At 34.5% G+C, this 72,089-nt stretch overlaps 2 protein-coding genes across 3 annotated transcripts; one reads left to right on the forward strand and one right to left on the reverse strand.

Moving 5' to 3' along the window:
• Positions 1–7,453: 7,453 nt before the first annotated feature.
• On the forward strand, positions 7,454–14,302 carry LOC142340339 (uncharacterized). The gene is made up of 3 exons (XM_075390913.1): positions 7,454–7,915; positions 10,229–10,493; positions 13,861–14,302. Exons 1-3 carry the CDS (start codon positions 7,454–7,456, stop codon positions 14,118–14,120), a joined length of 987 nt encoding a protein of 328 aa, XP_075247028.1. The 3' UTR covers positions 14,121–14,302.
• A 378-nt stretch (positions 14,303–14,680) lies between these two features.
• Positions 14,681–34,975, reverse strand: LOC142339941 (uncharacterized). Of its 2 annotated transcripts, XM_075390308.1 has the most exons (4): positions 34,615–34,975; positions 27,936–28,121; positions 22,380–22,484; positions 14,681–14,946 (listed from the first exon to the last, which is right to left on the reverse strand). In XM_075390308.1, the coding sequence occupies exons 1-4, from the start codon at positions 34,757–34,759 to the stop codon at positions 14,720–14,722; spliced, it is 663 nt and encodes a 220-aa protein (XP_075246423.1). In that variant the 5' UTR covers positions 34,760–34,975; the 3' UTR covers positions 14,681–14,719. The 2 variants fall into 2 exon arrangements, with proteins under 2 accessions (XP_075246423.1, XP_075246424.1); XM_075390309.1 differs by lacking the exon at positions 34,615–34,975 and having other exon boundaries at positions 22,380–22,492; positions 27,936–28,075.
• Between the last annotated feature and the right edge of the window lie 37,114 nt (positions 34,976–72,089).

Raw genomic sequence — 72,089 nt, forward strand, 5'->3', positions numbered from 1 at the left:
TAAAAATAATAATAATAATAATAATAATAATAATAATAATAATAATAATAATAATAAAAAATAATAATAATAATAATAATAATAATAATAATAATAACAATAATAATAATAATAATAATAATAATAATAATAATAATAAAATAATAATAATAATAATAATAATAATAATAATAATAATAATATTAATAATAATAATAATAATAATAATAATAATAATAATGAATAATAATAATAATAATAATAATAATAATAATAATAATAATAATAATAATAATAATAATAATACTAATAATAATAATATAATAATAATAATAATAATAATAATAAAAATAATAATAACAATAATAATAATAATAATAATAATAATATTAATAATAAATAATAATAATAATAATAATAATAAATAATAATAATAATAATAATAATAATAATAATAATAATAATAATAATAATAATAATAATAATAATAATAATAATAATAATAATAAAATAATAATAATAATAATAATAATATAATAATAATAATAATAATAATAATAATAATAATAATAATAATAATAATAATAATAATAATAATAATAATAATAATAATAATAATAAAATAATAATAATAATAATAATAATAATAATAATAATAATAATAATAATAATAATTGTTAAGGCTTAATCCAAAACGTTTCAGAGTAAGTCGTTAATTATCACGTTGTACCGAGGGATTCAGTTATATCATATCACTTTTAACACAATTCAGTTCTATTCAGTTTTTCACACCACTAAATTTATACAGAATGGAGTAAGTCAGACGGTACCTGCAAGTACCTGCTAAATCAGTTCACAAAGTAAGTTCGCAAGTAAGTTTCATCAACACTATAACGTTAACATAACATAGCAGACTAGACAAGATAAGTGAGTTCATGATGAGTTTTAGAGGTGAAGTAGACATTTAGGTGTCCGTCCCTGGGGATCGGTGACTCCCGCACCACAATAATAATAATAATAATAATAATAATAATAATAATAATAATAATAATAATAATAATAATAATACTAATAATAATAATAATAATAATAATAATAATAATAATAATAATAATAATAATAATAATAATAATAATAATAATAAAAATAATAATAATAATAATAATAATAATAATAATAATAATAATAATAATATTAATAATAATAATAATAATAATAATAATAATAATAATAATAACAATAATAATAATAATAATAATAATAATAATAATAATAATAAAAAATAATAATAATAATAATAATAATAATAATCATAAAAATAATAATAATAATAATAATAATAATAATAATAATAATAATAATAATAATAATAATAATAATAATAATAATAATAATAATAATAATAATAATAATAATGATAAAGATTTTTGCTAGATCTTGCAAGACAGCCGTCGGATATGCAAGAATCTTGTAAGATAAGCATCGAAGTCTTGACTCTAGCATCCTATTCAATCATGGTTTGTACAGAATGAACCATTGAAACCACCGTTAAACAATTATTCTGAAGTGAGTTTCTCTAATACGTTATTGAATGTTAAAAATGATATAAAAATTTCTGTTTTGAACCGAGAGCTCCCTTCAATGGACTGAACTCATAAAAAAACATGATCTTTGAGTTAATTGGTCTTTAAAACTGCATTTTTTTTCTCTTAAATTTTTCGACGTCTATCTTACAAGATCTTGTAAGGTTCTTGCAAGATAGGCCTCCGGATCTTGCAAGATCTTGCAAGATAAGCCTTATTTGCAAGAATCTTGCAAGATCTGGCAAGACAAGCGTGTGTGATACCCAAGGATATCATACTTCGTTTATTTATTTGATGTAGTAAAGTTTCATACCATCCTCCTATTTTAGTTCAACTTCATTTGCCCTTGATTATCATTTCATGTTCATTCAATTCTTGACTTTAAGTTGTCAATTTACATCCTTTCTTGGTTTCCCGCTTCGTGATCAGACAGGTCTGATCACACCATGTTTAGTTGCTTACAAGCACCTGAGCTTCATAACTTCAGTTTCTTAATTCAAATTCAGTTGCAAATCTCTCTTTGTATCTCGCACCGCAAGTAAGCGAAAGTAGTTCAAATTTGGATCTCGCTCCGCGAATCTCACTCCTGAAAGAAATAAGCTAACGCGCTCTGCAGGTGAAGGCCGAATTCAAGTAGAGTACGACATAGCGCAGTCAGCTAGCAAGCGTACACCGCTCGGGATAGACGCCTTTTGGGATAAGCCAACACCCAACCCCCCTCTTCGCTGGGAAAATTGAGAGTGCAATACAAATTGGCACTATTGGCAAAGGAGAACATAATTCTCGACACTCTACTTGGACCTAAACCCGAGATGTTGGATCTCCCATTAGAGCCCATATACGTGGAAACAATAATCGGTTCCTCCGCACAATCAGAAAGAGAAAGGAATGCTCAGCAGAAAAAGAATTGGCAAAACAAGTGCCAACAACTAATCGAAATCGGCATAATGTGTGGAGAGAAGCCATGGCCACTTGTGGGTCGAAAAACAGTGTCTCTTCTATACTCGAGTATTGAAGTGCAAGGACGTCGGATCCTAAATTGTAAGAATCTGCACAACATGATTGATTCACTGTCCCCTGCAGAATTTTGGAAGATTGTGGAAGATGCATTCATAAGCACTGGAAACATCACCTTCGACCGACACGTATTCCTCATAACAAAACAACTTCGGGAAGAAACAGTAGAACATTTTTACCGTAAGCAAAAAGAATTAGCAGAAAATTGCGATTTTGAGAATAAAGAGGAAACAATGATACGTGATGTATTCATCACTAACTTAATTGATCCGGAGATTCAAAAAGAACCCCTCAAACAGACAGAAGAACCACGCCAAACATTAAAATTGGCCATTAATATGAAACTCGGGATGCGAAACCAGCATCAAATTCAACAGCATAACAAAACACTCATACGGGCCAGCGTGAACGCGATTCAGTTTCCAAGTAACGTCCGATCATCAAACTGTTCCTTCTCGAACAGTTTCCAGAAACCGAACGGTAGATCATCTCTATATTGCTCAAATTGCGGTGGGAATTGGCTGACTAAACATTGTTATAAATGTATTACGAAAGGAGAAATCTGTAATAACTGCCAATTAATGAACCATTTTGCTAAGGTGTGCAGAAAACAAAAGAATCCAAATCCCCAGAACTCCAAGAAGCACACATTGAACACAGTAGATGAGGAACCACACCCAAAAAATTCCGAAAATTCCTTCGGAAACCCAAATTCCACCAATCTGACTACAGCAGTGGAGAAGATAATACGGTTGCGTTAATTGAAAATGATATAGCAAAGATTGAGCCCCTCATTATGCCAATCAAAATAGGCAACATTTCAACTACTCTTCTCGCGGACTCCGGGAGCGCATGCAGTATTCTCAACCGATCACTCGCGATGCAATTAGTGAAAATCAGTCCACATGCGGTCTGGATTCTGCGGTCACAAAAGTCAGCCCACAGTTAAGATCATTATCAAACGAACCAAATCACATTGGGGGCAAAATACAAACTCTCATCACAAGCAATGTATGGGATTCAAACTCGGCAACTTCCGCTGTTGTTGCGGACGGTCTCAAATCACTCATTGGAAGAGACCTATTTGATCATCTGGTTCTAGCGGTAACACAATCTTCATTAGTGAAAGGTAATCAGGTCATTATCATTTCTTCATCGTCAGAATTCAAAGAGCATATTGCTAAAAAGTTCCCGAACTTGTTTTCGCGCATCGGAAGATCGAAAAATCATGTGGCTAAATCTAGTTTCCATAAAAACTTTCAAACTCGACACCAAAAGAGTAGACGCATACCAATTAATCACCAGGATGAAGTGAACAAAGAACTCCAAAAATTATTAGACAAAAAACACATAAAAAACTTTCTAGTTGCCCTGACAAATACTTTATTTCCCCCATAGTGGTTACAGTAAAAAAGGACCAAACAACTAAATTGGCACTGGACTCTAAAATATTAAATAAAGCTATTCAAAAAAACAAGTTTCAAATGCCCAATATTGATACGCTCATCGAATCTATTTCTCAACAAATTAGTGCTCCCGCATCGCAAGGACAAATCATATTCCTCTACGCTGGACTTGAAATACGTGTAGAGCCAATTGAAATTTGATCCTAACACAGCGAATCACTGTAATTTCCGCATAATAATTGGAGGATTGACCGGCACATACAGATTTCAAACTGGATTTTATGGCCTAACAGACATGCCGCCATAAATTCAAAAAGCCATTGATTATACCCTCATTGGTTTAAAAATTACTTATTGTTTCCTCAACGATATTTTGATTGTAAGTAAAGGATCGGAGGCAGAACATAAACAAAACGTATTGAATTGTTTTAAAAGTTTAGATGATGAAAATGTTAGGATCAATGTTCGAAAATGTCAATTTCCAAAACTAGAAATTGATTGGCTCGGGTATCATATTTCACTATCAGGCATCTCACCCATCGGATAACTTGTGCTATCTTGTCTCTCGAGGCCCCAAAGAAATTAAAGAAACTCCGTTCTTTTCTGGGTTTAGTACACAATATTGGTAAGTTCATACCAAATTTAGCTCAAAATAGCCATCCACCCCGACCTTTACTAAGAAAGTCATCTAAGTTTATCTGGACTGAGGAACATGAAGATTCGCTTATTGAAATAAAGAACCGTATCGCAAATGCCACAGAAAATAGCCACTATAGCCCGTAACTCGAAACGCGTGTAAAGAGTGACGACTCAGGTTCCGGTCTCGGGGCAGCTTTTGGACATTTAACCGTTGATGGGTGGAAACCAATTGAATTTCTATGTCAATTTTTAAACTCATGTGAGGAGCAACATAGCGTGAATGAACTCGAACTTCTCGGGGTAGTTTGGTCTAACGAATAGTTTAAAAATTAGCTTTATGGTACACATTTTACAGTCATTACAGACCATACAGCTCTCCTTGCTATATTAAAAGAAAATCGATCTAATAAATCATACAACAGCTGTCTAACTCGCTGGATTGATAGGCTACTTCCGTTTCAGTTTGATATTGAACACTTGCCCGGTGCAAAAATGGGATTAGTAGACTACATATCCGGACATCAAAAACAAAAAGCTAAAAAAGTATCTGCTTATGATGACGAATTTATTGTGGCAAAATTAAAATTTATCTCTTCATCAGTTAATTCCCTTAAATTAGAAACCGATAAATCAGCTGTTCTTTTCAAAAAATTACTACAGGTACATGATCCTGCAGATCAAACAACACCTAAATTTGAGGCTACAAATAACGCGATAAATTTAGCGAGTACCGAAGCATGATTCTCACTTATCACTCGCGCTGCAAAATCACACTACAAATACTAGTAACAATGTGAAGAAATTAAGATATGCATACCCCGCGTCTTAAATACCACTTACCACTTCACTCGCAAAGCAAAACCCAACCCCTTGTAAACAATCTTTCCAAAATCTGAATAAACTATATTTCGCGACGCGCGAAACTCAATTCACTCAGCTTAAATTCCCGCCAATTAACGGACATTCCGAAAATATCTCTAAAAGTCAGCACCCAAAATTAGAACCAGTGCTTTTCGCCTTAAATCATCCTAGAAATAAGTTGTTCACCTCTAACTCAAACAATTCATTGCAATTCAAACACATTTTATAGACAAACTATATAAACAAAAATAACTACAACATGCCTTCGAAGAAGCGTATCACTAGAGTTCGCGTTAATGGCGCTTCTCGCACTGCGAATCAACCATCTACGTCTCAAAATACAACTCGCCCCGCAACTCAACGATCAAATTCTCCGAATAATACTCGCGCCGCAAGCTCCCCGCAAATAACAACACCGACATCTCCAGCCCTATCTTCTAACGTTAGTACCTCCCTTACGCCTAGCCCACAGATTCCAACATTCGATCACATTGTAAACAAAATTTTGAGTAAGTCTCTTATCGCATCTCTAACAAGCAAGGATACGGATCTAAAAAAGGTACGGGATTGTATACTTACAAACAATGGAAGCCGCCTTAAAGCCTTAAACCCGTACATAGACTCCTACTGGAGAGATCTCCACGTACGTTCCGGCTGTGTGTGCGCCGACAAAAAGGTCGCAATATCGAATGTTCTTCGAGAGGCGTTGGTTGACGATATTCACTCCAGGCACCCGGGTACCTGGGGTATGATTTGCATGACCACGCACTGCTGGCGGCCACACTTGAACCGTGAGCTTATTGTAAAAGCTACAGACTGCAAGTCCTGCACAATGGTCGGTAAGAAACTGTAATATCTGTAATTCTTGCTAAGCAATTTCAACCTCATATACCGTGTGTTGAACCAAATCCAGAAATCCAAAATGATTTTGGAGGACCAGTTTTTGATGAAAAGGGTAACGAAGTCGATTTCTTAGCTGCTATTGATCGTTTTTCTAAATACCTTACTGCATGTATTTATGACAAACCTAATAGATCCAATATTCTAAAATTTTTGGACATGTATATTGAAAATCACGGAATTCCTCGATCTATTCGATTGGATCAAGCGAAATATTTAGTTTGTCATCAAGAAAAGAACTTCTGTAATAAAAATTATTTTGAAATTATTGTAGCTCCAATCATCGTGCTATTGGTTTGGTAGAAAGACTCATTCAGACGATTAAAAATAGACTTGCATGCATCAAAGAAGATAAATCGACTAATAACGCATTTCATGTAAAGTATGCATTAGAAATAATTATTCACCAATTGCAAATATGTGAGCAGAAAACAACAAAGATCTCGCCTTTCGAAGCAAACTGTTGAGGAAAACCTAATACCCCGCTGAGCGTGATATCGGCTAAGCCTAAATTGTCTAATCTCACATATGAAAAATTGAAAACTACTAATTAGATGAAGACACAATTATGCCAGAGGAAATTCTACCTGACGAGAAGTGGATTAATGGCCATCGGAGCAAAATAGAGGAAGAAGCTGGAATGACTCGCGCTTCACAGGAAGCTTACATTAGAGAACGAGGGAGCACAGACGGCGATTCTCGCTTACTACGGATAAAAGCTTGCCGACCCCTCCCTCTGAGAGAACGGGCTGTAGAACTGAAACTGGCAAGGAAGATACACGGCAGGCGGCGTTCCACGAAAAGTTTAGAAGGCCTATGCGAGGTGCTTGCTTCTGGCTCAAATATCCTCAATGTGAGCCCCACTACATCCACTATTAAAGAACCTGGTAAACCCATTGTAACAGTGCGATACAGCGATGTAGCAAATTTCGGAACTTTGCAGGAGAGAAAAACTCCATTAAAAATGTATGCAGACCGTATAGGACAACGAACAGGATAGAAATTGGTGGAGAAACACATCCAAAGCCACAATAAACAGTTTACAGGAAAAATTAAAGGGTCAAGAAGATGAAAGATCGCAAAAGAGATCCGGGAAGCGTGGTATCATCTTCGAAATCCAACATTTCACGCGCGTTGCGAGGGCGCATCCCAAAAAATCCCAATTTTCTCGCCCTTCGCAACCAACAGCAAGAAAAAATTACTATTCCTCATAGCGAACAGTCAACTTTTTCTCAACCTACAACATCGGCTGCACCAGCAGTTACAACTACACAGGCTAAAAGATCTTCGGACAGAAATTTTCGTAGCCTATCGTACTATGGCTTCGATAACTCATCATCAGATTCGACAACTGCAGCTCCAAACGTCCGCGTAGAAAGTTATCAGCCTCCACCTGCATCGATTGTCGAAACTGTCCAACACATTGCGGAACAACAACCGGGCGAAACTAACATCTCCCCGATAATAGGAGAAGTCTCGTCAACCGCTCCGCAAGCTCCATCAATTCTAGATCAAGACACCCCAACTTTGGTACGATCAATGACGGTTTTTGCAGCCGAAAATCAAGATACAATGGATGAGCGAATCTCGAATTAAAATTGAATCACAAATTAAACTGAATCAAAAATGAACTTTTAAATTAGTATTATTTATTTCTTAGCTATGATAACCAGTACATATATCGTTATTATATATTTAACCGGGGACCAGGTATTAATTTGTAAATATTGTTATTATTTAAAACATTCGAAAAATTGCTAATGTCACAACAAGGCGTATGTGAAGCCCAAGGATATCATACTTCGTTTATCATTTGATGTAATAAAATTTCATACGATGCTCCTAATTTAGTTCAATTTCATTTGCCCTTGATTATCATATCATGTTCATTTAATTCTTGACTTTAAGTTGTCAGTTTAAATCCTTTCTTTATTTCCCGCTTCGTGATCAGACATGTCTGATCACACCATGTTTAGTTGCTTACAAGCACTTGAGCTTCATAACTTCAGTTTCTTAAGTCAAATTCAATTGCAAATCTCTCTTTGTATCTCGCGCCGCAAGGAAGCGAAAGTAGTCCAACTTTGGATCTCACTCCGCGAATCTCACTCCTGAAAGAAATAAGCTAACGCGCTCTGCAAGTGAACGCCGAATTTAAGTAGAGTACGATAGCGTCATTTGCAAGAATCTTGCAAGATAAGCGTCATTTGCAAGAATTTTACAAGATAAGCGTCATCTGCAGGAGTCTTACAAGATAAGCGCCATTTGCAAGAATCTTACAAGATACGCGTCATTTACAAGAATCTTACAAGATGAGCGTCATTTGCAAGAATCTTACAAGATAAGCGTCATTTGCAAGAACCTTGCATGATCTTGCACGATAAGCGTCATTTGCAAGTATCTTGGAAGATCTTGCAAGAAATGCGTCAGAAGTCGTCCCCGGGTCGGGGTGCCACCGCCATTCAACGCAAAATTATGTAAGATAAGCGGTTAATGCGGAAATTTTCATTTAAATGACATAAATTCACCGCTTCGAAAAAAGTGTCCAAATTATGTAAGATGAGCGGTGAATGCGGTGAAATTAAATAAATTCACCGCTCAACTTAGTGGTGAACTTACATAAATTCACCGATTAGAAAAAATTGTTAAAGATGTTTGAGATCAGCAAAGAGTGCGGTGAAATTAATGGTGAGTGTGGGAGGAATTGTTAGATTTGCCTTCCCACTAAAACTACCCCTTAATCTTACATCTTTTTGACACTTTTTTCTAAGCGGTGAACTTATGTAATTTCACCACTAGAGTAAGCAGTGAACTTACAAAAATTCACCAAATTTCACCGCTAAAATATGTAATTTCACCGCTAAAAATTGCAAATCTTACAAAAATTCACCACGCATGTTTTGCAGAAAGTAGAGTGAATTCGATTTACATTCAAACCAAAAAATAATAGAATTTAGTGAGAGATGGCGCAGTGGAAGAAGAAGTTGATGACATGCAGGAGGTGAGAGATTCGGACCCTTGTATGGGCGATGAAATTACATAATTTAGCGGTGAATTGTGGCGAATTTTTGTAAGATCATCGCTTAGTCTAGCGTGAACTTACATAATTTCACCGCATTCACCGCATTTCACCGCAAAATTATGTAAGAAATTTGCGGTGAAAAAACCAACTTTTCAAAGCTTATCTTACATATTTTTGCATTTTTTTCTCGACCCGGGTCTAGGGAAGTAGCTACCAAAGCCACCATAAACAGTTGTCATTGTTTGCAATAATCGGGATTTACTTGTTCACCGTCATACTAAAAATGTGGTATTTATATACTCTAGCCAAAAACTTTTGCAGCCGTATTAAACCTCTAGAAAAGATCTGAGTAGGAAGAGTAACGCCCGGAGAAACCACCAGCTGCAGTAGAGTAGTGATCGGTTCACTTGTTACGCTTGACATAGTAGCTCCAAAGCAGAACAGCGAAGCTTCCAGAGCAGCCATGCTTTGAGTCTAAACCTGATAGAGTTGACCCAGAGCACCTTTATTCCCATACTGAAAGAGTTGCCCACTAAAATATAAGCAGTTCAGAGGACAAACTGACAGTATTTTTCATTCAAATTTTTAAGGCAATTTGATTGTTTTGTCGGTAGTTTCATGAGACGCTCTGCAGGGGTTAACGTTAATTATATTGATGACGATGCAAAATTTTATGACAATGCATCTTTTGTCGATAAGGTTGAGCCATGAAAAAAATGAATTTTATCAAAATCATCAAAATTGTCTTTGAAAATACCAATTTCAGGGAGTCTAAATTTTGAGAAATGTTGTGAGGTTGAGGTTCTCCGAAATATCTTCACGAGTACCAAAATATTCGACAGAAAAAAATAATTTGTGTTTTAGGAGTTGTGACGACGGATATTGAAGATGCGGAATCAATGGCAGTAATAAAGTGGAATCATGAAAGAAACGGACTCTTCAACTGTCATATTCCCTTCAATTGGGGTCAAAAATTCCCCAATCAGGAACTGCTTGGGAGTTGGAACCGACTGATTGGGACAAAAAAGGCGAACCCGAAAGATTATCCCCCCTTCATTGAAATGCTTTCCGATGTTTGTCTCATTCTTGGTGAGTTTTGCAGAATTTTCTTAACATTTATTCTGAAAATTCAGATGCCCTTAGAAATAGTAAAACTAAACATAGCCAAAATTGATAAATTATTATTCAATGGTAAAAATAATATATACAATCACAGATTGACTTTCGAGTTAGATCAAACATTTCTCCCGCACTTTTCAGAGGTCAGCTGAAACACAAACATTCTGATCTAATCTTTTTCTCGAGCATGCTTGAACTTGGTGCACATCTACAAATATTTATCTGAAAGCATTTTTAAACCTGGCAGGAGCTATATTACAGACGTAGTCACAGGTTTTCACAAAAGGCATATTCAATTTTTTGGTGTACGTTTTTAAGGTTTCAAAATCAACACCTTATCTTTCGATATGAAAATCAACACCTTATCTTTCCGATGTTTGTCTCATTCTTGGTGAGTTTTGCAGAATTTTCTTAACATTTATTCTGAAAATTCAGATGCCCTTAGAAATAGTAAAACTAAACATAGCCAAAATTGATAAATTATTATTCAATGGTAAAAATAATATATACAATCACAGATTGACTTTCGAGTTAGATCAAACATTTCTCCCGCACTTTTCAGAGGTCAGCTGAAACACAAACATTCTGATCTAATCTTTTTCTCGAGCATGCTTGAACTTGGTGCACATCTACAAATATTTATCTGAAAGCATTTTTAAACCTGGCAGGAGCTATATCACAGACGTAGTCACAGGTGTTCGTTCACAAAAGGCATATTCAATTTTTTGGTGTACGTTTTTAAGGTTTCAAAATCAACACCTTATCTTTCGATATGAAAAACAGAATTTGAACATAGATTTGAAGATAACCAAAAGCACAAAAACGAAAAAAAACATCATATTCTCAGCGTTAGAGAAATTTGTAATCCTCCTCAGGCTTGCTAGGTCCCAGATTAATAGTCTTTACGCACAGACCAAAAAGAATGCACCAGGTATTGGTGTGCAGAAAAAATCACGGCGTGGAAATATAGATGAAAATTCAAATGTCTGTATGGGGGCAAATTTGAACGCATGAAAATCTACAGATCTGCAATTCTTGTGTCAGATGGTCTGAACAAGGACAAACACCCACACATACACACACACAAACAAACACGCACGCACACACACAAACACGCACGCACGCATGCACACACACAAACGCACACCAACACACACACGTACATACACAAACAGACACACATACAAACAGACACACACACACACACACACACACGCAAGCACACACACACACGCAAGCACACACACACACAAACAGACACACACACACACGCGCACGCACTCATGCATACAAACACACATTCAAACACACACACGCACGCACGCACGCACGCACACACTCTCAAACAGACACACATACACACGCACAAACAAAAACACCTACTACACACAGACACACACACACTCAGACCCACACACACGCACGCACGCATATACACACCCAAAGACACACGCACGCACGCATTCAGGTAAACGCTCATACACACACACACAAACTCAGCCACACACACACGCACACACACCCACACACACTCACGCATGCACGAACACACACATACACAAACACACAAATACACACACACACAAAAACACTCTCATACATGCACATACACACAAGCACACACACAACCACACACACACACATTCACTCACATACACATGCACACACGCACGCATGGACGCACGCACCCACACACACAAACACACCAACACTTTCCAAACAAAATGATAATTTTTATATGCTTTTATTCATCCATTCAGATCCTTGCAAGCAAGCGCTTATTATCTTGCAAGATAATGCAAAAACCCTGCAAAGGTAGGCCATTTCGCAATACTCTAGCATATTCGACGGCTATCCTGAAAGACAATTCAAGATTCTTTCAAGATCTTGCAAGTTGGCGCATAAACTTGCAAGTGTCAAGCAAGACTCTTGTTAAATCTTGCATGATAGCCGTCGGTATTAGACGAGTGCCATTCGTTTCACATGATCTGTCGACTTAGTGTTATTCTGGCATCATTGAAGCTAGATATTTTAAGCTGCTGATAACTAGTCGAAAATTTCTGCATTAATAAACTACTATCGTACTATGTCAATTTTCCAGATCATTTCAATCTTCTACGCATGAGCCATAATAAAATCCAAAAATTTGATTTAAAACTAAAGTTGGTCAAAATTGGAAACTGAAATTTTCGGCCTCATAAATTGATGGAAAGGATAACTGCTGACTAAAAATTATTTTCTTTGCAAGAACTCACAGCACACACTAAATAAAGTTAGGGTAATTTTGCCTCAAAAAATCCTAACTAACCTTAACTGCTAAGGTAGATTTGCCTTTCCTTAACTCATCTTAACTAACCCTAACTTTACCTGAATTTAACCAGAAAAGTTAAGGCCTCACTACCTTAAAAAACCTTACATTTTACTCTAACTTGCCTTAAAATTACCTTAGTTAATTACCTGATCTTTACCTTAAAAATTCCCTTAACTTTGCCTTAATAAAGCCAGAAATTTACCTTAATATTAGGGTAAATTAGGGTAAACAATAAGGGTAAGTTAGGGTAAAGTTAAGGAAAATTCTCACGACCTGATCGAAAACAGCAATAGTTGAGATTTTTTACGAAACATTGATCAAGAACGAGCAAACACGGAGCTTCGTCCTCAGATCCTTTTGCGTTTGCGCCACAGCAGATTAGTACGTGCATATTATTTGCACTCCCAAACGCACGATCTATGTTTACAAAATGGTTTACTATGTAATTACACGTGCTGGGTAACTAGGTGTGCATAATGTACACGTGGGGCACACACGGAAAAGATCCCCAAGTCCTAGGCAGCAGGAAAGCAGAATCTGTACTGAAACGATCAATCTACAGTCAACAGGACCAAACAAAGGAAAAGATACTGAAGCAGCTGTGACCATTGTTGCTATATAACCTACTTTTACAGATAAGCGTATTTTATAATGATAAAACAGTCGAAACATGTCATGTTTTTTTTTCCCAGAAAAGGTGAATAAAATTTCTTCCCAATAGGCTTCATCAGTAGAAAGAGAACCGCAGGAAGGGTGCTATGAAACTGGTTAAGATATAAATTGGCTAATTGTTTTTTTATATCTAAGACAAAATTTCTATAGACCTTAACTTTACCTTAACTTTACCTTATCAACGGTTTACCTTAACTCCGGTAAGGTAAAAACACCTTAACTTTATTTAGTGTGAACCATCGTTAACAACTGCGATTAGCATTTTCTGAACGCCCTGCAAGTTTATGACCGTATTCTGATCTTCAGGAAGGGTACAGAGTTATATGAATGAATTTATACTATCATTTGTTTCAGCAAATGACGTGTTGACAGATTCACAATATTTTCACGTCTTTCAAGACACAGTTGACCAACTGTTCGCATATATTGAGAACGACCTGAAGAGAATTCCTCTGTTACTTTTGGGAATTGGGACTGAAGAGATCAGCGAAGAGCAGCAAAAGTTTTTCACTGATTTGGAGAAACGTAAACAGTTCAGCGTCGACCCTTTGGGAAAAGGGCACAATTTGTTTTTAATCAGTTTGAAAAACAAGAAGCCCCAATTGCTGATATAATATAATGCCTTGATAAATAATTATCTGTAGTTTAATTAATAACATCGATATTTTACGATCTCTCAACCTGGCGTTTAAAAGATAAAAGTAATATTATATTTATTAGGAGTTTAATGCAAAATTATCTTAGGTGGTCAGTGCAGACCCGAACGGAATTCAAGTTTCTTAATAGTGAAATAGAATGCTTTCTCAGAACGCGATCATAGGAGTGGTGATTATGGTGCTGTTGCTTGGTCACCATTCAAAGTACCTGGTTATTGTTCTGAAATACCATGTTTAGTATTCGAAGAACCGGGGGAAATAACGTCCTAGAATGCCGCACCTCAGAAGACGTTTTTAAATTTATATTTCCACGACTTCAGCCTGGGCAGTAATGACTCAAAATAGTTGGAATTCTTAGTTTATTTGTCCTGCTTCACTGAAATTCAGAATTAACTGAGCTCTGCTCTGATTTCCTTCTGAATCGTTACGGAAATATCATTTTGACCTGAATCTAATGGTCTAATGATAACTGAAGTTTAAGTAGGTTACTAACACGGAAATGTGGCGCTGAAAGCTACTGAATAAAAAATGTTTTCGAAATTATATATTTGGTTAATTCATTTAATACGTGATTCCAGTTTCATCGTTGATTCGACGGCTCTGGCTTCTTTGTTTTGAGGGTTTCCCTTCGTGTCGAAAGTGTACTGGAAGAGACTCCCATTTGGAACATGCAAGTCTCCTGGTCGTAGAAAGTCACAACCTCGGTTGTGTCTCACAGAACAGTAGCACTGTCTTTTCATGTTTCGAACACGACATGCAAAGTTGTTCAACTGCATCTGGCATTCTAGTATAAATTTCAACAATTGATATCGATCTCATGGATCATTTATTATTTTCCATAAATTGGTGAAAAAGGTAAATTGACAATCATATATGGAAAATTTTACGACAATCCTGCCAAGGGTGAGATGCGCCACTCGAATACGCTCTGGTCAAACTGACTTGAGTAGCGTATAGTGGGTACCAGAATATTTTGTCCAAAATCAGCTTGGAATCTAGCTCTGGTTGGGCTCTGAGTAGACTATATCCAGGCCCTAAAGTAGCCCCTAATCTTTGGCTGAGTTGTGTTTTAACCCCCCCCCCCCCCCCCCACGCGCGACACAAGTTGTTCTGATGAGAGCTGCCTTGGGTAGCACACATGTAGAGTTTTGTTTTTAGAGTAGGTTAATAGTGGGGGAGACACTACCACCCCAAATCCTAACACGAAAGGTTTATTTTTGGTAGAAAGGTTTTCTGCAAAGTTTACTCACAATGTCCCCGGTTTCCTCTGCCTCCGGCTTGGAATCAACTCAGCTGCACAAAAGTAAATTGATATAATTCAATAGAATAATTCAACAAATTCAGGTATAAATCAATTCGGTTTTAAGCAACGAAAACTAATTCAAAGTACTAAATTGGAATTTCTATAAGGATCCCAATCTCTCTAAATCAAAACTGAATAGGCAAAGTTAACTACTCTAATATTGGCCTCACGAATCTCTCGTTCTTGACTCTCGATATTTTTTACGAAAATCTTTCTTCTATTAAGAAAAACCAACATTACTCGACAACAACTATTCTCTCTATCTGATTTTGTTACTCAAGTTGAACTCCTCTACGATGTCAGAGTATTTTTGAGCTTTCTATAACTCTGCTGCCACAGCAAACAACCATGGTATTTTACTCTTCCTTAGCAACTATTGCAATCACCGCGTATTGGAACGATTGAACAACAACTTTGTTCAAAGCGCTGCTACGGACTACAGCAAATGTGCCTCCCTTACGTAAAGTTTGTTATGACTTCAAAAGAACAATTGAATGACCTGAACGCCTTCTTTATACATTGCTGACTTCTATTAAGCTATTCAAACTAGACCAATAGCAGTATCAGACTTATGACGCTACCATATAATCAATCGGTCAAACTATGAATTCAAGAATTTAAGCCTTTTTGGAAGTTTAAAGTCCCCCACGATATCTATAAAACAAATTCAACAAAAGTGACAATATTGGAACCTGCCCCGAGATATGCACTTATTCCCTCACAGCTTTGACCCAACTGAGTTAAATACCGGATGATAAACAACTTTTACAAATTTGATCCCCCTCTCAAAATCAATTTTGCATCCTCACAAATTCGGAGAAACTTTTTTTTTGTTCCACAAATGTCTCCTTTGCCAAATGGCTTTGAATTGCAAGCAAACAACCTTATTAACAATCCTATGGTATCCGATTTTCGAACTTCAAGTTGTATCCATTTTAATTGCGCCACCTTTGTGAGAAAAGTAGGATTTCCCAAATTCTACAGCACCTAATCTTGTGTGTAGTGGGACGCTGAATTTTTATTATATAAACAAAAAAAGATCTGATTTGTCATCGGAGTTCTCTCATTCCGTGACAAGACCAAAGTTATTACGAAAAGCTTAATTTGGTTTTTTAGTTCTCCGTTGGAGCACACGTGTTAATTTCAATAATGCCAATTTCTAGAAGGCCAGATTTTCCAAAAAAAACAGCGCCAGATTCAAAAACCCAAAGCTCGTGTTTAAAATGCTGGATGATATTTCGGGTGACCGTCACAAACTGCTGCTGACAAACTAGTGAGTTGATCATAACTGGGGTTTATAAACTGGCGTTAATTATGTTAATTGATTGTCGATGCTTACATGGTTGATTTTATAGCGTTATTTTTTCAGTTACGATTGCATTCTTTTGAAAAAAAAAATTAATTAGTGTTTGGTTTTTGCTTCACTAATTTCTCTCAATTTTGAGTAATTTGCCAATGACAGTAATGACCAAGCTTTTAATTAACTCATAATATACAAAACTGATGTAGCCACTCTGATTTTTGCTCCCACTCTGTTCTAGCTCTCTGTTCTTGTTTTTAAAAAATTCGAGAAAAGAGTGTACGAATCAGGAGTCCAACATGGTTGTTATCAAAGTTGGGAGTTGTGCAATCAAACTCATAGGGCAAACTGACTTGTTGATTAACTTCAAAATGTTGATAACACCCAGGTCGAGGTTATCGTTTGTGCTCGTTTATGACGCAGACCGTTTTTGAACGCACACAGGGGGTATGGTGCGTTCAAACATACACAGGCGAGGAATTTTTTTGAACGAGCAACATAAACGCACCAAGTACTTACGGTCGAGCCAAAGTCTGCCCCATAGACGAGCCAAAAACAGCCCCATAGACGAGCCAAAAACTGCCCCATAGACGCACCAACTCTGCAACATAGACGAGCTAGAAACTTTATCATAGGCGAGCTATAGTCTGCACCATACACTTTTTAAACATCTTTTTATAGAAGTACTGTCGGAAAATTGTCTCAAGTTGATTAAAAAAATCAAATTTTTGAGATTTTCCAGTATGTTCTGGGTGTGTTCCCCTCCTCCTTTTCTCAACCGGGCTGGGGACCGGCTACGGCGGAGTTACAAACAAACAACTATAGGAGAATTGAGCAGAGCTAGCTAAAAAAACTAGGCTCGAAAAGCTCTCTCCAAAACAACTAAGAGACTAACTTTTTTTCTATACAAGCTAAACCAAAAACTGTTTTTGCACTACGACCCACACAAAAAGTGGGACTCCTACGTTGCTTTTCGTTAGCTTTCGACAACTCTAAGATCCAATTGAAAAAACAGACGTTTTAAAATAAAATTTTCAAATAAGCGAAAAACCCAACTAAGAGACTAACTTTTTTTCTATACAAGCTAAACCAAAAATTGTTTTTGCACTACGACCCACACAAAAAGTGGGACTCCTACGTTGCTTTTCGTTAGCTTTCGACAACTCTAAGATCCAATTGAAAAAAAAGACGTTTTAAAATAAAATTTTCAAATAAGCGAAAAACCCAACTAAGAGACTAACTTTTTTTCTATACAAGCTAAACCAAAAATTGTTTTTGCACTACGACCCACACAAAAAGTGGGACTCCTACGTTGCTTTTCGTTAGCTTTCGACAACTCTAAGATCGGATTGAAAAAAAAGACGTTTTAAAATAAAATTTTCAAATAAGCGAAAAACCCAACTAAGAGACTAACTTTTTTTCTATACAAGCTAAACCAAAAATTGTTTTTGCACTACGACCCACACAAAAAGTGGGACTCCTACGTTGCTTTTCGTTAGCTTTCGACAACTCTAAGATCCAATTGAAAAAAAAGACGTTTTAAAATAAAATTTTCAAATAAGCGAAAAACCGAACTAAGAGACTAACTTTTTTTCTATACAAGCCAAACCAAAAATTGTTTTTGCACTACGACCCACACAAAAAGTGGGACTCCTACGTTGCTTTTCGTTAGCTTTCGACAACTCTAAGATCCGATTGAAAAAAAAGACGTTTTAAAATAAAATTTTCAAATAAGCGAAAAACCCAACTAAGAGACTAACTTTTTTTCTATACAAGCTAAACCAAAAATTGTTTTTGCACTACGACCCACACAAAAAGTGAGACTCCTACGTTGCTTTTCGTTAGCTTTCGACAACTCTAAGACCCGATTGCGAAAAAAGACGTTTTAAAATGAAATTTTCAAATAAGCGAAAATCCTCAACTAAGAGACGAAGTTTTTCTATACAAGCTAAACCAAAAATTCTTTTTGCACCTGAACCCACACAAAAAGTGGGACTCCTAGGTTGCTTTTGGTTAGCCTTCGACATTTCTAAGACCCGATTGCAAAAAAAAAGACGTTTTTAAATGAAATTTTCAAATAAGCGAAAATCCTCAACTAAGAGACGAACTTTTTTTCTATACAAGTTGAACCAAAAATTCTTTTTGCACCTGGACCCACACAAAAAGTGGGACTCCGAGGTTGCTTTTGGTTAGCCTTCCACAACTCTAAGACCCAATTGCAAAAAAAAGACGTTTTAAAATAAAATTTTCAAATAAGCGAAAAACCTCAACTAAGTGACAAACTTTTTTTCTATACAAGCTAAACCAAAAAATCTTTTTGCACCTGGACCCACACAAAAAAGTGGGACTCCAAGGTTGCTTTTGGTCAGCCTTCGACAACTCTAAGACCCGATTGCAAAAAAAGACGTTTTAAAATAAAATTTTCAAATAAGCGAAAAACCTCAACTAAGTGACGAACTTTTTTTCTATACAAGCTAAACCAAAAATTCTTTTTGATAATGGACCCACACAAAAAGTGGGACTCCAAGGTTGCTTTTGGTTAGCCTTCGACAACTCTAAGACCCCATTGCAAAAAAAGACGTTTTAAAATAAAATTTTCAAATAAGCGAAAAACCTCAACTAAGTGACGAACTTTTTTTCTATACAAGCTAAACCAAAAATTCTTTTTGATCATGGACCCACACAAAAAGTGGTACTCCAAGGTTGCTTTTGGTTAGCCTTCGACAACTCTAAGACCCCATTGCAAAAAAAGACGTTTTGCAATGAAATTTTCAAATAAGCGAAAATCCTGAACTAAGAGACGAACTTTTTTTCTATACAATCTCTACCAAAAATTCTTTTTGTCTCAGAGTCTACCTACCCTGGGGATACTCCATACCAAGTTTGGTTTGATTTGGACAACTCCTTGACCCGACGAAAGACCTATTTTTAAAATTCAATCGCAATTTATTCGAAATAATTGTAACTTTCTGTATGAAAAACTAACTTTTTTCCTAGGCTAGCCATAGCCAAAATTCTTTTTGTTTTAGCCTCTAAATAACCTGGGGATACTCCATACCGAGTTTGGTTCCATTTGGACAACTCCTTGAGCCGATAAAATTTCTCTATTTTTGAAAATAGAATAAGCGAATAAGTCGATATTTCCGATTGAAATACGAACTTTTTTTCTAGACAAGCTATGACAAAAATTCGTTTTGTGTTAGACTCTAAGTACACAGTGGATACTCCATGCCGAGTTTGGTTCGATTTGAACATTTCCCTGATCCGACGAAAAAGACTTATTTTTAAAATTCAATAATCGCAATTTATTCGAAATAATTGCAACTTCCGAATAAAAAACTAACTTTTTTCCTAGGCTAGGTATAGCAAAAATGCTTTTTGTTGTAGACTTTACGTACACTGGTGATACTGCATACCGAGTTTGGTTCGATTTGGACAACTCCTTGACCCGATGAAAAAGACATTTTTTTAAAATTCGCTATTCGCGAAATTCGCAATTTTCGTATGAAATAACGACTTTTTCCCTAGGCACACTATAGCAAAAATTCATGGCGATTTAGACTTTACATACACAGGGGATACTCTATACTGAGTTTGGCTCGATTTGAACCACTCCTTGACCCGATCAAAAAGAGCTATTTCTAAATACACTTAATCAAAATTATTCGGAAATAACAGGAAATTTCCGTATGAAATACTAACTTTTTTCCTAGGCAAGCTATAGCAAAAATTCCCTTTGTGCAACACTCAAACTTAGATTTAGGTTAACTGCAGAAGTTTTCACACCAAAAACAATAGAAACTTGATTAACAAACTCAATCAGTAAACAATGCTTGTTTTAAGGTATGATTGAATTTTTAATACAAGATGAAACCAACAAATAGCGACGTTTCGTACGCCATTTTTGTCGGTATGTCTTAGCTCCTGTCTTTTCATAAATTGAACGAGCCAAAGTCTGGATCATAAACTTTTTCGGTCTTTCTGAGTCTTTTCATAAATCGAACGAGCCAAAGTCTGGATCCTATCGCATTTTGGTCTGTACGGGTCTTTTCATAAGAGTTCTTGAACGAGCACATAAACGCACCAAAATTTTGAACGAGGCAAAGTCTGGATCATAGGCAGTTTTGGTCTGCCTGGGTATTTTCATAAGCAAAAATAGTCTGGATGGGTATTTTCATAAGGACTTTTGAACGAGGACCTCAACCTGGGCAACCATGTTGTAACATTTTTAATCAACACCTGCGATAGCCGCAGAAGCAAAAGTCTGTTGAACAAATAAATTGTTAGCACCAAATGAAAAGCTGAACATTAGTGCATAGTGTGCTAGAACAGAGTAAAAAATTGGCCATGGTTTAGACTACTGGTGTCACGCTTCATCTCTGTTGTTATGTAAGTGTATAACGAGCAAACAGTTGAGGAAAAATTAAACTTAATCAGCAGTAGAGTTGTGTAACTTATCCAACTGTTGTTATCGCAAAGAGATAAATAAAAAAATTACAGCATAAACTGGTTATCGCTTTGAAACATTACACTTAAATTCGTGTAGCTGAATTGACAAATTATAACTTTCTGTCACTATTCTCTTACAACTCTTCAGCAGAACAAATGTTACAATCCCAAAACAGGGTCTCTCCCGGGTCGAGGTTTGGTGATGAATTTTCGTAGGAAATGCGGTGAAATGCGGTGAAAAAAAATAATTTTCACCGCGTATTTCTTACATCTTTTTGCGGTGAATGCGGTGAATTATTTTTTTTTCACCGCGTTCTCAGTATTCTCACAAAAAAGAAGCCTCCCCACACGGGTTCGAACCTCTGACCTCCTGCATGCCTTCGTATTCTTATTCCACTGCGCCAACTGTCACTTAGGTCTTTGTTATTTCTTGTGAATTTTAATCAGATTGAGTAAGTAAACTTTGGAAACCATATGCGGTGAATTTTTGTAAGACATGTGGTGAAATGTGGTGAATTATTTTTTTTCACCGCTTTCACCGCATTCACCGCATTTCTTACATTAATTTGCCATAATAGTCTATGCGGTGAATTTTTGTAAGAAATGCGGTGAATTTGGTGGTGAATTTTTGTAAGAAATGCGGTGAAAAGCGGTGAATTATTTTTTTTTTCACCGCATTCACCGCAATCACCGCATTTCTTACGAAAATTCACCGCATTCACCGCATTTCTTACGAAAATTCACCCTAAAACCTCGACCCGGGCTCCAATCTAAAAGATAAACCGACTAACGAATTGCTCTCGACAGACGGGGGCAATTTAATTTAGAGGGGCGTAGGTTATTAATATGTTATGGGTGCCTCAATTCTAAACTGCCTCAGTGGGTGTCGAAATGAACAAATAAAGAGTGAAAAAGTCACTAAAGAGGTCAAGCAATATTCGATAACAGAAGTGCAAAAACGTCCAGCAAGTGTCTTGCATAAAAACACACACTTTGACAACAATTGCTTTGAACTTCGTTCGAGCATTTAAAAAAATTTTTAGTATTCATCGGCCACTGAACGAGTCATTTCTTTAGTAAGTTACGCATTTTTTTAGTAAGTTACACAAAAGTTTGTTCACGACGGCCGAAAACGTAGCTGTTCCCTATTTCTTAAAATACGTACGTAGTAAGGAATCATTTGGGTCACACGAGTCTTCTTCTTCGGTGTCGTCCTCCTCGTCATCATCACAGCCACTTGAACTGTTCTTTTCTGTTTCATCGTTTCGCTCTGTTGATCTGTCGAGCTTTTTCTTTAAACTTAAATTCATTTAATCAAGTTGATTTTAATAATGATTGACAGATACTGAAGGAAAAATAGAGAATGTTCTTATGAAGAATAACAATAACATTATTGGTTAATACAGACCGCCAAAACGGGCATAATTGACCGACTTCTTCAAGCAGATTTCACACGCAATGTGAATACATTCGTTCTGTGGAATTTACTTACATTCGCTAAATTGGCTTGGAAGGAAATACTTTGAGATGATTAAGTCAGTGTTTTCCACAAAAGTGTTTTTTGGAATACTTTGACGGATTATTGCAAGCGTTTTTCACAGGCAAAACTAATTATATTAGGTTTTATCATTTCAGTAAAAAAATCCGCGATTTGTGTAAATAGATTAGGACCAAAGGAGAAAAATTAAGAAAAATTTAAGAAATTTCGCGCTTCATTTTTGATATAAGTGGAGGTGCCGCATTTAAATACACAAAATTCCCCCATTTAAAAAAAAAATAAACTCGGGAGTCAGTGAAGTGTTTTCTCAGTTTTTACTTTTTTATGAAATTAAGCTGGGCTTGGAATTTAGATTAAGAGAAATTTGTGCAGTAAGAAATTTTTCAGACGTGTTCCCTTCCTTTCTAAAAAAGGGGAATTAATTAATTTCACAAATTTTTCCTCAGTTCAAAAAGGGTCTCGGGTTTTGGAGAAGAGTGTTTTCTCATTTTTTGCAGATGAATCCAGGTAGGCTTGGAAAATAGATAAGGGAAAATTTGTGCAATTAATAATTTCCCTTTAATTAATTTCCCCTTAAATTTTTATTATGATTTTTTTGTTCCGAAAAAGAGTATTATCTCTTGGAGTTTAAGTCACCTATGCCTGGCAAACATATCAGGAAAAATTTGTGCAATTAGCAGATTCGGAATTTTCCCGCCTTTAATTCTAATAAAAAAGGCAATTAATTAATTTTTACAAAATCTTCTCGCCTTATTTTTAAAATTGATTTCGGATTTCGGAGAAGGAAGTTTTCGAAATTTCTTAAATTTTACTAAATTTGCAACAATATCTGAAGTGAGAATAATTAACACTAGAGATATTTTGAAAAAATTAATTCCATTTAGTTTTGCAATAAACTTTTGCATTGCCTGCAAAAATAACTGATTTCACAAATATCCCCTCAAAGTGGCTTTAGTTTTCAAAAACTTATCTTAGAGAGTTCTTTACAAAAATGATTTTTTCCCAAGAGAATTGGGCAAATTTTGATTTTAGTGGCATAGCTCGAAATTTGATTTTATAGATTTTGATTTTGTAGCAATGGTTTGTCCAGCAGAGATTTTTCTGGAGGCGATTTTGCATTTAGAACCGTGTTCTGCAAGCTATAGGGGAACAGGACTATGATGGCATGTAAAAACATTTGGATGAGTAGATTGCTAGATAGAAATTTGTTTGAAAAAAATGAGAATGAAACATGAGAAACATTTTTTTCTTGATTTTTCAATGGAATTTTATCATTTATGTTTGAATCGGCTAAATTTTCTTTATTTAAATTAAGTGTTAGTAGTAATAATTTTGTTGAAATCAGGGTTAGGCGCCCCTCATTATATAATTTAACCTCAGTTTAAGGAGAGGGGTTATTTGTGCATTTTATCATCGATTGAACATGTAAGTTCTGTCACTATTATTCTGTCACTAAGATCTGTCACTATAATATTGCACACCAAGCAATATTATTTTGAATAAAGAGTCTTAGAATTAGAAAGTTTATTCGAATTAAAGAATATAGAGTTGCTTCGTGAATGCCACTGACAGAACACTGTGAGTGAATGTCACTTATTATCGTCAAAGCTTTTCACAAACCGCTCTAAAAGTCTATTGTGGAAAACAATGAGCTATTAGTGTGTGTTTGTGTATTTGTGTGTGTGTGTGTGCGTGCGTGTGTGTGTGTATGTGTGTGTGTGTATTTGTGTGTAGTTCAAGTTTCCGCAAACTGAAGGCCTAAAATAAGGGCGAATTTGAACTAAATGGAAGGGGTCTGCACTAAGCAGTAATGAATGGAATCAAAATTGACTGCAGCAAGAGAGCTAAGACTTGAGAGATATATTAGGTATTTCTGGTTCGAAAAAGTTTCGCCATGATTTTGCAAATGAAATCGTTAGTATTGCTCTACAAAACAACGAATTACCTTTCACCTGAAAAACAAACTAAATTAATTATTTATAAAAAAAAGTTTAATAAAACGACTAGCAATTGAAGGTTCTGATTTGGAGAAGAAATATTCTTCTATCTAATCTAGATGTCGTTTGGGCATTTGTTATGATTACCACAAATTGTTTTCAATCCTTAGATGTAGAGTCGGCATTGCGTGTTGATATTGCGGCGTAGAAACATGGAGAAAAATCGTCGCCCACACATCTCAAAATTGTACCGAGCATAAAACTAATTTCTGCCTCCTGAAGCCCTTTTAATCGGTTATCGTATATAGCACACCGAGACCTTATCAAAATTCTAAGGACTCTGCTCAACCACCTAAGGATTTTAGGCTGTAGCAGTCAATCCCGTTTTTTTGGTGAAACCTCAGATCACGCTCCCAAGATACAGAAAAATCGCGCACAAAAAAAGTAAAGCCAATTTTTTTCCAAAAAAATATATCCGACAGATTGCCGGAAATAGACCACTAGCCTTTAATCATCCTTTAATAGACCACTAGCCCTCTTGGGTTGGATTCGGACTGTCATTTTTAAGAGACATATATGCTCTATAAGGAAAAAGCCATTGTAAAAGTCCTGAAATTAGTATTCGAAATAAAAAAAACATAGCTGGCAGATTGCCAGAAAATAGCCGCAATAGATTCGTAGATCGGCAGTCTAAAAAAACAGTAAAAAGACAGACCAAAAAAATTTGTCTTTTCATTGAAGGCTGATCTGGTATATTTTGATTTAAAATCTGTATAAGTTACTGCTGCCTCTATTAGCTGATCTCAAATAACCTTCATTTAGAGTGACACACACTCATTTGACCTTATCTCTTTGAATTAAAGTAATTAAAAGTCAATTTCAAAGTGAGGAAGTCATTTTTCAGAGTGAGGTAAGTCAAGTGTGACCAAAAATTTAATCACGCGAATGAACAAAAAAAACTCGCTCCACTAAGAGCGAAAAAAGACGTCACGCATGCAATTCAGTTGAAATTGCATGAACGAATGAACAAAAAGTGGCTGTGACGTCATATGGTCGTAACAAAAATCATGACGACGAAATAAAAAAAAACCAAGAGAAGGCCAATAATAGCCTCAGCTATCGCTGTGCGGCTATTAAAAATCAAGACTCTAATACTCATGAATTAGGTCATATACGTTTGACACTACTAAGATGCAGAATATTGATCTTTAACTTGTAAATATTCATAAAATTTGAAATTCATAGTGTGAGTTCAGATGTCATTTTTTAGTGAGGTAACTAACGCAATTGACCTAAAGGCAGAAAAATGACGTCACGCGCACAAATTTTAACTGCAAAGCAGTAGAAGTCACTGAAAATGAAAAAGACAATGGTCGCGAGAATAAACGATAGACACGACGAATTAAAAAAAAACCACGATGTTCCCAATTTTAGCCGCTATCGCTTCGCGGCTTTTAACACGCCAAAAACAAGACTAAAACCTATGGCTCTAACATTGTTAGAGAGCAAGGAAAAGGACTGTCATCTGAAGAAACAACAGAACTCATTAACGATTTGCCAACGCTTTTCCATCAGCCGTTTACTCTTCAGTTGCTAAAAAAGAAAATTTTTTTTTGGTGATGGGGAGATTGTTAGGTGTGGGTCACAAGAAATAACTTTTATTTGAAGTAAATTGACCGTGGTGAAGATATATGTTAAGAAAACAGACTGTTTCTGACATTATGTTTCTCAAAATCACCACTTGGCTTGTTTTTTCTTATCAATGTGTTTCCATCATACCTTTTGAAATCCTAATATTAAACAAGTATGCTGCAACAGTGATACCTGTCTTTTAAATAGTAACAATTGTAAATCTTGAATAAAATGTCTCCCACTCCACTTTTGAAACCATATACTTGAAGGTCAAATTGATCACAAAATGATGGGTGAATTTTACTTCACATTCATTAAAATAGGACATGCAGTTCGCACTGCCACATTAACACTACTTGTATTTTCCTCCTCGATGTCCATTAGAATATTAAAATGCAGAAACTGATACCAGGGATCATATAGACCCAAGTTGAGGACCGACGCGTAAAGTCGATATGTCCAGACGGTCCCAGAGGGAAAACATAACCAACTAACGTCGGGCGAATTGCTCTCAAACGACCGGCGAGCGGTTGGCTTCGTCAGGCTAGCTACGGTTTAGTGAGGCTAGCTTTAGCCCAATTGAAGGGGCATGAGGTGAGCGCAGCGCGCGGTGAGTGCACCGGGGGATGATGGGGGGGGGGAGGGGGATGGTAGGGAGCGCGGTTTTTGGCTGCACGGTTCCTAAGGGCCTGAACGATGTTCAGTGGTGGGGATTGGGGGTGAAGTGAGAGGGGAGGGCTGATATGAGGAGGGGGGGTTGGGGGGGGGGGGTGTCAACATCTAAGAACCGCCCTTCACACCATAAGAATAAGTCTCCAAAACTTGGAGACTAGTGAGCTCAAAGGCTCTGATAGCACTTAATGCCTGCTGGGCGTTACCTGTTTATCCCATTTTTGAGGACGAAAAGTCAAATGGGTCAATGGGTCAAACAAAAAATCGGTCAAGCAAAAAAATGCAATAAAAAAGACCGACAGGACTATTATAATTGCTACAATTTTCGTTTGAGAGCAATTAAAAACCTATGTCCGGACTTCCGTGCGTTCACCAGACTTTCGTGCGTTCATGAGTAGACTTTCGTTCGTTTATCAGACTTTTCGTGCGTTCAAGTCTAGACTTTTGTGCGTTAATCAGACTTTTTGTGCGTTCATGCCCAGACTTTTGTGCGTTTTTCCGTGTTTCCAGACTATGAAAATTCAAACGCACGATACCCCCGTCGTGCGTTCATCTGGGTCTGAACATATCGACTCTCCGTCTCGGACTTCAACCTTGGTATGCTTGTTGACGTTGCTGGTTATGAACCTGTAAAGGCTTGATCTATTGTTTGAGAGATTGTGTATTCTATTTGAAGACATATAAGGCAGTGTTTGCTTTTCAAAATCCAATCATTGTGTGCAAAATTTCACGGAAAGTGTGGAAGGGTTGCAAACTGAATTTTTTGGCTGCCAATCTACCCGGAGTTAACACTCAGACTGTTTCAGTGCTGAATCAGTATCTTTCAATAGTAACTCGCAGAAGCAGCACAAACAGTATATTATTCCCAGAAAAAAAATAGCATCTTTTCAAAATGTTAAGTATATCTAAGTAAAAAGCAGTGTAAAGTACGAACAAATATTTGGCTGAAAACAATCATCGCAAAGTTAAAGCTCATGATTTCCTCTCCATTGGAATGGTTTTCCCCAACCAGGAGGACCATTACTCCTCCGCCTTTCAGATGTTGACCTGGACTTTGAATATTGACTTTTTCTAGACTGTTTTTTGACTTTCACGGGAGATCCACAAGAACAAGCCTCTAACCCATTTCGAGATCCACCATGTTTGCGACAAAAATCGCTTCGACAACCTGATAAAAATTGTTTGCTACAAAAATTGTCGGGAAAATAGTAACACTGGAATTCAAAACAAGGAGGACGAGTGGACTGGTATATGTGCGTTTGAACATTATATTCCGACGACCCCTTAGCTCATTTTTGCACCATATAATAGACATAACTGTGTCACAAAAATAGGGTCACTATGTTCAGACTTTCGTTCGTTCAAATTGCCTGGGCCCAGAATTTCGTGAGTTCAAAGCTGCTTTTGTCCAGACTATCGCGCGTTCAAAGTTACCTATGTCCAGACTATAGTGCGTTCAAAGTTGTCTATGTTCAGACTATCGTGCGTTCATTCCTGTTTCCAGATTGTGTCCATTTGAAAGCACGACATCCCCTTGTGCGTTCATTTCGGTCTGGGAGCTCAGCCTTAGTAGGTAAACTTTTGAGGCAATTTAAAGACGAAATCACTTCGGATCTTAAATCGTGAGAACTTTTCAAGTTACAATATTAATGAGTAGTAAGTTTCAATATTTTGTTGCATGACTAAAATTTTCGAAAAGGAACTGATAATAACTCTTTTTCATAGCCGACACAGATGATTTGAATTTTTTCTTTGCATATTTTATATTTTCAATGGAAATTTCAAAAAATAGAGGTTGCCATTAGAATTATAAAATCTACAAAAGTTTTCACTATTTGACTATCCTGAACTCCAAACTACATTTTTTGTTCTCCCGAGTACATTAAATCATTGCGTCAATCGTATTCTCATGCTTATAAAGAACTTCCAAAATTTAACCAGAGTTAGTACAAAATTTTAATTTGGAACAATATTTAGTTGTGCCTTCTTTGCACTCCTTCGAGTACAAATATAACGGTTGCAAACTCTTTTGGCATCACTTCTTGATGCTGGTGATTCATAACATTGAAACAGAAAATGTTAATGCAGCTATAATTTTTGTGAATTTCAAAAAATTTCATGAAAACTTTTATAAAGGAAATGAAGCTAGTCTGAAAACAGCTCGTTAACATAGAGTAAAAGTTTAGTATAAAATTCAAGGGTTAAAATTCAGGGAGGGCCGTGTAAAAGTTGTGGAGACGAAACGTCATCTTAAATTGTTTTTACTAATCTTAAGGCGGCGAATATGAAGAGATCTGAAGATCTCTTCGCCCGTCAAATTTTTCATAGCTAACACCGCAATATCCTTTCAATCGATTTTGCAGATTTTTAAATTTTGAATTTATATATATTAGACAAGAAGGCTCGGTAGTGTTCGCTCGCAAGTATGGTTCCGACCCCGCTCATCCACACTTAAGATTTGACGGTCTACCAAATGAGAAATTTAAATGCAATTTGCGAATGAAGGGATATTGCTGTGTTGGCTATGAAACAAGTTGGCGGGCGAACAGATGTTCAGATCTATTTAGATTCTCCGCCCTCAAAATAGTAAAATTTTCTTCTGATGACCTTCCGCTTATAGGGATCTTTTCCATTTGTGCCCCCCCCCCCCCAATTTAGCGGGCGCATTTTTATTTGCACCCCACACCATACTTTTACATAATGATTCACTATGTAATGGCACATGCTCTGTAACTGGAGGTGCATAAAGTACTGGGGGGCACAAGCGGAAAAGATCCATTTATATAAGTTTTACACTGCCATGTCTGTTGTTTGGCTTTCTAAAGTCATTTTAAATCTTTTAAATAATTTGAGGCTGACGAATGTGAAGAGGTCTAACGATCTGTTTCGCCTGCAAAATTTTTTCTTAGCTAGCACCGCAAAATCCATTTTTCGTTCTTGGGATAATTGTAACCAACTTTATGTATTAGACAGGAAGGCTCATTAATGTGCATTCGCAATTATCCCAATCATCCACATTCTTCACTTCACTGTCAACCAAATAAGGAAGAGATAGAAAACTTTCAAAAAGCATATAATTTTAAAAAAACTTTGTTTGAATAAAAAACTGATCCCAATTGAAATCCCTTTGTGAAGTTTTTTTGCCAGATTAGATGGCCAATGAGAACTGCCATTATTAAGAATTTAAGAATAGGGGTCAAGACAAAAACAACAAAATCAAATAACAACAACAAACATATTTTTTATCCATAAATCATTATAAATTTTTTGAGCTGAAAACACAAAAACAAAGTCCAAAATACGGTAAAATTCTAAACCGAACAAAAAAATTGTCCTTCATTAGAGAAAATCATGAAGGAGTTGTTAATGAGCAAATTTTAATTTATTTTTTAAAAAATAAACTGTTTCAAAGAATTAAAGACATTAGATATCAACTGAAATCTTTGTTCATTCAATCTCGCATCTGAAAATCTTAAAAACTTCTATTTGCTCGAATACGTCTGAAAACTACCAAAAAAAATAAAAAAGCAACATTAAAATTTCGAGAAAGCGGTGTCGAAGATGTTAAGAGCACTATCTACCTCATAAAGATATAAGACATAATCAATTGAAATTTCCTTGAACAAATTCAATGCACAGAAAACTTTGGATGCTACTTTGGATACTTTTTTTAAATGCTCAGAATAATTTGGATGCCAAGAAAGTCAATATATTAAAAATAAGTGAGAATTTTAGTTAAATATCGAGTTAAGAAAACAAAAACCGGAAAAATCGAATTCAACAACACTTAAAAAGAGGCCGCAAGTAACACTAGACATATTTGAATTTATCAAAGATTGTGTCGGGAGTTTGTGGTGTGACAATCCGGCAAATGTGAACGAAATTGGCCAAAGATTTTTATTTTGTGCCTTTTTTGATGAAAAGAATTTTAAATTTTAAAAAATTTTAAACTTTAACCTGAAAAACACTAAAGATAATAATTGCAACATAACCAACAAACGTCGCGCACATTGCTCTCAAGTGACTGACAGCCACGGCTTAGTGAGGCGAGCTTTAGCCTAATTGAGGCGTGAGATAATGGTAATGTATGATGACATCACACCACAAAACAGCAGCTGAAATGCGGCATCAACAAATGAGTTAACAAGCAGCGAGAGAAAGAGAGAGAGAGAGAGAGAGAGAGAGAGAGAGCTAAATATATTTTACATGATGAGATTCAACTCTGCAACTTCTAGTTTTCCGGCCTTGTTAGTAACTAAATTATATAGAAAAAACTGAAAGTGCAAAACTTTAAAAGAAAAGTTTCCACATTTAGCAAAGACGAAAAATGTTCGAAAAGCATTTTTGTCTGTGGAGTTTCGTCATGTAACCCATCTGCAATACCTAAAAAGTTGATTTGGCCAGTAATTATTGTTTAACCCAGAAAGGACAAAAATTTTCAAAAATTTTAGAAATCATTGCAAATTTTAACAAAACCTTTCTAAAGTTTGTGATACTATTATCTTCAAAACCATTTTATTGTCTCAAGAGAGTATCCAGTAACCCTATTTCAAGCCTTTGAAAAGTTCACTGGCTCATAAAGAACCATAAACTAGGAACATGATAATAACTATTCAAATTGAGAAAAAAATTAAAATTTGGCAAAAGATTGCTATAATTCGAGTGTCTAAAAATATTGGTAATCATTCCGTTAACTCTAGAAACTATGCAGCAGCTTATTATCAATCCTCGGAGGAGCTCACTAGGCCTCTGGTGCCGGAAAAAAATCAATAATTTCAAAAATAGTAAAAAAAACTTAAAACTGTTTAAATTCATGATTTTAAAGTTTTGAAAAGACATTCTAATACATCTAGAAGCTATGCAACAACCTACTATCAAACAACAGAGGAGGTTCCTTGGCTCTTAAGGCTGGAGAAACCTGAAAAATGACAAACATTTTCAAAAAAGCTAAAAAAATTGCAAAAGTTTTTTTAAAAAATTGTTAAATTCGTGATATGAAATCTTGAAAAAGATTTCATTACTTCTAGAAACTATCCAGTACTTTTTATCAAAAATTGAGGGGTTTCTTTGACGCCCAGTGCAAAAAAAAAACGCAAAAAATTCAAAAAAATTAAATATTAGGTTATTTTTTCGTGTTTATATTGGTACCAAAAAATAAAACTCATAAAATGTTCTAAAAAACTTTTATCAACTTTTAAGAACCTCAATTTTAGACCGATTCACCAAAAAAATGACAAATGACAAAAAAACGCAAAAAATTGCAACAATTTGGTCTCAAAAACTGCTAAAAATGACATTTAAACTTTAATTACTCTATCAAACCCTAGAAGAGCTTCTTTGCCTGTTGAGGCTGAGGAAACCTGAAAAATGACAAAATTTTTCGAAAAACTTGAAAAGAATTGCAAGTTTTAGCAAAAAATTGCTAAAATTTGTGATAATAAAAAGTTGAAAACTATTCCATGGCCAGTAAAAGTTTTTCAGTAGCATAGTTTTAAACCTCTAAATATGTTGTCTGCCCCAGGGTTTGGAAAAATTTGAATAATGACAATAAATATTAAAAAAAACTGAAAAAATTGCAAGTTTTGTCAAAAAATGCTAAAATTCAGGAGGTGAAAGTTTTGAGCACCATTCCATTTCAACAACAAACTATGCAGTAATCTTTTATAAAACCATAGATGAAGTTCCTGGAATCTTTTTTGCTGGAGAAACCAAAAAACTGACAAAAATTTTCAGAAAACGTGGAAAAATTTGCAAGTTTTAGCAAACAATTGTTAAAACTTCTGATATTTATTTGTTGAGAACTAGTCCATGGCCAATAAAAATTTTTTATTTACCTATTATCAAACCCTTAAGGAGGTATTCTGGCCCTTGGGGCCGGAAAATATTTGAGTAATGATAGTAAATGTCAAAAAAATGAAAAAAAATGCAAGTTTTTTCAAAAATGCTAAAATTCGTAATGTTAAAATGTTAAAATTTTTCCATTACCAATAGAACCTACGGAGCAGTCATTTATCAAACCCAACAGGGGGTTCCTTGACACCTAGGGCTAAAAATTTCAAAATTGACCAATAATTTTGATAACATTGAAAAAATTGTGAAAATTTGTATAATATTGCGTCTTTTTATTTGGATCACCAAAACAAATAGCCCTTAAAATAGTCATAAAAAGTAGTTTTTTGCGGAATATTAGACTGGTACAACAAAATAATTTAAAACATACAAACAACAAATAGATTTGAAAAAACACAAAAAAATTGCATCTTTCTGGGCTCAAAAACTCCTAAAAATGGCCTATTATCATTAAACTAAGGCCTTCCCGTTAGCTTCATCACGCTAAGCGCTTGAAGGACTACTAAACGCGGATAAGGGCTCTATTGAAACTTAATGACCGCGGGGCGCTACCTGTTCATCCCGTTTTTAAAGACAAAAACTCAAATGGGTCAGACGAAAAATTGGTCAAGCGAAAAATCGCATAAAAAAAGACCAACACGACTAATATAATTGCCACAAACTTCGTTTTCGAGCAATTAAACATTTTTTTCGACAAAAATGGCAAAAAACTGCGTTTACGCGGAAAATGTAATTAAAATCAACCAAAATCTCTCAAATGATCACAAAACGTTGAACATTGATAACTAAGTGGAAAAAGGATTTTCAAAACATCTTTTTAACTATATATTCTTTGCCTGACGGGCTTTCTAATGTTACCACTCACAAACCTCTACGATGAGTTTTTTATCGTCATAAATCGACTGATCAAAAAACGCATTGGATAATAGAGTTCCTCCTCCACTAAAGTGGGTCGGAACAATAAGGAAAATAATTCTTTCAACACAGATTTGACCAACAAAGTTACAAAAGATTAGTAGTCGACTTCTGTGTTTTTGGAGAACTTTTCGCGAAATCAAATCTGAAGAAATATTAGTTGGTTCATTACTGGAAACCAAATAGGACGTTTTTACGGTTGTTCGAAAGTTCCTCCAAAACAACCTGTTCTTGCAAGATTCTTACTGTAAATCTAATTTTTGTAAGAAATTGTTCAAGATGTTCTTGGGCGAAGTTTCACCGCTAAAAATCACTAAAAGATGTCAAATTTGCAAATAATTTGAATATAAAGTGTAAGATTTGCGCTCAATGCGATGAATGCGGTGAAAGACAGCGGTGAAATCTTTTCTTTTCACCGCCTATGCGGTGAAAAAAATTCACCGTTAAAAATCGCTTAAACGATGAAAGAAAATTTTTCTCCGCTACCAGCCGGGGATGTTTTGCAGAAGAACAATTTAAGATCTGCGGTAAGTAGAGGTTAACATAAGTATTTCTTAAAACTCAAATCGCCCTCATTTTCTAGTGGTGAATGCGGTGAAAGTGATAAACTTTTGCAAGATGTGGCGTTTTTTAGAGGTAAAATTTTTCAATATTTGCAATTTTAACGGTGAAAATTTGTAAAATGAGAGGTTCTTAGTGGGAAAGTTTTCATTTTTACCGCTTAGTACACGACTAATAGATTTGGTGATAAATTGTCGTGATATTTGCAGTTTTTAGTGCTGTTTTCACCGCATTCAGCGCTAAAAATTGCAATTCTTACAACCAATGACAGCAGTTATCGCAATATTGCATTTCATCGCTATCCATTTCTTATGCAGTTCGACCAGGGCACTTACCACAGACACAAGGTGTTGGTGGTGGGACTCGGCAGGACGGGCTTCCACAGCAACAGGGCCGTGTTCTGGTGTCATTCACACTGCTTTGGCATTTGAACTGTATACGCTTACGCTTAGGCTCATACGTTTTATAATTTTTGTACATTTCAATTAAGGAAATCTCAATGCTTGGTTACAATTGCTGAGCGCGGGTGATGAATATCAGCACATTGTCCTTATCGCCATCAAATAACTTCTCGATGATCAATCATAATAATAATAACCCTTTGGTAAAATTTATTAATGAGCTCTCGCTGCGATTGCAAAGATACTACTGTTGTTATCTCAGTTAGGCCCCGTCTACTCATGTATATTTTGTACTAGACCACATAGGTACACGAATTTTTGGTATTCGATCAAATTGGACATAGCTCTGAAAAAGCTACCAATAAAGAAGTAGTCCTCAGAAAAGTACCCCAGGCATATGTTAGAAAATTTTTATGGTAAGCCTATGCCAATTACAGCTCAGAGCCGAGGGCGTTTATGCACGATTCTAAGTGTATAACAAAACATTAATCCTAGTCGCTCATTGAGCTTAGTGCTCTCAGAGAGCTGGGCATAAGGTCTCGGGGTTTTTTCGTTAAAATTTTAGTGCGAAGCGACTAAAAAGAGCAAGTAAGTAAAGCAAGAAAGTAAAACGAATCCTCAGTAAGGCGTACCTCTAAGTTGTGTACCTGTTTTCCACCTGCATTCCTAAGTCTTAATTGTAACACGCACCTGCAAGTTTTAAATTGACCCTAACGGTGCCAGACTTTAGAATGCCAGATGAAATGGTCATGTGACTCTACTTGAAGTCACTGAGAACTTCTGGCGTTTGTCGAGAACCGCGAAGCGGTTCGAAATACTAAGTCAGAAGTGACTTCTGCAGAGTCACGTAACCATGCTTAAAACAGTAAACACACACGTTTTCAAAAGACCAAATCAACAAAAGTCAAATTCTGGCTGAGTAGGAACTTCTGGCATTTTAACTTCTAGCACTGCTAGAAGCATTTTAAAATATGCACATGAGTGTGTTAACTTCCTTTATACAGTGCCAGATCATAAATTACTCAAGTAAAAGCGTGCTTTTCATTTGAAATCGAATGCACAGTTGTTGCATAGAGCCCCACTAAATAAACACATGTCAATCACAATCTTTTCCGTTTGTGCCCACTACCCCAGTTTAGTCAATTTATTACCCCAGCTTAGAAAGCATAATACTTCCTCCCCCAGACGCACGTGGTATATTTTAACAATGATTTATTAAATAATGGCACGGCACGTGCTCTCTAACTGGGGCGATGCATAACGTATTGGGGATGCACAAACGGAAAAAATCCGTCGATCCAAGTTCCATAAAATTCAAGATCTGACTCTTTTTTTTTCATTTCAACCAATCTTCTCCAGAGTTTTTCCAGTCATTGAAAGTTTTTTCACAAGTCGTTTTTGCCAGTGTTGTATCTCGTCTACCATCTTTTATTTAGTAGAAAAGACCTTTTTATTTAAAAAAAAAACAAAGACAATTTGATAGATTTCAATATATACATGTAGCAGAAATCGGATATCTTCCGTTTGTGCACCCCCAGTACGTCATGTACCCCCAGTTATAGACCTTTTGCTAATAAATGGTCCTATAAAATATGGCATAAGCGTCTGGGAGTTGCAAATATTATGACCCACTATGCTTGGGGCGGAAATTGAAAAGATCCCGAATTGGCTCAAAAGTCAAAAAGTAAAAAAAGGTTCATCAAAAGAATCTCATTAGGAAAAAAACGGCTGAATGTCTGCTAAAGTGATTTTCTCGTTTTTTTTTGCAAAAAATAGCATTTCTTTGGTTCCCCCAAATCACCGCCAATATGATGTTTAATTTGCTAGCATGAGAGTATAACTATAGTGTGCGGGTGTAACTATATGCATTAATTGGATGGGGATGTAGATCCTCATAGCTCTATTCTTTTTGCAACCAAAAATTGTAATAACTTTTGCAAGTAGTGTTTTTGACTGAAGTTGCACAACGCGTGTTTTAAAAGGTTACGTGACTCTGCCCAAGTCACATCAAAACTGTGGAACGAGTATCGAACCACTTCATGATTTTCCATTAATGCCAGACTTTCTCGGTGACTTCATCAGAGTCACGTAACCTATACATAAAAATTAAGCGACTAAATTGAGCTACTTCTATGTTTCATTTAGTGAAAATTTTTCTATTGGTTATTCCAATTGCTCAAAGGTTCTGCAAATGATATTCTGACACATTTATACGCAAAATTTTGAGTTTTCTTTATCCATATTGAAAAACTGAGTTATCTGTGACACTTAATAGAAAACAAAATATGATATCTAACTTCTGCTTGTTGTGTTGAATTGCATGTCCCTGTTTGTCGTGTATTTCGTTGGTATGGTCATTTTAGATGTTAAAGTATTCTTGAGCACTGTTCTGGCAAAAATGAGCAAAAATACTTTGCTAGTTAGTAATTGGGCCTCAGAAAACTTTTCTTAGAAGCTTCTAATGGCCTGAGGATTTTCACAAGAACTTTGTTCGGATTAATTTTGCTCCACTTTTTCCAAACAGCCGCTCAGAAATTTCTAATGAATTGTAAAAACAAGAACAAAACGTCCACGTGACTTCTAATCGACAAAATTTTTTGATTTTGATCTACTAAAATTTTGATTGAATTTTTATTAATGGTGAATTGGGAATTTACCAAATTTGGAAAACTTAAAACCATTATAATTATTATTTTAATATCATAACACATAATTAACCAAGCCTAACAGTTTAAAATTTGACGTCATTAATATTAAACAAAGTATTTGTAGCTTAGTGAACTTGTATGATGTCAGCTTGCTTACTTATAGCTCGAAAGAAGAGGTTGAAAATCGTGAAAAGAATCACCAAAAGAACGATTTTGAAAGTTTTTATGTATAACATTGATCATTTTCCTGACAAAATTTATTCTTATGTGATAAGTTTTCGGTTTTTCAGCGGTGATATAGGTTCGAAGAGAATCTGGTGTAAATATTGAAACAACTTATTCTAAATTTGCTTTGCGAAAAAATTACAATAATTTTGATAGTTGACTGGAGGCATTTATGATGTTTAATTGAAAACATTGATGAGAATACTGTCGGTGGTTTCTTTAGAGAAATTTTTTGATGGACGCTATTGAAAATGGCACACGTACCAGAATATACGAATTTTTACAGCTCAATCAGAATTGTGTAAATGTTAATACTGCATACCCCAGTCGAGACCAGATGGTTATCTTGGAAGATTCTGCCAGAATCTTGCAAAAACTGTCTATCATGCAAGATGTGCCAGAAAGATGGTTATCTTGCAAGATCTGCCGGAAAAATGGTTATCTTGCAAGATTCTTGCAAGTTCGTTCCGGTCGAGCTGTCCTCTTACTGGCTCTCATTCATGCAACACATTTCATTTTGACTAGAAATTTACTTCAGAATCAGTTGCGTGTTTTTTATGAAAAAGAGTAAATTTAAACAGATTTTGAAACTGGAAATATGAATTATCTGAAGAAAACAAATTAAAATCTGCCTTTGAGAACTGTTAACACAAAATAAATTACTACTAAAAACTGTTTTTTCCAACTTTATCAAGATTTGTAAAACTACACGTCTAGATTACCTTTTCTGATGAAAAAATTATGTGATAATATTCTTTGCATCTTAAACAGCTTCCTTTCATTTATTTCAGCTCCTTGCGCTCAAGTTTTTTGCCAATGCACAAAAAATGTGATTATTCACGGCTTGCCATTTTTTTGAGCTTCGAAGGACTTTAGAAGAGCTTTCGCGCAAATCTCTTGCTGTCAGAATTACTCGCATTAATCAATTCATCTTGTAGGATCTTAGTGCAAACAAGTGGATATATTAGGGGATTCTGACAGAGAAATCATTATGTTGTAAGATTCTGGCAGAAAATTGCTATCTTGCAAGATTCTGACAGAAAAATTGTTATATTGCAAGATTCTGGCAGAAAAATGGTTATCTTGCAAGTTTCTGGCAGAAGAATGGTTATCTGGCAAGTTTCTGGCAGAATGAATGGTTATCTTGCAAGATTCTGGCAGAAATCTTGCAAGATTATGCATAATCTTGCAAGATTCTGGCAGAATCTGCCAGAATCTTGCAAGATAACCATTCGAAATCGACTGGGGTAATCATTGCCCGTGAGGCATGGCCACAAGCTATAAAATATATGCTCTAGAATTTTACTGGTACACTAATATATCTGCGTTAGCAGAAGTAATAAAGAGCTCACTGAATAATACAGAAGCTTCTTTCTTGTTTCAATTAATAGTAGATTATAATGAAGTTGGTATGTCAATTGATGAGCGGAGTCGGAATTTTATGTTCGATTGCACATATCGAACCTCCTTGTTGTTTTTATTATTATTATATTATTATCATGATTCTCTTTAATATCATTAATATCAATATAACTATTTATATATATGCCAACTTCATGTACATATTGCTTTCAAAGAACAGCAGGCGGCTCAGCAATAAAAAATATTTCAAGTGTGTTACTGCATTAATAAACTTCTGCTAATTTTACGAGGAAACTCAAAACATAAACATACGCACTACAGTAAATACACTATGGCACCAAAAAGGAATCACAACGTATTTTCTGCTTTTAAATCTAAAGCTTGATTCGTGCTTCATAAGCATGATTTGGTCCAAGGCGTGGAAAAAATTGTGAAACGTAGAAATTTTAAGAGCAATTTCTATCTGATTTCTCCGCTTAAACAGAAAAGATGGCTTAAACGCTTTGTTCTTTCACTGTTACGCTACGAGTTGTCGGCTTTTCATTAAAGAAAAACCAAAAAAAATAAATTGAAATCAAGATCCAGTGAATAGAATCTAAAAGTTGCCTGAAAAAAATTGTTTTGAGGCCAAGAAATGGAGATAAAACCATAACCAATTGTCCGGAAACAATCCAAAAAACTTAGTAAACGATGTTTTAAGAGAGCCCAAAACCTCTCTGGAAAGTTTTACAGTGACTCATAACGCTTTCTTTTGCTACCATGGAATTTCCAGAGGACGAGTTGTCGGAAAATAGTGCGTTTTTGCAAAAAGTCAGTTCGAAGGAAACGAATTGTTTTTGTTCAAAACGATTTATAAATGGTCTCAAGAACCCCTTCCTTTTTTGTCAGATGGTTGCCTTTACTGGTGAAACAAAAATGCACATCTCCGTTGACCGAAGTGTTTGAATTTTGCCAAGAGTTTGTGTAAGATTTATTGACCAGCAATCGCCTCTTTTTGGGGTTGAAATGCGATCAGATGAACAGAAAGTGCTTGCTATGTTTCCAAACATTCTAAACAATGTCGTTGATTTACAAGTTTTGGATAAATTCGAATAAAACATTTCAGGGCCTTTTTTAACATGGGACTGCTCCTGTGCCTAAACCATTGATTTTCGGCAACTTTTCTCAAGAAAAAAGGCTGGCAAAAACAAATCTGAACTCTTGGGTCAGTTTTGGGTCAATTTTCAATCAATTTCAAACCAAATTGTAGGGAAACAGACTTTTTTTAGGATAAAATTTAGGAAAAGTGTCAAAAAATTGGAATGAAATTGACGAAGATGCCGTAGGTTATCTGTATAGAAACTGTAGAAACCGTGTGCTAGAAGATTAATAGCTAACGGTGATCAGAAAAGCTTTTGGAGAAGAAGTTTGATTGCAAAATTTATATTGTTGCATGTTTTTGTATCTCATTTTTAAAAATATTTAGGTGTACGTAGCTTTTTGATACCATAGTGTAGATTGGAAGCAAATATTACGATATCTAGGTTTTTATGGGCAGATATGGGTAGACAAAACTGGGTTTTCTCCGCAATTTTGCAGTTCTAAATGAGTGACCAAGTCAAGTTGTTTATCCTTAAATCTTGTTGATAAGACAGCAGAATGGTGAAATGAAAAACAAATTTTGGTCAGGTTGAGGTACCAGAATGAATCAAGTACAATCCGACAGAACAAAGATGAACGCATGAGGGGAGCGTTAAAAATTCAAAATTACATAGTCCGAAAATATCAAAGAACGGACGAAAGTCTGAACATGAACGCCCGAAAGTCTGAACACGAACGCCAATAGTCTTATATAATTTTTTTGACAATTTAAAGTTTGGGTATCATTTTCAAGAAGAATTAGACATTGCTCTTGTTGATTGTTTCACCTGTCTATGGTGTAGGCAGCAGTGTCTTAAACAGACATTTTTGGAGAAAAATTTACGGAAACAAAATTTTTAGGAAAAAAATCTAAAAGTGTCAGAAAATTGAAATGAATTTGGGGCAGATGACGTGGGTTATCTGTATGAAAACTGTAGAAACCGTCTGATAGAAGATTAATGACTAGCAATGTACAGAAGTGTTTCCAGAGAAAAAATTTGAATTCAAAATTTGTATTATTTGATGTTTGTTGCGCTTTTTTAAACCTTTTTAGTTGTAAGTAGCATTTTGGTACCATAGTGTAGATCGGAAGCAAATATTACGGTATCTAGGATGTTATGCGCAGATATGAGTAGACCAAAAATGGATTTCTCCCACAATTCACAGTTCTTAATGAATAACCGAGTCCAGTTGTTCATCAGTATATCTTGTTGAAAAGGTAGCATAATGATGAAAAAAAAGCAAATTTTGGTCAGGTTTAGGTCCCCATGGGAATCAAGTACGTTCAGACCAAAGGTTAGCGCACAAGGGGGCGTTGTGCTTTCAAAATTGCACAGTCCGGAAACATCATAGAACGGACGAAAGTCTGAACTTGATCGCGGGAAAGTCTGGAATTGAACGCACGAAAATCTGAGCACGAGCACATATAGTCTTACATACTTTTTATTGATGATTTAAAGTATTGCCATTATTTTCAGGAAAAAAAAATTGGACATTGTTCTGGCCGATAGATTCACCTGTCTATAGTAGGCAGTAGTGTCTTAAATATTACACAGCAGTATTACCTTTCCATAAAGTAGTCTTTTGCTTTACTATTTTCAATCCTAATTGTTTTGAGTAAAAACCACATTTTTGTAATTGAAATCCGGAGGCAAAACGGCTCATAATTTGTCAACATTTAGGGGTTTTGCACAAACTGGTAGAGTTTGCAGAAGGAAAGAAGGAAAATAGAAGTATGATATTACCGCTGAATCAAACTGTCGGTTGATAATTGAAGCCAAGACAGAGAAAGTCTCCAAAAGCCTACGATTGTAGCAAAAATTTTTACCTAGCTCGTCAAATTTTGATGTAGTTTTCTAGAAATGATTGCCTCTGCGGCTGCGTTTAGCTTCACATACAGTTTGTGACATTGAAATTGTTTTAAAATAACTCCGTACTGAACCCCCAGAGACCATCAGGTCTGATTCAGAAAAAAAATCAGGCAAGGTCCCAGGCCTGATACAGAGCCTGATCATGTCAAATACAAGGCAGCTAAGAGAACACTCTGAGGTTTCTATTGACAGAGAAATCCCAAGTTTTGTGTCTCTCTGCCAAGAGAAGGTCAGAGTCTTGGGTCCCTTTGTGCAGAGTACAACCAAGACTTGGTGACCTCTTGCCAGAGAAGACGCAAGATTTTGGATTTCTCTAGGCAGAAAGGATCCAATACTTGATTTTTTTCTGGACAGGAATAGAATGGTGCATTTTTCTGGGTTCATGGGCACTTTTAACATAAGTTTGAGTACCTTATTGTACAAATAAAGCACCAATTTTGATTATGAATGCTATTAAAACTATGTTCATGGCTCTTGGTAAGGTATGGTCACCTTTTCAAGGCTTAAGAGGTCCTTAAAAATACAAATTTAGTACTCACTGTTGAAGAGAATTGAAGAGCTTAAAAAATCATTACAATACCAAACATTACAAATATACATAAAAAACATCCCAAAGCAAAAAAAATCGAATCGGATTTTCAGGATATAGAGTTACTTTGATTTGTAGTAACCCTCGATATGAACAACTCCTTGACTAGCTTGGAAAAAATATATTTTAGAAATATATTTTGCAAAACAACGAAAAAACCGTTTGAAAATCTCACTTTTTTTGAAAGCCAGCTGGGTCAAAAATTCCTTTTCAATTGGGTCCCAGTCATAAAACAACGGAGAATCTTCCTGATGTCAACCTTAACTCTGCTCAGAGAAACCCTAGACTTGGGTTCTGCGCTGCCCAGAAAAACCCAAGTCTTGGCCTTTCTCTGCTCAGAGAAGTCCTAAGTCTTGGCTCCGCTACCCAATTCTTGGCACCTCTCTGCCACGACTTGGCCTCTGGAAAATCTCTGAATCGGGCCTGATAGGCTCTGGGGGCTTGGTACGGGACCCCACTTGCAGCAAAAGAGTACCAAAACACGTAGCATTTGGCTCAAACTTTTAAGATAATAAATATGGGACAATTGAGATAGCTTTCTCATACTGTCATAATATTCCAAGTGCATGCAATAAACTTAGCTGCAAAGTTCATAAAAGTTTTAATATTTTAGCTGTTAAAGTGTCCGTCACTATTCGAGCTAAACAGTTTAGATCGAAGTTTGAGCTCTAAGGTGGCAAATTATCGACATAAAATTTACTTATTGAAAATACTCTAATGCGCCAAACGTGAGGGGTGTGCGAATGACCCGTTCTCCGAAAAAGTTTGAGACACTTGCCTTCAAAATTATATAAATTGCATATTATTAGTTTAACTAAACTTCAGAGTTGCTTTTTATTTCTGCCTTTCCCCCTTTGTGCTTTTGACCGATTATAGTGCAAAACCTGGAAATATTCAGTGAGCGTGAATTATTTTTATGTTCTGATTGTTCTCTAAAACCTTGAACAAGTTTCAAAAGTACGTTAAATGATACGCTCAAAAATACGTGCAAGATTATTCTAGCAATTTTTTTACATTTCCAGTTTTTGCATTTGAAATTGTTACTGCACGCTTTTTATATTGTTTTACTAGTGAGGATATTGATTTTTGTAGCTACTTGAAGAATAAATAGGAAGTTTAATTCTCACGGAGGCGGGGCCCTAAAAGTTCGAAGTAAGACTTCCCTAAACAAATAAAAACTGTCTCTGCCAATTTTTCATCAATTAACTACTTGAAAAATCGATAATAAGTTTATACGCGAATGAGTTAGAGTGTGGGTGAAACGCCTAATAGGAGTGAAAAAATTAGCAAGCCTGAACTCTTTTTTGCCCATTTTAATATATTGATAGCCTCTTGAATTTCATTTGCTGATTTTATTTTAAATTCTTCTTTTTTTCTTTTCACCTTAACTCTGCGGCGAAGCGCCAACCAACATTGGCAGAAAATTTCGATTTATATCTTTTCTTTTTTCATTATTTATCAAATATCAACAAAGGCACTCTCTCACAGCGAATACAATTCACTGACTAGTACAGTTGGTCGAATATTTTGGCAGATCCAGAAAAACCAGAGCAGACCTAGCACCCACAGGGAAATAGTAATTTGGATACAAATATTTGCAACACTTTGAAACTCCATCTCTTCTTCAAACTTCTTTTTTTCACGCTTTCTTGCTCTTCAGACTAAATAACAAAAATGAAAACAGCTGCAGTTCTCGCCTCAATCATCATGGGAGTTGTCTGCATCATTGCTATGCTTCCAAGTAAGTACCACCTCTAATTTAATTATATTTTGAAGTACCATTCAAATAATATTTTCAAACCAAAAATCATAATTTTTGAAAAAAATTCTTTGAACCTGTCTCTCAGTTTGCTACAATTTGTAGTGGCCACAGTTTTCAAGACTTTTTAGAAATGAATTGGCACATTTGTTTATATTTTCCAAACAATCTGTCCTTTTGAAAAACATTACGGGCGTCTACCTGTACCAAATTTTTTTAGTAAAGTTACTCGTTTTTATTATCAGGTTTCAATTTTCCTATGTTAAACACACTTTCCAATTTCGCGGACGAAAAGCCGGTCCCCTATATGGAAATTCCAGCCAGTGTTTTTCACTTTTAAAATATATCTGAAAAGTGAAAATTGCTTTTCACCGCAAAATATGCTTGACGGAAGCGTGTTTCGCAAAAAACAGTGCAGCAGATTAATTGTAGTATAAGCCCTCATTTTAATAAACTGAAAAGGTTAAATCGTAAAATTGAGCGGCAAAAGGATTAAAAGGATTAAAATTTTGTGAAATGCCCTTACAGCTGAACGTAAGTACTTTTCACATTTATTTCATCCCCATTTTCATCTTAAGGCTCTTAATTGCTTTGTGGAAACCACTTGCACAAAATTCAAGTGCTTTCCGCATTGACCGCAAGTCAGCACCTGATAGCAGCAACCACTTTTTTTGGAAGTAGATTTCTGTTGGTAACGGTAGACGCTCTTCATTCAATTTTTTTCTCCAAATCAGCAATTTCCTTTCTCAAAAAAAAAAAATTATATGCAGACTACTTGATCAAAGTTCTTTAGTTTTGCCTTTCAAATTGTGGAAAAACAAATGCAAATAAAAAAAAACAGGTTTGTAACACAGACTCAGTGTCATTGGTAGCACAGAGAGACCCAATATACTACTGAATTGTGAATGCATTCCATTTTATTCATGTGTATATGGGAGCTCAGCGCAAAATCTTTCCGAAAATTTTTTCTGTATTTTTGATACAATGGAGATGCATTGATTACAGCCTTCTAATAGCACATGAAAGCCAGGTTTTTTGAACAGTTGTAATACTTTGGACAATATTTATTTGAATTTCTGCGATCATACGTCTATTTTTATATAAGATGCCTGGCTTTGTCAAAATACTAAAGTCTTTGTTCCAGACCAAAATCATTAATATTAATTTTGTCCTTCGTGCGCTCACGTTCTTCAGCGCGTGTTTAAGAGCCGCATTGAGCAGCATGGTTAAGCGAACACATGGGTTCTCGTTTTTATGCTTACATCTCTCTTATAATTCCACACAAAATTCACAAAGGATCGTTTTTTTAGAAAACAAAACGCTATCGACTAAACGTTTATTTTCGTTATTTTTCTTTATCCTGGATGCGTTCATTCGGCCTGGAAATAATCGAATTTTTATGAGATCTCCACCTCTTTGCTCACAAGAACGGAAGGGAAATTTTTACGGACATCTGGGGTAGATCTAATTCAAATCGAGTTTGTCTGTATCGGAGTTATCAGAAGGAGTAAGATTTTCAATTTTATGGTGTAAACATGGATCATTTTGGTCTGTACCTAAAAGATAGGTAGGTAATGTTGAGATGTGACACGTCTATTCATGATAACTGAACTCAACATCCATGATGTATGTTGAGTTCAGTTGTCGTGAATAGACGTGTCATATAAACTTTGCATATTTATTCTAAGTAACTTTTTGAAAATGCATTTTTTGCGCATAATTTTGCACAGTTAGTTTGTCAATTCATCAGAAACACTGATTAATTTTTCTGAAATTAATTTCTAATTTAGATACCGACAAGGAATTAGTTTTAACAAACAATTTTTTCATGGAACCTGTCAGAGAAGACGCTTGATATCTAGTAGTATCCATATCTGCCATGTTACTGGAGGGGGGGGGGTCCGGACCCCCCCCCCCTACAAGAACTCTCACCACCGAAAAACTGATTTTCTCTTAGTGAAAGCAAGTTTTTTGGTTAAGTTTCGCCAGCCAACTTAACCCAAGAACTTCTCTCAGGCTGGCGAAACTTAACCAAAAAACTTGCTTTCACTAAGAGAAAATCAGTTTTTCGGTGGTGAGAGTTCTTGTAGGGGGGGTGTCCGGACCCCCCGCCCTCCAGTAACATGGCAGATATCCGCTGTTGAAATGTACGCTGTATATAGAATTAGGTGTTACCTAAGTTTTGAACTCTCACTAAATCTTTTTGGTGAAAACATAAAAAACCTAAAATAAGACACCAGAAGCCTAAAATTTTTCAAAAAAATTCAAAAATTTTTTCGAAAATTTTTCAAAGTTTTTCAAAGTCCTAAAATGGTCTGAAATGGATTTTGCGCTATGAAAGAGCACTCAAAAGTGATTTTTTGTTGACTTCACTTTTTTCACCTAAGTAGTACAGGGGTCGAAACATATAAAAATTTCGAATTTTTTGAAAAAAATTTTAGAAATTTTTTGGAGTCCTAAAATGGCATGAAATGGATTTTTCGCAATGAAGGAGCTTTCAAAAATGATTTTTGTGGACTTTATTTTGTTCAACCAAATAGGACATGAAAAACTCAGTTTTTGAAGTAGTCTGACAGAAGTCAAAGAGCAGTCAGAAGCAGTTTTTGTTGACAATACTTTTGCAAATGTTCAGTGTGATGTGGAAAGCTTGGCTTTATTTTTTTTCTATACATGTGTAACTATGTATATTTCTATCAAAACAAGTACGTATATTTGCTTACATGTGTTCAAAATTGTAATGTTTATGTAGGAATGAACAATTGAAAGAAACGAAAGAATGAGAGTTTTATTTATATAATTATGCGTACTCATGTGTACAATGAAAGTATATATGAAAGTGTTTATCTGTTTATAAGTAAATATAACTGTGCTTAAGTTTAGTAATATGTTTCTATGAGTATAAGCTGAAGTGTATGTCTGTGGGTAGAAATTGTAAATGTGTGTATATGTCAAGACGTTCTTGGTTTTATGTGTGTATGTTTTTCTATATCTATACAGTGAAATGTATGTATATATGTCTGAATGTGTTTATGTATTTATGTATTTATATGTTTGCAATCCGATGAGAGAGAGAGATAGAGATATAGAGAGAGGGAGAGAGATAGAGAGAGGGGGAGATAAGTTCCTGGAGGGCAATTTAATTGCCTTGAAGAATGTTGTTATTTGTCTCCACGATCCAATAATATTATATCTTGCACACGGATTTTGACCTTCAGCGTAGCTAAACTCTGTCCCATTAAGCATTGGCAAACAAAATGTCACAAACGAAGACGACAACAAGTTTTTGATGTTCTGAGCATGCTTTGTTGAAAACTGAATTTTCTACACCTATCTAGCTACCATATTAAAAACTATCAAGACTTTTTACGAAAAAAAAATTCATGCTCTTTGTCTTTTAATCCTAGGCAAGAAAATGATAAAATGTTGCAACACAGAAGACAAAAACAACTTTTTGATGTTCTGAGCATGCTTTGTTGAAAACTGAAATTTCTTCTCCTATCTAGCTACCATAATAAAAAACTATTAAGATTTTTCTTAAAAAAAACAAATTCATGCTCTTTGTCATTTACTCCTTGGCAAGAAAATGATAAAATGTTGCAACACAGAAGACAAAAACAACTTTTTGATGTTCTGGGCATGCTTTTTTGAAAACATATTTCTCTTTACGCATTCAGCTACCCTTCTAGGATTGAGCAAGATTATTTACAGGAAAAAATTATTTGAGATAAATTGTTGAGAGATAAACAATAAATTGAGCTAAGTAAAAAGATTAAATTCTGTAAAACACCGAAAAATTTCTTGGAAAAACTATGATATGCAGGAGCAGCTGAACGTGTTAGTTAAATAAAGTAGAATGATAGGAATTCGTCAAGAGCTTGAATCAAACAAATAGTGTAATGATGTACAAGAAGAGTAGTTTCCACTGGAACTGTAAAAATAGCTAAATTTTCAAAAGTTAATTAGCCACTTGATCAATTAAGCAAGAAAGAACACAAGATTTGCATCAAGGGGGGGGGGTTGCTAGAAACAGCTTCAGTAGCGAATAAGTCTTGTTTGCGTATTGGGAATAACACTAACGGATAATGTGTGCTTTGACTGAAATCTTAAACATAAGCGAATCGCTTCTTCAGTAAATGGTTCCAGCATACTGAATATACATATACTCAACTATTAAACACTGGAAGTAAAATATCAGAGCACCTCAAGCCAATAAAAATCGAATGAGCTCATTATTGTTCTTTCTTGAATCAAATTTTCGGTGCATTCAGTAACCCTGTGTTAAAATTTTGGATTACTTATTGTTCTGTCGACGTTTTAAAATAACATCACCGTAACGATATTTGATAGAGCATCGGAAAGAGTAACATCCAAAGAAATTTGAAATTTAAAGCGACAGAGTCTGTATAACATATTGGGTTATGAAGCCTAGCGAACATTTCGGAATTGAACACAACACTATTGCTACCTACTACTGCTACTGCCTACTACTACTATCTACAACTACTATCTACAATTAGTACCTACTACTACTACTACTGCTACCTACAAGTACTACCTACAACTACTACTAGATACTATTAATATCTACTACAACTACTTATTGGTTCTAAGTTACACTAGTACCTACTACTACTTCCATTTAATACATTCAAATGTTACCATTTTTTCGAAAATTTTTCAAAGTTTTTCAAAGTCCTAAAATGGTCTGAAATGGATTTTGCGCTATGAAAGAGCACTCAAAAGTGATTTTTTGTTGACTTCACTTTTTTCACCTAAGTAGTACAGGGGTCGAAACATATAAAAATTTCGAATTTTTTGAAAAAAATTTTAGAAATTTTTTGGAGTCCTAAAATGGCATGAAATGGATTTTTCGCAATGAAGGAGCTTTCAAAAATGATTTTTGTGGACTTTATTTTGTTCAACCAAATAGGACATGAAAAACTCAGTTTTTGAAGTAGTCTGACAGAAGTCAAAGAGCAGTCAGAAGCAGTTTTTGTTGACAATACTTTTGCAAATGTTCAGTGTGATGTGGAAAGCTTGGCTTTATTTTTTTTCTATACATGTGTAACTATGTATATTTCTATCAAAACAAGTACGTATATTTGCTTACATGTGTTCAAAATTGTAATGTTTATGTAGGAATGAACAATTGAAAGAAACGAAAGAATGAGAGTTTTATTTATATAATTATGCGTACTCATGTGTACAATGAAAGTATATATGAAAGTGTTTATCTGTTTATAAGTAAATATAACTGTGCTTAAGTTTAGTAATATGTTTCTATGAGTATAAGCTGAAGTGTATGTCTGTGGGTAGAAATTGTAAATGTGTGTATATGTCAAGACGTTCTTGGTTTTATGTGTGTATGTTTTTCTATATCTATACAGTGAAATGTATGTATATATGTCTGAATGTGTTTATGTATTTATGTATTTATATGTTTGCAATCCGATGAGAGAGAGAGATAGAGATATAGAGAGAGGGAGAGAGATAGAGAGAGGGGGGAGATAAGTTCCTGGAGGGCAATTTAATTGCCTTGAAGAATGTTGTTATTTGTCTCCACGATCCAATAATATTATATCTTGCACACGGATTTTGACCTTCAGCGTAGCTAAACTCTGTCCCATTAAGCATTGGCAAACAAAATGTCACAAACGAAGACGACAACAAGTTTTTGATGTTCTGAGCATGCTTTGTTGAAAACTGAATTTTCTACACCTATCTAGCTACCATATTAAAAACTATCAAGACTTTTTACGAAAAAAAAATTCATGCTCTTTGTCTTTTAATCCTTGGCAAGAAAATGATAAAATGTTGCAACACAGAAGACAAAAACAACTTTTTGATGTTCTGAGCATGCTTTGTTGAAAACTGAAATTTCTTCTCCTATCTAGCTACCATAATAAAAAACTATTAAGATTTTTCTTAAAAAAAACAAATTCATGCTCTTTGTCATTTACTCCTTGGCAAGAAAATGATAAAATGTTGCAACACAGAAGACAAAAACAACTTTTTGATGTTCTGGGCATGCTTTTTTGAAAACATATTTCTCTTTACGCATTCAGCTACCCTTCTAGGATTGAGCAAGATTATTTACAGGAAAAAATTATTTGAGATAAATTGTTGAGAGATAAACAATAAATTGAGCTAAGTAAAAAGATTAAATTCTGTAAAACACCGAAAAATTTCTTGGAAAAACTATGATATGCAGGAGCAGCTGAACGTGTTAGTTAAATAAAGTAGAATGATAGGAATTCGTCAAGAGCTTGAATCAAACAAATAGTGTAATGATGTACAAGAAGAGTAGTTTCCACTGGAACTGTAAAAATAGCTAAATTTTCAAAAGTTAATTAGCCACTTGATCAATTAAGCAAGAAAGAACACAAGATTTGCATCAAGGGGGGGGGTTGCTAGAAACAGCTTCAGTAGCGAATAAGTCTTGTTTGCGTATTGGGAATAACACTAACGGATAATGTGTGCTTTGACTGAAATCTTAAACATAAGCGAATCGCTTCTTCAGTAAATGGTTCCAGCATACTGAATATACATATACTCAACTATTAAACACTGGAAGTAAAATATCAGAGCACCTCAAGCCAATAAAAATCGAATGAGCTCATTATTGTTCTTTCTTGAATCAAATTTTCGGTGCATTCAGTAACCCTGTGTTAAAATTTTGGATTACTTATTGTTCTGTCGACGTTTTAAAATAACATCACCGTAACGATATTTGATAGAGCATCGGAAAGAGTAACATCCAAAGAAATTTGAAATTTAAAGCGACAGAGTCTGTATAACATATTGGGTTATGAAGCCTAGCGAACATTTCGGAATTGAACACAACACTATTGCTACCTACTACTGCTACTGCCTACTACTACTATCTACAACTACTATCTACAATTAGTACCTACTACTACTACTACTGCTACCTACAAGTACTACCTACAACTACTACTAGATACTATTAATATCTACTACAACTACTTATTGGTTCTAAGTTACACTAGTACCTACTACTACTTCCATTTAATACATTCAAATGTTACCATTTGTTTACTAACTATCTACAAAAAGCTGTTTCTGTTTCTCTAAAAAAAGAAAACAATTCTTATCTCTAGAGGAGACTCGCTGAGCATAAACAACAGAAGCTTTTCTCTATCTCAAGGTAATGTGTCCTGACTGACACAGACCGATAGAATTTAGCCGCTAATATTTTCAACAATTCATTAAGTGTTTGAAGTTTTTTCGAAGATATAAAAAACGCTGAAGCTATGTTGTATGCGTTAACTCAGTAATTTTCAACTCAATGTTAATTTCTTAATTAACAATTAAGAAATCCATGGTATGGTATATCAAGTGGTACTTAATTAATTAAATCAATGTAGGGTTTTATTGTTTAGCGAACCCGTCTAATTTTTAGGAGTTTTTTTGATATGTTCTTTTTTTGAAGTGCAACTTTTTTTATACTTTATTCAAAAATTGCTTGCTTCAAAAATTCTATAGTGTGTACCTTAATGGAAACAAGCACTTTACAACGTACCTACATTATCAAAAAACAGGTTTTACACTATATAGTTGTTTTCGTTTGTTTATTCAGAGCCACCTGTTGTTTCAGTTGTCAGGAATTACACAAATTTTCCAAATCCCTACGTTTCAAAAACTTGTATAGACAGAAAACTGCTGGGATAGCTTGCCAGAAGGACAATGCGTTTGTTGAGTTTCATATTAACCTTAGCTTCTGCTCAGGATGTGTTCAAAGCTGAGACTGTAATTGTGAACTTGCTATGCATCAAAAGTTTAGCGCTGCATGATCTTGCAATTTTTGTTATATTAACTTCTTCCTAATTTGTTAAATTTCATTTGGTCATTGTTTATCTGAAGAAAATTAAAAACGAATTAACCTCATGAAACATTCTTGCACAAACTCGTTGCGCAGTCTTGTTGCATTCTTGCACAGTCTTGTCGCATTTGAGAGCTCAAACAAAAACATTAAATTTAGGTGTTTAGATGAACAAATTTTGTTTGTTTTCAGCGTCTGTTTACACTCAATGGGCACCAAATGGTTCCAGAGAAGTAAATCTCGCGAAATTTGAAACCAAATTCTTCTTTATTAGTGTTCAAAACACAACCGGAGACAGTATGGCTTTGGATAAGCAAGTAGAATAAAAATGTGAAACATGGTCGATCACTTTACCTAAAAGTTGAACCATTGTGTTCGATTTCGAGTTTGTGATCTAAACACTATTCAAGGATAATTGACTTTTAAGAAAAAGGCTTCTTTTTTAGTATTCAAAACTCAGAGGTGGCATGGATTTCGATAAGCAAGTTTATTAAAATGGTGATTTTGGTCGATTGCTCTACAGAAAAATGGAAGTCTTGAGTTTGTGTTTGAATTTTTGATCTAAAAACACTATTCAAGGATAATTGACTTTGAAGAAAGACTACTTTTAGTATTAAAAACACAATAATCGTTGACCGCTTAACTTTGAGTTACCAAATATAATAAAATGTGAAAACTTGCCCTATCCCTCTAATTTAAAGTCAAAGTTTGAGTTTGAGTTTGAGTTTGAGTTTGTGATCTATAAATAGTATTCAAGGGATAATTACGTCATAATAGTTGTTATGTTATATAGTTGTGAACGCAAAACATTTGAAATACGTTCTCACAATCTATTTAGACTACAGCTATATATGTGTCAAAAAAGTGAAGGAGACCTTCTGGTTTTACTAAGCTTTTTGATATAATTTACTATATTATATAGACTATATTCACGTGGTCTATTATGCAATCTTTACTGCACGACTTCTGCAAGCATTCTAAGCTGAAGAGTATAATTTTGCATTGTTCTATAGAAAAAAAAACAGAAAAAACACATGATTTTTCTGGTGCTAGGAAAATTGGCGGACAGGTCGTTTAGCCGACAAGGTAAAAATGGGAAATTTAGACGACAGTTTTTATCATAATTGGTATTAAAAGTCTAATTGGTTTATAAATCAGTAGTTCGGTTGTGATAGATTCATATCAACTCCCACAGACCGTTGAGGCATGACCATGGCCCGCGAGGCATGGCCAGATGCGGTTAAATGCAGTCCAACCACGTAAAGCCCTCCGTTACACTAGTTGATGAAAAAACTAAGGTATACTAGTCCGCTTACAGAAAGTGTTTTAAATTGGCCAATCACAGCTTCAGAATAAGATTTATTGCTCATTTTACTTAAATTGTCGGTAAAAATGTTCATTTTTTAGTGTGTTGACATATTTTACCAGTAACTTTTGAAAAGATAGGTCAGTGCAACTCTTTAAAGGATTAAATTTCTCTGAAGAATATTCGGCTAATGAACATTAAATTTTGTGAAATAACTAATGTGGAGATACCTTTAAGTCATGGCCTCATTAAGTAACAGTTAACACAACTAATTTTGATTTTTGCTACCATAAAAACCGACAACACAGACAGTAGAAATCAGATTAGGAGCTTCGATACCATAGTCAAACTGACAAGTATACTTTTGCATTCATTTGGCCGATTTGGAAAATTTCCAGTGTTAAAACCCTGTAACCCATAGTGCATCAAGTTCAAAGTTTAAGGTATTCAAAATTTTTGGAAATTAGTGTTTCACTTTTCTATGTGGTATTGTTGTATTATAATACTAGTATTCTTGGCTTTGTGTACTTCGTTTTGATGTTATCTTTCCGAAAGGGTTTCTATGTTTTCAAACGTTTGTTTGTTATGGATCCTATGAAGAGTCGATTTGAGTTCTTTCAACTGAGTCAAAGACAAAAAACCACTGTCAAAAGGCAAATCCTGATTATAGAGGCAATTGAGCTAATAAGATTTCCAGATTTTTTAATGCAGTATTTTAATTTCCTCTGAGCTTAAAAAATGTGAGAAATAAGTAAAAATGTCTCTTGGAAAAAATCTCCAGGTGGAATTTTACTACTGCGTGTTTTGCTTATTGCCACTATTGTCAATAGAGACCATTGTAATTTAACATGGTTTTTATCCTCATGAAAATTTGTAGCCTCTATAACAATAAATGGTTGAATCATTATGTACATGAAAAAATTGTTTTCCACGGGTAATCATATAGCAAAACCTTAAATTTCAATGAAGCTTTATTGATCGGCAATTTACGCTACAAAAATGAATCAGCGGTCTCACAGGTAGTATGAAAATATTTTTTTTCATGGCGCTCAAAAAAAGGAAACCTCTAACAGAACTGCAAAATTAACAACGGTAAGAAAAGAAACGCTTTTTAATGTCAACTTTGCTTTTAATTTGAAAGACTTAATATAAAACAATGCCTAGCTGAAATGAAAAAAAGACTTAGATTGTGCAAAGCAAAAACTTATAAGAAATCCTTGTCAAACAAATATTTATGTACAAGCTGATTTTTCATTACTCCTTTAACAAATTTGTCTTTTTACGACCTCAATATTTTTGCCTTGAGAAAACTCATAGGAGAACGGAGAAGTATTCACTTCTTGCATCTATTAGAAACTTCGTTCTGATACGTTAAATGCTTACTATTCATGATACCATAGCTTTATGGATTAAAGAAGTTTTAAGTTCGCGTGAATGAATATTTAGGTTTTGAATTTTTATGAGTTACTTGAATAACATACTGAAATACTTCAAATTGACACATAGCTCTAAAAGCTACTGAAGAAATTCTGTGAAAATCAAATGTTCTAAGACAAACACAAGTTGTTGCACATGTATACGGAAAACAGTAGTGCATACTTACGTCTAGGGTTCAAATTGAGCCTTTGAGCAAAACATGTTTGTTATCTACTAACGTTAGCAGGGAACTTCTTATCGTTCCTTACAATAAACCACGTCAATACTATGCAAAATCAAAAGTATTATACAAATAATTTAATACTAAACGTACGACATAGAACCAGTTACTATATAAACTAGAAGCAATTGTAACCGTTGAAATCAAACAATAAGGCCAATAGTTGAGTTTAAATGTATTTGATTTGTCCATTGCTTTTTCCATTGCTTTATATAAGTAAACGTTATTTTGTTTAAATTCAACACAGTTGGGGGTCGAAATGTACTCCCAAATAAAGAATTGCAAGCCTATGTATTCACTCTCTATTTATCACAAGTTTTGCTGCAACACAGTAGAGTACATGTATATATACGCCTTCTTGATCAGAGACAAGAGAATACTTAAGCAAACTAATAAAAGTGCTTTTAGCCGAAAATATTATGCAACAATTTTGCAAAGAAGACTGAACTTCTGACAATATAGGTTTTTTTATTCATAAAAAGCAAGTGGTCAGGTTGAATTTTTTGTTTCAACCCGTGACTTGTCAGAGAGCCGAAGTGAAAAGAGCCGATTCAAGGGAACCGACATTTTATTTAAATTATAAGTTGATAATTTACGGTAAATTTTGCGACAAATTAATTTGGCTCTTAAATGAGACTACTACATTCGAGTATTGGAAAAAATAATATTTAGTATCTTCTAGTATAAGACACTGAAAGCAATTTTTAAAAAAAATAATTATCTTGAAGTCATCGCGGACCATGGCCATGCCTCAGCGGCTGTTGGGATTTGATATGAAACTATCATAACCGAACATGAGACCAATTAACCCACTCAGGTACTTTTTTAATAATCAATTAAAAATTTAGGGTAATTAAGGGCAACTTTTTGGTTTCGGCTCTACTTCAATCAAAACAAGTTGCGGCGTATTCTAACGTCAGCTCTTTATAACGTCGACTCTTGCGCGTATCCATTTCAACATTTCAGAACGATAATCTACGGTTTGGGGATCCTACCCTACAACAAATTTCTGACTTTCTAGTTCTTTAAACAGGTCGAAGCCTGTTTCCTGTTTCTCTGACGTGGATAATGTTCAACCACCATACTTTAGTTTAAAGGAGTGGTTTTTCAACTACTAAAATTTGGATAATAAGCATACACAAAGGATTTTAATAAAGCACAGCATTTCAAAATAACAGGTTATAAATGGAAAATACTGGACACCAACGTCTAGTTCATAAGCTTTAATCGACAAGAATTTTATAGTCATTTCATAGCCAGTTCTAGTTGTTATTGTCGCATGAACACCTCACATTTTCATCGAATCTCATTCTTTTTGGAAAATTTCCACTGTGAATTACACATCCTCCAACAACACGAGATTGGCTCCTCTTTCGTAGAGCATTGTTAGCCGATGGCTCAATGCTAAGTTTCTGGAAGTTTTCTTCAATTTTCGAGTTTTCTTCAAGAAGACTAGGGAATCGTTCTATGATGGAAGAAATCACAGTCTTTCTGTTATCATCGGTTGTGGATGATGTTGTATGATCAATTTTATCGTGAATAGTGGTTAGTTTTGTTTCAATTCTGCATGATTCGAGCTTTTTCCACATATTTTCCAAACCTTCTAAAGCAGCGAAATATTCTTCATGGCTCCTGAAGAGTGGCATACTTTCGAAATCATAACTGCGCAAGATCCTCTTTATGTCCATAGGAAGTGACCATATGTCAGAAGACAAAGGATAAGGTATATTCTGAGAAGTTACTCCAGTTTCTGAGGGGGTTGAGTTGTTGATAAAGTCTTCCTCTTCGGTTATATTAGGTAATGTAGTAACAAAGTCAATAAATTTTTTGGGTATGAGACAATGATCGAAGGTAGTCCAGCTTGAAATTGAGCTGCCCTTCCTTTGTTGTATAAAGGCAATATTGTTTTCATAACGAGTTTGATAGACAATTGTGCGCTGAAATGAGCCTTCGAATTGCGTTAGGATATGATACATTATAGGTTATAAACCGGCAGTTGAGTTTGGGCTTTGGCATACACTAACTGAATGAAATACAAGTCAAGAATGAAAACGCTAAAATATTACTTTGAGAAGCAATTCATTCAGTTAAAAGTAAATATAAGCCGTTCGCTGGGATGTTAGCACTCGTTCTATTAGCCTAATTAGCCAAATAGTTTCCAATGAAGACCTATAACTTTTCGAGGAGAACTTAGTTGTTAAATCAGTTAGACTAATTCTTATTCCTTTTCAGTTGTAAAAAGAATTGAAGTTTCTCCTAAGTACCTCAGACATTAACATTTCAAGGTTTTGATCTGATTGCTACGTATAAAGCTGAAGAATTGCACTGTGCGTATGAGAAGTTCAGTCTTCTCTGCAAAATTGTTGCATAATATTTTCGGCTAAAAGCACTTTTATAAGTATGCTTGAGTATTCTCTTGTCTCTGATCAAGAAGGCGTATATATACATGTACTCTACTGTGTTGCAGCAAAACTTGTGATAAATAGAGAGTGGGTACATAGGCTTGCAATTCTTTATTTGGGAGTACATTTCGACCCCCTACTGTGCTGAATTTAAATAAAATAACGATAACTTATATAAAGCAATGGAAAAAGCAATGGACAAATCAAATACATTTAAACTCAACTATTGGCCTTATTGTTTGATTTCAACGGTTACAATTGCTTCTAGTTTATATTGTAACTGGTTCTATGTCGTACGTTTAGTATTAAGTTATTTGTATAATACTTTTGATTTTGCATAGTATTGACGTGGTTTATTGTAAGGAACGATAAGAAGTTCCCTGCTAACGTTAGTAGATAACAAACATGTTTTGCTCAAAGGCTCAATTTGAACCATAGACGTAAGTATGCACTACTGTTTTCCGTATACATGTGCAACAACTTGTGTTTGTCTTAGAACATTTGATTTTCACAGAATTTTTTTAGTAGCTTTTAGAGTTATGTGTCAATTTGAAGTATTTCAGTATGTTATTCAAGTAACTCATAAAAATTTAAAAACCTAAGTATTCATTAACGCGAACTTAAAACTTCTTTAATCCATAAAGCTATGGTATCATGAATAGTAAGCTTTTAACGTATCAGAACGAAATTTCCAATAGATGCAAGAAGTAAATACTTCTCCGTTCTCCTATGAGTTTTCTCAAGGCAAACTATTGAGGTCGTAAAAAAACAAATTTGTTAAAAGAGTAATGAAAAATCAGCTTGTACATAAATTATTGTTTGACAAGGATATCTTATAAATTTTTGCTTTGCACAATCTAAGTCTTTTTTTATTTCAACTAGGCATTGTTTTATATTAAGTCTTTCAAATTAAAAGCAAAGTTGACATTAAAAAGCGTTTCTTTTCTTACCGTTGTTAATTTTGCAGTTCTGTTAGAGGTTTCCTTTTTTTTGAGCGCCATGAAAAAAAAATATTTTCATACTACCTGTGAGACCGCTGATTCATTTTCATAGCGTAAATTGCCGATCAATAAAGCTTTATTGAAAATTAAGATTTTGCTATATGATTACTCGTGAAAAACAACTTTTCATGTACATAATGATTCAACCATTTATTATTATAGAGGCTACAAACTTTCATGAGGATAAAAATCATGTTAAATTACAATGGTCTCTATTGACAATAGTGGCAATAAGCAAAACACGCAGTAGTAAAATTCCACCTGGAGATTTTTTCCAAGAGACACTTTTACTTTTTTCTCACATTTTTTAAGCTCAGAGGAAATTAAAATAATGCATTAAAAAATCTGGAAATCTTATTAGCTCAATTGCCTCTATAATCAGGATTTGCCTTTTGACAGTTGTTTTTTGTCTTTGACTCAGTTGAAAGAACTCAAATTGACTCTTCATAGGATCCATAACAACAAACATTTGAAAACATAGAAACCTTTTTGGAAAGATAACATCAAAACGAAGTACACAAAGCCAAGAATACTAGTATTATAATACAATATTATCACATAGAAAAGTGAAACACTAATTTCCAAAAATTTTGAATACCTTAAACTTTGAACTTGATGCACTATGGGTTACAGGGTTTTAACACTGGAAATTTTCCAAATCGGCCAAATGAATGTAGAAGTATACTTGTCAGTTTGACTATGGTATCGAAGCTCCCTAATCTGATTTCTACTGTCTGTGTTGTCGGTGTTTATGGTAGCAAAAATCAAAATTAGTTGTGTTAACTGTTACTTAATGTGGCCATGACTTAAAGGTATCTCCACATTAGTTATTTTACAATATTCAATGTTCATTAGCCGAATATTTTTCAGAGAAGTTTAATCATTTAAAGAGTTGCACTGACCTATCTTTTCAAAAATTACTGGTAAAATATGTCAACACACCAAAAAAATGAACATTTTTTACCGACAATTTAAGTAAAATGAGCAATAAATCATATTCTGAAGCTGTGATTGGCCAATTTAAAACACTATTCTGTAAGCGGACAAGTATACCTTAGTTTTTTCATCAACTAGTGTAACGGAGGGCTTTACGTGGTTGGACTGCATTTAACCGCATCTGGCCATGCCTGGCGGGCCATGGTCATGCCTCAACGGTCTGTGGGAGTTGATATGAATCTATCACAACCGAACTACTGATTTATAAACCAATTAGACTTTTATTACCAATTATGATAAAAACTGTCGTCTAAATTTCTCATTTTTTCCTTGTCGGCTAAACGACCTGTCCGCCAATTTTCCTAGCACCAGGAAAATCATGTGTTTTTTCTGTTTTTTTCTATAGAACAATGCAAAATTATACTCAGCTTAGAATGCTTGCAGAAGTCGTGCAGTAAAGATTGCATAATAGACCACGTGAATATAGTCTATATAATATAGTAAATTATATCAAAAAGCTTAGTAAAACCAGAAGGTCTCCTTCACTTTTTTGACACATATATAGCTGTAGTCTAAATAGATCGTGAGAACGTATTTCAAATGTTTTGCGTTCACAACTATATAACATAACAACTATTATGACGTAATTATCCCTTGAATACTATTTTTAGATCACAAACTCAAACTCAAACTCAAACTTTGACTTTAAATTAGAGGGATAGGCCAAGTTTTCACATTTTATTATATTTGGTAATTCAAAGTTAAGCGGTCACCGATTATTGTGTTTTTAATACTAAAAGTAGTCTTTCTTCAAAGTCAATTATCCTTGAATAGTGTTTTTAGATCAAAAATTCAAACACAAACTCAAGACTTCCATTTTTCTGTAGAGCAATCGACCAAAATCACCATTTTAATAAACTTGCTTATCAAAATCCATGCCGCCTCTGAGTTTTGAATACTAAAAAAGAAGCCTTTTTCTTAAAAGTCAATTATACTTGAATACTGTTTAGATCACAAACTCGAAATCGAACACAATGGTTCAACTTTTAGGTAAAGTGATCGACCATGTTTCACATTTTTATTCTACTTGCTTATCCAAAGCCATACTGTCTCCGGTTGTGTTTTGAACACTAATAAAGAAGAATCTGGTTTCAAATTCCGCGAGAAGTACTTCTCTGGAACCATTTGGTGCCCATTGAGTGTACACAGACGCTGAAAACAAACAAATTTTGTTCAGCTAAACACGTAAATTTAATGTTTTTGTTTGAGCTCTCAAATGCGACAAGACTGTGCAAGAATGCAACAAGACTGCGCAACGAGTTTCAGCAAGAATGTTTCATGAGGTTGATTCGTTTTTAATTTTCTTCAGATCAACAATGACCAAATGAAATTTAACAAATTAGGAAGAAGTTAATATAACAAAAATTGCAAGATCATGTAGCGCTAAACTTTTGATGCATAGCAAGTTCACAATCACAGTCTCAGCTTTGAACACATCCTGAGCCGAAGCTAAGGTTAATATGAAACTCAACAAACGCATTGTCCTTCTGGCAAGCTATCCCAGCAGTTTTCTGTCTATACAAGTTTTTGAAACGTAGGAATTTGGAAAATATGTGTAATTCCTGACAACTGAAACAACAGGTGGCTCTGAATAAACATACGAAAACCACTATATAGTGTAAAACATGTTTTTTTGATAATGTAGGTACGTTGTAAAGTGCTTGTTTCCATTAAGGTACACACTATAGAATTCTTGAAGCAAGCAATTTTTGAATAAAGTATAAAAAAAGTTGCACTTCAAAAAAAGAACATATCAAAAAAACTCCTAACAATTAGACTGGTTCGCTAAACAATAAAACCCTACAATGATTTAATTAATTAAGTACCACTTGATATACCATACCATGGATTTCTTAATTGTTAATTAAGAAATTAACATTGAGTTGAAATTACTGAGTTAACGCATACAACATAGCTTCAGCGTTTTTTATATCTTCGAAAAAACTTCAAACACTTAATGAATTGTTGAAAATATTAGCGGCTAAATTCTATCGGTCTGTGTCAGTCAGGACACATTACCTTGAGATAGAGAAAAGCTTCTGTTGTTTATGCTCAGCGAGTCTCCCCTAGAGATAAGAATTGTTTTCATTTTTTAGAGAAACAGAAACAGCTTTTTGTAGATAGTTAGTAAACAAATGGTAACATTTGAAGGTATTAAATGGAATTAGTAGTAGGTACTAGTGTAACTTAGAACCAATAAGTAGTTGTAGTAGATATTAATAGTATCTAGTAGTAGTTGTAGGTAGTACTTGTAGGTAGCAGTAGTAGTAGTAGGTACTAATTGTAGATAGTAGTTGTAGATAGTAGTAGTAGGCAGTAGCAGTAGTAGGTAGCAGTAGTGTTGTGTTCAATTCCGAAATGTTCGCTAGGCTTCATAACCCAATATGTTATACAGACTCTGTCGCTTTAAATTTCAAATTTCTTTGGATGTAACTCTTTCCGATGCTCTATCAAATATCGTTACGGTGATGTTATTTTAAAACGTCGACAGAACAATAAGTAATCCAAAATTTTAACACAGGGTTACTGAATGCACCGAAAATTTGATTCAAGAAAGAACAATAATGAACTCATTCGATTTTTATTGGCTTGAGGTGCTCTGATATTTTACTTCCAGTGTTTAATAGTTGAGTATATGTATATTCAGTATGCTGGAACCATTTACTGAAGAAGCGATTCGCTTATGTTTAAGATTTCAGTCAAAGCACGCATTATCCGTTAGTGTTATTCCCAATACGCAAACAAGACTTATTCGCTACTGAAGCTGGTTCTAGCAACCCCCCCCCCTTGATACAAATCTTGTGTTCTTTCTTGCTTCATTGATCAAGTGGCTAATTAACTTTTGAAAATTTAGCTATTTTTACAGTTCCAGTGGAAACTACTCTTCTTGTACATCATTACACTTTTTGTTTGATTCAAGCTCTTGACGAATTCCTATCATTCTACTTTATTTAACTAACACGTTCAGCTGCTCCTGCATATCATAGTTTTTCCACCAAATTTTTCGGTTTTTTACAGAATTTAATCTTTTTACTTAGCTCAATTTATTGTTTATCTCTCAACAATTTATCTCAAATAATTTTTTCCTGTAAATAATCTTGCTCAATCCTAGAAGGGTAGCTGAATGTGTATAGAGAAATATGTTTTCAAAAAAGCATGCCCAGAACATCAAAAAGTTGTTTTTGTCTTCTGTGTTGCAACATTTTATCATTTTCTTGCCAAGGAGTAAATGACAAAGAGCATGAATTTGTTTTTTTTAAGAAAAATCTTAATAGTTTTTTATTATGGTAGCTAGATAGGAGAAGAAATTTCAGTTTTCAACAAAGCATGCTCAGAACATCAAAAACTTGTTGTCGTCTTCGTTTGTGACATTTTGTTTGCCAATGCTTAATGGGACAGAGTTTAGCTACGCTGAAGGTCAAAATCCGTGTGCAAGATATAATATTATTGGATCGTGGAGACAAATAACAACATTCTTCAAGGCAATTAAATTGCCCTCCAGGAACTTATCTCCCCCCTCTCTCTATCTCTCTCCCTCTCTCTATCTCTCTCTCTCTCATCGGATTGCAAACATATAAATACATAAATTCATAAACACATTCAGACATATATACATACATTTCACTGTATAGATATAGAAAAACATACACACATAAAACCAAGAACGTCTTGACATATACACACATTTACAATTTCTACCCAAAGACATACACTTCAGCTTATACTCATAGAAACATATTACTAAACTTAAGCACAGTTATATTTACATATAAACAGATAAACACTTTCATATATACTTTCATTGTACACATGAATACGCATAATTATATAAATAAAACTCTCATTCTTTCGTTTCTTTCAATTGTTCATTCCTACATAAACATTACAATTTTGAACACATGTAAGCAAATATACGTACTTGTTTTGATAGAAATATACATAGTTACACATGTATATAAAAAAAATAAAGCCAAGCTTTCCACATCACACTGAACATTTGCAAAAGTATTGTCAACAAAAACTGCTTCTGACTGCTCTTTGACTTCTGTCAGACTACTTCAAAAACTGAGTTTTTCATGTCCTATTTGGTTCAACAAAATGAAGTCCACAAAAATCATTTTTGAAAGCTCCTTCATTGCGAAAAATCCATTTCATGTCATTTTAGAGCTTCAAAAATTTTTGAATTTTTTTTCAGAAAAATAACGAAATTTTTGTATGTTTCGACCCCCCATACTTCATAAGTGAATAAAGTGAAGTCAACAAAAAATCACTTTTGAGTGCTCTTTTATAGCGCAAAATCCATTTCGGACCATTTCAGGACTTTGAAAAATTTTGAAAATTTTTTTCAAAAAATTCGAAATTTTGATATGTTTCGACCACTATACTACTTAGGTGAAAATAGTGAAGTCAACAAAAAATCACTTTTGAGTGCTCTTTCATAACGCAAAATCCATTTCAGACCATTTTAGGACTCCAAAAAATTTTTAAAATTTTTTTCAAAAAATTCGAAATTTTTATATGTTTCGACCCCTGTACTACTTAGGTGAAAAAAGTGAAGTCAACAAAAAATCACTTTTGAGTGCTCTTTCATAGCGCAAAATCCATTTCAGACCATTTTAGGACTTTGAAAAACTTTGAAAAATTTTCGAAAAAATTTTTGAATTTTTTTGAAAAATTTTAGGCTTCTGGTGTCTTATTTTAGGTTTTTTATGTTTTCACCAAAAAGATTTAGTGAGAGTTCAAAACTTAGGTAACACCTAATTCTATATACAGCGTACATTTCAACAGCGGATATCTGCCATGTTACTGGAGGGCGGGGGGTCCGGACACCCCCCCTACAAGAACTCTCACCACCGAAAAACTGATTTTCTCTTAGTGAAAGCAAGTTTTTTGGTTAAGTTTCGCCAGCCAACTTAACCCAAGAACTTCTCTCAGGCTGGCGAAACTTAACCAAAAAACTTGCTTTTACTAAGAGAAAATCAGTTTTTCGGTGGTGAGAGTTCTTGTAGGGGGGGGGTCCGGACCCCCCCTCCAGTAACATGGCAGATATGGATACTACTCATGATGTATGTTGAGTTCAGTTGTTGTGAAAAGACGTGTCATATAAACGTTGCATATTTATTCTAAGTAACTTTTTGAAAATGCATTTTTTGCGCATAATTTTGCACAGTTAGTTTGTCAATTCATCAGAAACACTGATTAATTTTTCTGAAATTAATTTCTAATTTAGATACCGACAAGGAATTAGTTTTAACAAACAATTTTTTCATGGAACCTGTCAGAGAAGACGCTTGACATCTAATACTAACAAGAAAGCTTGGTAATGTACGTACGCACATCATTTTTCGGCCCAACTCATCCACATTTTTGTCTTAATTGGCTACCAAATGATGAAGAGATAGAAAACTTTCAAAAGCATACAGATCGTTCAATAAACAACAAATGAAATACGATAGTGCCACGCTAAAGGGCCGATGAAAATAGTTGATAATAGGACTACTAGAAAGGACAATAAAAAAATCAGACAACAAACATTATTTACGACCAAAACTCGATGTCTATAATAAAAAAAGCCATGACAAAAACAAACTCGCATCAGATAAAACCAATACAAAACAATTTAGACTATATTTCATTAAGAGAGATATGGGAGTTAATATGGGAGATATGGGAGAAAATAGGTGCAAAGTTTAATAATAATTTTTCATTTTTGAAAACAATTAATTTCAGAGTTATTAATATCCTAAGATATCAACTGAAATCACTAAAATGTTCATTTATATCTACATGGGAAGCAATTGAAACATGTCATCTTCCAATGTTTAATTGCACAAAATTTCAAAGCCAATGGCTTCAACGATTGTTGTTATAAATTATAAAGAAACCAAAAATCAGTTGAACTGTACAAATATATAAATACATAACTTTTTACAAAATCTCGTAGTAACAGTAGTAACAAAGCCGAGAAACAAATGTTTGCAGCCAAGACTGTAGCAAAGATTAAATTAAGCGGGTTAACCAAATCGACCGAAGAACTATTTAAAAAAGAGGAAGCTCAAAAATCCTAATATATATTTGAAAAACAACGTCTTGAAGAAGCAATTAATATCTATCGTTATCGGGTATATGGCGTTCAACAACGAAAAAAGACAAACATAAGCAAAATAAAAAAACCCACAAAGTTTCGGAAGATAACTGTGTCCTAGCCCAAGAAGCATAAACTATCCAACAAAAACAACTAACATATCCCGATACTCCTTTTTCCAACGTTGTGCATTTTTCCTACAATTTTTTCATTTAATTGGACATTTCAAAAACTTGATAATTCGGCAAGGAAACAAAATGAACTCAAAGAATATGCAATTATGGCCAAAAATAAAAGAAAATTTGAAAACTCGTAGTATCTAAATAAAGAAATCATTATTTGAATACAAAAACTGTTCCCAACATTAATTTATAACTCACAGGAGGTCAGTTTCTGTCTGTTTTAACTGGGACTGCGGGCGAAATTAAGTGAAATAATATAAAATAAAGGAAAAGATCAAAAATTCACAGAGTGATTTTGCAAAAAAATATCTTCAAAGTCATAGCAGATATTAGATAACAACTGAAAAAAGTATCTAGATTCTTTTATACCTTCTAAAAACTAACTGGATCGATCTTTGATTGGGGACACTGAATCACAAGAAATGAAAGCAAGAAGTCCAAAAATTTTTACCGAAACAATTGGACAGCGCATTAAAAACCATGACCTGAAACCATAATATAATATCGATGGGTCTCGGTCATTATAAATAGTATCTCTCAGTAATTGTACCCTGATTTGAAATTCTTCTCCGTAATTTACATAAAAAACATTTACATAGCGCAAACATTTTGAAAGAACAGTCGCGCTCTATTAAACTCTAAACAAAATTATCATAAGGATCCATGGTGAGAAAAAGATCAGCCCATTTTGGGCTGTGCGTCTAACAAACACGCAACTGTTGAATTGGTTGAAAAATTGATCAACTCTATACAAAATTTTTCAGTTTGCTAAAAACAAAGATTGCTTTAGTATGATTATCGAGTCTTATTGTTGCAAAAAAATTGGCAAAATTTTGATTCCAGAGTAAAGTTAGATCTTCTTTGACTTTGAGAATATTATGGCCGCAGTTTTAAGTTGTCTACTTCCAGCAAATTTAAACCAAGTTGGCTAAAAAAAAGTTTTTTTCAACGAAAAAGGTCTGAAATTTAGAATAAATTATAGCCAAAAAACTTGGATTGAACAATTCAGCAAGCCCTTTTCTATCCTTAGAGATAAAATCAATAACAATACAATACAGTTTTAGCATATTTTAGCAAAAATTTTGTCATAATTCAAAAAAAATTGGACAAAAATGTGAATAAAAACAGCTGAATTCCGTCTAATATTCGCAAAAATTTGAACCTCGATAACTCCCTATAAAGAAAAAGTGAAAATTGAAAAAAAAATAAATCCATATTCTACGCTGGATGGGCTTTCTAATGATACCACTCACCACTCTGCGATTATTATATCGATCGGCCAAAATTGTCTGAACAAAAAAACCCAATTGAGTATATAGTTCCTCCCCCCTAAAGAGGGGTCGGAACAATAACTTTGTGTGGTCGCCTCATCCAGTAAAACATGTTTTTTTCAATGTAGAAGTGCGACTAAAATGTGACCTATCCCTTCCCTAAACCCCAAACAATACCATTATAAATGAGGTAAGTGCAACAATACATCATTTTGGATATGTGATCTTGTCAATGCGCATAATTGATAAAACAGTAGATTTATTGTTGTAAAACGCCAGAATTGTTCCATTAAATATTAAAAATTCAATTTCAAACAGCACTTGTTAGTGAAATTTTAATCATGTTGGGTGTTTTTTGGTTTTTTTTCAAAGATGTGATGCCATAATGTTGCTACTATATTTTTCACCAAATTATGTTGACGTCTTAGAACAAACAACCAATCCATGTTCACAAAAGGAATTGGAATTGTGCAAGTTTAGTTTTATTGCTTAACCTACGAAATATAGTTGCTGAATAAATGCTGATATATGAAAATCAATGAAAATCCTAAATTTGAAAATCAGTTGAAAAGCCTGAAAATCAGATGAAAATCCAATATCTTCCCCGCAAGTGTTCTCTTGAAAACCATCAGAATTATTTATTACAAAACTCTTTGCAAAGGTTTTCCTGAAAGGTGAAATTTTGAGGGGCATGTAACAGCAGACAGTAGTTATTAAACATGTAGCACGAACCAAACCCTCCTAACCCCTCCCCTCTCACTTTCGCCTCCGCAACTTCCCCCACGACTTCAAATACCTTCTTTTTTTTCGTAACTGCTATAATTTCATTGTGGACTCCTTTAATCAGTTATAGTTGTGATCTCGATTTGTCATCAAAAAAATCTACGACACGGTAATGCTGATTTGATTAAATGGGGGCGCAACAAAACAATTCTAAGAGTGTTTAGAAGTTCTTAAAAAAGGAAAACAACATATCTGACATGAAATTTGAGGTATGCAACTAATGCTAGTAGGTAATCATATTCATTGGGGTACCTCATTGTGGCATATCAATTTTGCATCTTGTTCATTTCCCTATCCTATATGACCTGTCAAAATTGGGGGTGAGATTAGATACACGATAGCCCTAGTGCTATTTTTACTCCCAGACAAATTACATACGCAATAGTTGTGTAACCTTAATCTGTGTCTTTTGTGTTCGTTACGCAAGCCTGTCCCTTCATCTATCCATCTATCTATACAGTCGCATTTCAAACTGCAAGCGGTTTCCGCGTGTAATTAGATGTCAATTGATTATCGCTCCCTTTCTATAGCTTCAAAAACCACGTCAAATTCAAGATTTTGACACGCCCAAAAGTTCAAATTTAACAGATCTTCGACATCGAAAAATTTCATTTTTTATACCAAAAAAGAATAAGACTCAATTTAATAACTTCATCCTCAGAGTCTTGAGTATACCCCCCTCTAATCGTTGATCAATTTCCTACAACTTCCCTGTGCAGTTTTGAGAAAAACTGGGTTTAATTAGCGTAACAATTGCATCACGCGGCTGGAAATTTCCGCTGATGGCCGCGAATCAATCAACTTTTCCATATCACATATACCCGATGATAATTTAGGCATTGTTCACACGTTCTTCTGAACGACAAAGAATGAAGATGAGTTTTCACAGGACATGTTGGAACTAAATTTCATTGTGCTGTGCTAATCTGAAAAAATCTGAACAAATAGTGGAAACATATTTCCATTACAAAAGAATAAGCCTACTACTACTAAGCTTTCTACTTATAATGCGTACTTAGCTGCCTTTTTGTGTTAAATGTAGGGAATTGTTCATTTTAAGAGCATTATTGAAGAGTACATGACAAATTGACACCATTTTTGTGGAAACAATTCTTAATAACTTGAGGGAACGTGTCTTAGATTCAATTTGGAGTTGGATCTTGTTTAATTTACTTTTTAACCAACTAATAAAAAAACAGGGGGTGGATTTGGGGGAAAATCTGGAAATTGCCAAATCTGTCAATTTATTCCAGAATCGCCAAATTTAATTTTTTCCTCCTACCCCTCCCCATGGAATTGATGGCGGTCAGGATTAAAAGTTTTCCACTGAAATTAAAAGTTTTACCCAAATTTTATGATATCTAGATCAAAAAGGCAGGATTTACGATTTAACATAAATATATTTTAATATGGTTAACTTGAGTAAAAGACAACTTGTTTATTAATCTAGTTTTTTTATTCATTAACAGTTCTTGGAGCAATAAATCGATCAATAAATGGGGCGTAGCACCATAAAAACACCTCATTGAAAACTTGAAGCAGGATTACTGGGGTTAAATTCGGGGGAAAAATGAAGCCAAAGGCTGGCAGTAGCAGGAAAATCGATGTTGGCGTGTGACAATTTGATAACTATGCTTTGTGAGCTTTTTTCATATTCAGAATTTGGGAGGATAAATTAGATTTACAGGTCAAATAGTGGGTGACTTCTATATATACACCATAACCATTAAAGCTAAAATGGGGCTTCTGTAATAGCAACATCAAGTCAAATAATTACAACAAAAAAGGGTGATCAAACAAAATATGTTGAATTCTGCATGCACATACATTCCTGCATCAAGTCCCAAGAAACTTGTCTTCAATCAAAGGAGTAAGTGCATCGTTAGAGCATCTCTAGACTGTTGCAAGACAAAATACCGAATGCCAATATACCCTATTTATTCCATTCAAAAATCCGATTTAAAACTAGAAATTGGTATTGCAACCATAATTTCCCATAGTTACGCAGATAATTGATTCACATATCCGGCTGTGAGCGTTTCACATCAACTCTCAAGTTTTTGATCACGTTTTTGAGATTCTGTTGTTTGATGGCTTTCAAGAACTTTCGAAGTGAACCAAAAGCTATAGCATTGCAAAATGCCAATGCTTAACATTTTTTGCTAATATCTAGAAGTAAGAGCTTGCTAGATCTATTACTGATTTCCTATTTTATGTATCAGTAAGATGGGTCAGAACGTAAGCCTTTCTCGTTTTGCACAAATATAGTTTTATCTGATCTGTGGCAAAATAGGAAATGATTCAGGACGGCATTTTCGCAAGAGATGGAATTGGGGCGTCTGAAATTCGTCTGAGACATTTTGATCAGTTTGACATGACTAAAAAAACTTTGTTTTCAACGAAGTACTAGAGTTTAAAAATGCATAAATTACGATATTTGAATTTTGAAGTAAATTAAAATATCTTTTAATTTAGATTTTGGAAATTTTACTGGTCATGTACTAGACTTTATCATATTAAGACGCATTCATTGGGTTTTCTGTTTGATTCTTCGGATACTCAAGCGTTGTGTAAATATTATTCTTCGCACTGAAAACATTTACTTGTAATCTTTTTGTATAAAAATTAGTTATATCTGAGCTGTGGCAAAATTGGAAATCATTCAGGACGGCATTTTTGCAATAGATGGAATTGGCGCGTCTGAAGTCGTCTGAGACATTGCGATCAGTTTGAATTTAAAAAATCGTTTTTTTTCCAACGAACTGTTAGAGTTTAAAAATTCATTAATAACGAAATTTGATTTTAGAAGTATTTTAAATTATCTTCTAATTTAGAATTTGGAAATTTTACTGGTCGTCTATTGGTCTTTTTCATATCAAAACAAACTCTGTCTTTTTTGTCTGATTCATCTGGTACTCAAGCGTTGCGTTAATATTATTTTTCTCACTGAAAACATTTTCTTGTAAACTTTTTTGTACAAAAGTAGTTATATCTGAGCTGTGGCAAAATTGAAAAATTATGCAGGACGGCATTTTTGCAAATGATGGAATTGGGGCGTCTGAAGTTCGTCTGAGATAATTTGATCAGTTTGAAATGAAAAAATTTTTGTTATCAACGAAGTACTAGAGTTTAAAAATGCATAAATAACAATATTTGAATTTTGAAGTAAATTGAATTATCGTTTAATTTAGATTTTGGAAATTTTTCTGGTCATTTACAAGTCTTTATCATATCAAAACGCATTTTCTGGCTTTTCTGTCTGACTCTTTGGGTACTCAAGTGTTACGTTTATTTCATTCTATTCACTGTAAACATTTACCTCCAATCTTTGAGAAATGATTTAACCAAGTTTTAAAAGGAGATCTTAATTGATTGAAACGAAAATTACTTTTGTGGTAGACTATGTCCAATACACCACTCGAGTTTGTACGTCAGTAAATGATAATTTGGTTGTTGCCACATCGTGTCTCAGACTGCTCAATTGTCCTAGAATAATTAACAATTTTACTAATTTTCAAAATTTGAACTGTTTATCAATTTGGACTATCAATTGATCCGATAAAAAAATAATTTTTTTAGAGCCAACTGTTTTGATGGAGCTTTCTAACCATTATGATTCAGCTATTATTCTACCATGTGGACAAACTGACGGAAATACAATAGCGAATAGTTTTAGGGACAGCATTTTTACTAACACTTGATTAGTCGGTTTGGCGTTTGAAAATAGACAATTTTTGATCTTTAATTGTCCTGTAACTGCAATCAACGCCATGGGTGCCTGAGGCAAAACAGAATGTCTAAATCCAGATGAATTTATCTGAATATTCACAAATTTCTAAGTACAATATTAATATTAACTTAAAAAGTTATACCTAACAAAGAAGTAACTCAACAAAGTTTCAAGCTATGAATGGAGAAATGTAAAAAATATATTCTTATTTAGGATTCTTAGCCCCTAATTTAATTTTGAAGTACTTAGAATCTCCGGATTGACAGTTAGTTTAGATGTACCCATACCAAGTGCCAGGATATCAGTCTCATGAGTGGTCTCTTTAAGAAATGGAATAACAAATTAGAAAATTTGCCAATAATTTTTTTCTGCTTTTAAAGTTTTGCTTATATTTTTTTCTGGCGTCTCATGCTGGTCTGTGCTGCTGGCCTGGGCGTCAACACGAGTCTCTACAGAAAAGAATTCACAGATTAAATTTGATTAATTTTAAAAAGTTTGATTAGTTGTAGATTATAACATATGATCTTTTCGAATGGGAAGTGAAATTGATACTTAAAACCAGCTTTGAAGAAAAAAAATA

This window comes from Convolutriloba macropyga, chromosome 5 (genome assembly GCF_964194025.1).
Source record: "Convolutriloba macropyga chromosome 5, txConMacr16.3, whole genome shotgun sequence".
Taxonomy (NCBI): domain Eukaryota; kingdom Metazoa; phylum Xenacoelomorpha; order Acoela; family Convolutidae; genus Convolutriloba; species Convolutriloba macropyga.

Excerpts from the sequence above, each read along its gene's own strand:
- LOC142340339 (XM_075390913.1), top strand. The coding sequence starts at position 7,454 with ATGAAAGATCGCAAAAGAGATCCGGGAAGCGTGGTATCATCTTCGAAA. Across the intron at positions 7,916-10,228 it reads ATCAAGACACCCCAACTTTG|TACCAAAATATTCGACAGAA; the intron begins GTACGATCAATG and ends TATCTTCACGAG. Across the intron at positions 10,494-13,860 it reads CGATGTTTGTCTCATTCTTG|CAAATGACGTGTTGACAGAT; the intron begins GTGAGTTTTGCA and ends CATTTGTTTCAG.
- LOC142339941 (XM_075390308.1), bottom strand. The coding sequence starts at position 34,759 with ATGTACAAAAATTATAAAACGTATGAGCCTAAGCGTAAGCGTATACAG. Across the intron at positions 22,485-27,935 it reads AAAACCATTCCAATGGAGAG|AGCGAAACGATGAAACAGAA; the intron begins GAAATCATGAGC and ends ACAGATCAACAG. Across the intron at positions 14,947-22,379 it reads CCCAAATGATTCCTTACTAC|AATGCCAGATGCAGTTGAAC; the intron begins GTACGTATTTTA and ends AATTTATACTAG.